The sequence below is a fragment of the Canis lupus genome, chromosome 1, assembly GCF_003254725.2.
Source record: "Canis lupus dingo isolate Sandy chromosome 1, ASM325472v2, whole genome shotgun sequence".
NCBI lineage: Eukaryota > Metazoa > Chordata > Mammalia > Carnivora > Canidae > Canis > Canis lupus.
Window position 1 is genome coordinate 94244531 of NC_064243.1, and position 72089 is coordinate 94316619.

Genomic DNA, 72089 nt, shown 5'->3' on the forward strand with positions numbered 1-72089 from the left:
TGGACATTAGAGGGCATCCATGGCCACTTTCCATAGTTCTGTGATTCAATAACATGAGAAAGTATCACCAAGGGAGTGAATTTCAAAACATTAATAGCTATTACTCTGTAAAATATTTTACTGCCTATGTTTTTTCCTTAATTAAAAAAAAATATATATACCCACAGAACTGACACCAGCTCATTCCTCTCTTCTGAGAGAAAGGATTATGACATTGTCATCCCAGTGGGTGTCCTGAGAGATTTCACCATACACTTGATATCTATTTATTATCAAGATCTTACCAAGTCAAGGGCAATAGGATTCTTATGACCAGTGAGAAATATAGAGTCACAACTAAGTGCCCAATTTGGAAAATCTTAGGAAGATGGTGAGATCTTATCTATTAGATAAGATTAAAAGTATATCTTTTTAAAGTATACTTTTTAAAAGTATATCTTATCTATTAGATAGATTAAAAGTATACTTTCTTTAATTTAAAAGATGTTAAAATGCCAATTCCAAGTAATTTAATTGAGATAATATGTATTTCAAGCACCAACTAAGTGAAATATTTTCTAAGATTTCAAAATTACTTTAAGCAATGCATCCTTTTTTGACCTTATAACATAAAATAGAACCTGACTTCTGGAGTCTTAGAAAATGAGCATTCCTTAGAATTATATAAAATATGCAACCTTATTCTACATAGCCCAGAAGCCTAAGCTATCTTAGCATTAGGAGTTTTTCATATTCTGGAGATAGACATAATATCATCTAAGGATATTACTGTATTTTAAAAGGAGCAAAAAAAGAAAAAGATATAATTACTTAATGTTATTAATGGTAAAAATAAACAAGCCTGAGGATGTAATAGAAATATTGCCAAAACTCCGTCTCATTTCTAAAACAGCTTCATATGTTTGATACTATGGATTCGCTTGATTTAAAAATAAAGCAAACCTCCCAAACTGAACACAAGCTGTTTGGGGCCAAATAACATGCTGTCTACAGCATGAGTCAGACGTCTCTTTGCTGGTTCAATCCACTGCATTCAGTTGCTGTAGGCCTCCCTACATCGTTTCCAATGTGAAGAAGTCGCTTTGAGTGCAGGAACTTGGCCCTAACAAAATACAAAATGTGACCCCTGATGCTGTATTGCTAAACAATAAAAAAAAAAAAAAAGGACAGATAAGATATCTTCCCTCATTAGATGTAGGCAAAGTTTTGTTTGTTTTCAGTTTGTGATTCTTTCAACTGTGGGTCAGAGCTCAGGGTACTGAAAATCCACGAAGGAAAGGATTTTTCAGGTATACATGGGGAATCGAAAGTTTTCTTCAGAAGTAATTAAAAAATACACAAGCATTTTCTCTGGGGGGTGGGGCACAGCTGTACTGCCAATTTGTAGATCCATGCAGGGGGTCTGTCACTGGATGGCTACTCAGGGTCCTAAGAATGGAGATGAGGCCTCTGTTCAAGGTCTAGCTTTGGTGTCTGTGGGGCACTGGGAGGTCTCTCTGTGGACTACGTGGATTGTGTGTGGGTCTCTGTGCTCAGACCTGTGATCTCTGAGGTGTCTCTGTGTGAAGTCTGTGTGGATCTGTCACAGGTCCCTGTGAGGTCTCTTGGTATTGGCCATTGTGAGAGTCTCTGCATAAGATATGTGTGGGAGGTCTTTGTGGATGGTCCCTGGATATGGACTCTGTGATGTTGGACCCTGTCAGAGGTCTCCGCATAGGGTCAGTGTGAGCTTTGTCTTTAGAAGAGGTCTTATGTGGGTATCTGTGGGAGTTCTCTGTCAGAGGTCTCTGTGTGGGGTCTTGGTGTGGGTCTCTGGGAGAGGTCTCTGTAAGATGTGTGTGGGAGGTCTTTATGAGTGGTTCCTGGACATGGTCCTCAGTCAGAGGTCTCTGAGAGTCTGAGAGTCTCTGAGGTCTTGGTGTGGGCCTCTGTGGGAGATCTCTGTGTGAGTCTATTAGAGGTCTCTGGAGGGGTGTCTGGCAGAGGTCTCTGCGGGGAGACGCAGCAGCAGAGCAGCTCGTGGCCAGGCCACCTGTCCCTCAGGTCCCTCCCTCCCATGGGCTGGGTCCTGACGGCGGGGGGACCCTCCTGGACGGCACCCTCACTCCGGATGGGTCACTTCCCGCCAGGTGCAGGGCAAACCCCACCCGATGGCTTCTTCCCTCTCCCTGGGCTCCAGGAAACCATAACAGGGAACCAGGCAACACTTGCTCCATGACCCAGGCCAGTCCTCTGGGAGCCATCTGTGGGCTGCACATTTAAGCACAGGTCATGGACCCCCAGTCTGCCCAAGGTCCCCAGTCCTGAGCAAGCTTATCACCTTCAGCTGAAGGGACCCTTTCCCCCTGCAGGCCTCGGTGCCTCCGGGTGCCAGGCCCTCGGTGTGGGAGGTGCGGTGGCTTCTCTCCACCTGGGCCCTGGCAGCAGGAGTGGGGGAGGACCCTGGGGTGACAGCTTCTGGGCCTGCGGGTGGCAGGGGGGCTCCCGGGGGCCTGCGGGGCCTTGGTCACCACCCCATGTGTGGCCACATGGTGTGGCCTGTCCCCACCTCCCTGGCACCTGCCCCTGCTCCACTTCCCAGGAGGGGCGACCCAGGGAGCAGGGGACTGGTCGGGGTAGCCTCTGCGCTCCCCACCTGCTCACACCTCAGAGCCGGGGGTGTCCTCGCCCTGCGCTGCCCCAGGGGACGAGGGGGTGATGCCACTGAGCTGCGAGGGCCCCCGGTGTCAGTGGGGACAGGAGAGCCCCCAGCAGAGCCACCCTCTACCCTACCAGGCCCGGGGGGCATGGTTCCCCCTGCCTCTCCGCTCAAGGCCAGCCTCGCCTGCAGACCCTGTGCCTGACTCTGACACAGGGCACTGTCTGCCACCCGCCTGGAGCCTGGGGGGCGGGGGCCTTCTGTCTCTGCAAACCCTCCCTATGGCCTAGGAGTTCGGGGTAGGGACACTGCAGGACAGGATGGGCCTAGCTGGATCCTGGGGTGGGGGCCTTCCAGGCCTTGTTCCTCTTTTGTGTGTGGTCATAAGGACGGTGCTATGGAAACGGAAGGGGCATGAGGGGGCATGGGGGGCAGGCCGCGGGTTCACCCCCTCCAAGGCCCAATCCCTTCTGGAAGCCAAAGCAGGCACTGGGGAGAGCAGACTCCATCCCTCTCTTCCCCAGCAGGGCCCACACAGAAGGCAGAACCTCTCATGAGAAAAAAAAACATATATTTTGGGAAGCAATACAAATCATGGTACAAAGAAGCCATTAGCACATGGAAGATGTGCTAACATGAGAAACAAAAGGCTTTCTTTGCATATACTCAACTTTTTCTTGAAGTAAAGCTTTCCTACCATGACAGGTGTGAGGAGCACACACTGCCTGATGGGATGACACACATTTTTGAAGACTATATGTTGGATAACGGTGAATGTGACCTGAGGCACCTGCCAGCATCAGCCTGTGCTGGCTGGGTCTGCCTGGGGCCCCCAGCTCCCTGGGTGGGCCTTCCCATCTGCTGTCCCTGCCTGGGATCCACTCGGCCCTGTTGGGACAGCTGTGGCCCTTGGGGATGGCTTGCTGCTTGGAGGCCGTCTCTCTCATCACTCTCCCCTGTTCTGGGGAGGAAAGAACCTTGTGGTGGCGGGAGTGCCCACGTCCTGGGGCCTGGAATTCTTTGTGCATATTTATGTCTGAGGCACGCATTCCTTGGTAAAGTCCCAGTTTCTCCACCAGGACCCGTCCCACAGCTGTCACAATCGTCTGAGCTTCAGTAGCTCTGCTGTCCATAACTGATCTGCTTCTGACTGGTACCTCCCTCTGGACAGTTGCTGACACAGGCTTGCCCTTTTGAAGGGGATCTTCCAGTCCTTTGCCTTTTTTATTGAGATTAAGACATTGCAGAAAGTTCCTTACCCTTTTTCTAAAGTGGCTTTCTGGAATAACCTGTCCCCTTTCTGGCATGAGCTGGAGGTATTTGCTTCCAAGGCTATCTCCTGTTCCTCTGACACGGGGAGGGTGGCCTGTCCCACCAGCTTGGAAAACGCTGCTTCCCAATGGCTCTGCACACTCTTCATGCTCTTCTGATTTGGGACTCTGCAGGTCTTCTGTCTCAGCAGTGGAGATAGTCATCTCACTCTGGCTCTTACATGGGTCCTCAGCTTTCGGTATACTGGGCTCCTGCTGCACCTCACTGCTCAATTCACTTGATACAAGGTCATGTGGCACTGGGGAAGCTGGTGTGTCTCCACTGGCATGTTCCCTCTGGGAACAGGAGGATGATTTGTGTGTGGACAAGGTGTCTATGGTAAGGAGGACATCAGTGGGAGAATCTTGCAGGGGCACCTTAGTATCATGGTCTTGGACAAGGTCGCAAGTGCCAGAGTCTTGAAGGGAGATGTCACTGGAAGAATCTTGAAGAGGCACACCAGCGATAGGTCCTTGAGGCTGGTTCTCTGACTCTACCTTTTCTTGGAGCTCAAACTTACTGGCAACCTTTGCTTTAAGGCATGGCTCCTTTAAATCTTGGGCAGCCAACTCTGTAGGTGGTAAGGGGCTTTTACTAGGGCATGGAGATCCTGATCTCCTCAGATCCACATAAATGGTTTGGTTGTTGGCCAGCATACTGGGTTTTAAGATGACTTTCCAAGCAGGGGCCTTCTTGGGCTCTGTCTCCTCCCTGGCCTCTTCAGCCCTTGTAAATTGGGACCTGAGCTTCATCTTCAGTATTGCTACCTTGTTTTGTGAGGCCTGATCCCCACTTTTGTCCTTTAGTTCATTCCTGGCCGTTGCTGAACTTGACTCCAGGTTGTCTTTCTTGGCCCCCATAACAATCTCACTCTCCAGGGCTCTGTTTGTGAGGCTGAGTGTAGAGGTCTGAGAAGGTGATCTGTCTTCCTGTCCAGGTAAAGGGACCTCTGAGGGCTCCTGGACATCACCAGGTGAGGCCTGCTGAATTTCCTCACTTGCAGATGAGGGGACAGGCTGGGGACTCTCTGAGGTGGGAATGGACTCTTCTGTTATCTCCTCTCCCAGATGCGGCTGAGGAGGTTTTCCCAAGAACTTGTAGAACATGGCTCTTGAGTGGGTCCCAGATACACAGGTGGCTGAGCAAGGAGAGGGGTGCAGGGGAAGGGGCAAGGGTTGAGCTTCACATAGCTTGAGATCTATGGGCTCAAAGGCTTGGGAAGGTAGGTCCCACTTATGCCTCACCCGAAACCTTATGATGTGTGCTTCCAACATCTGTCGAGTGTGAGGACTAAGGAAAGGCAGCTCATGGGAGGTATTTATGCAGGGTTTCCGATCATTCAAGGATGCCAGATTTCTACGTTCACTGCCAAGGTGGGACTTGGGCAAACTGTGAGTGGCCATAAACCAGGATCGACGCACGCTCACAGGGATCAAACCTTCATTGATCTGTCCCAATTTCCTGCACAAGTGAACCTCTAAGTTTTTTTCTAGATGTTTCTTACCTGGGCCCCTGGCTAAGTGTTTTCCTTGGTCACTCTTCAAGGTCCTCATCAAATGTCTTTCTAACTCCTCCTCAGAGTCAGTTCCTAGAACCTTTACTGGGAAGCTGGCTGAAACTCTGGAGAGATCTGTTGGGCTTCTCTTCAGACATTGCTGTAGACCGTTACCCAAGTTATTCTGTAGTTGGGATCTTGTTTGACTCTTCCTATAGAAACTTCTAGGGTCCCTGGACTTGGTCCTCTGTGTAGTCTGGCTGCTTTTGCCTTTAAACACAAAGGGCCTTGAGAATCCCTGGTTATCCTGTGCCTTACTTGTCTCTGGGAATTCATTGGGAGGCCACATCAGTTCCAGAGACACTTGGACCCTGTGGGGCAGGCTGTCTCTGTGTTTATCCTTGCTGAGCCTCCTTTGATGGTGGTGTTTTTGGATATTAAAGATTACAAAGTCCCCATGAATGATGGAAACTGACCCGTAAGACTGGGAGTCCTGGTTGTACTTGGGAAGCTTGGGAGGGACTTTGCCAAAGAACTTCCGATATCTTTTCATCATGTAGTGTAAAGTCCTCCCCCTTTCTTGGTGCTTTGGCAACAATGGCCATTCCAGTTGTTGAGTTTCATTTGGGATGAAGAATTGTGTCTTTTCCTGGGATGCAGGGCAAGGTACCCCACAGGCACTCATCTGGGGTGGAAGAGAAGGTGGTCTGATTGGGACAGAAGGTGCAAGATGGGCCTGGGGCTGGGGCCAGATTGGTGTCGAGGGTTGGAGTTGGATCCCATGGTGGGGCAAGGATGAGACATGGGAAAACTGTGAAGATATTTGATCCTGAATTAGAGCTGGCAAGCAATTAGAGAGCCCATTGAATAAAAGAAAGGGAACCTGTAGTTGAGGAGAGTGAGTACAGACCAAAGCAGTGGCCAGCAAGGACTCACTGTGCAGAGAGGGGAGACCCCAGAAGAGCTGGCTGCATTTCTGTTGCAAGTGGTCTTCCAAGATTTTGGGGGATGAGAGCTGCTGAGGACTGGCCAGCTGCTCTGGTTCATCTTTCTGGTTCTGGAAGGATTGTGGGGTTATGGTGGTCTGCTCAGCACTGAGTAACTTCCACATAGTCCCCAAAGAGTTCAGGTGATTGTCTGGGCACAATTGTTTCCCAATTGATCCATCCTTTTCTTTCTCCTTCCAAATCTTCAGTTCTACTCTTTTTGTGATTAGTATTTCCAGCAGCTTCTGGACATCCGAGGTGACAAAAGAGGGTTTATGAGTCTCTATCTGCCAGTTTGTAGGGTCACCCCAGAACGAGGCCTCTGGTGGGTGGCAGGCCAGGTGTTCTTGCTGGCATTTGTGCTGTGACGAGGTAGGGAAGAACAAGGACTTGGTACTTTCCCACCACCAGGAAAAGGATAAAATGGGATAGTCGGCATGTCTGAGGCCTGAGACGGCTAGAATGAGAGATGCCAAAGAGGAATTACCTGGAAGTAAGCTCTTTGTGATTGTGCCCAGTAGGATTTTCTTTAAGTTATTTTGGTCTTCTTGAGGTTCTGCTGGCAGGGTGGAGTCCAGAGGTAGAAGGCGATGGAGAGGAGCAGGGGAAGCTGATGGGGCCAAGGTGTGAGCAGCATTTTCCCCAGACTCCTTCCTTGGCTTGTGGGTTCTAGCAGGTGCTGCTTTGGACACCTCCTCAGGGGCTTCTTGATGTAGGAGGTGATGAAAGGCCCCCTGGTCAGGGAGCCTCCCCAGGTAGCTGCAAGAGACAAGAGGCACAAGCTGCAGCCAGGAGCAGACGTGGCCAAGAGGGTAGGCCCCATGGCCCTCCACACCCCCACACCCACTTCGCAATGCTCCTACTGTCCCTCACCCCAGGGCTTTAGCCACACTCTATCCCCATGGTCCTTGCAGCCCTGGGCTCACACTATAGACTCTGGGAGAATCATCCAGCAGAGAAAGGGGAAAGATTCTTTACCTTTGGAGAAGGGAAATCAGGTCCTGAACCTCCTCTAGTTCTTGCAGGCAATCTCTGCAAGCTTGAAACAGAAAACTGGGTCATAGACATGAAGGCAGGGGCCCAAGTCTTTTAGAGGAGGCTGGGTACAGTGTCCCTTTAGGGGAGACCTTTGTGGTTTAGACTTGGGAGTCCCAAACTTCAGTGTCCAGGGCCACGTGCCACACAGTGACATCAAAGCTCATGATGGGGATCGCTTTGTCCTATACAGAGTACATCCCCATTCATGACCTTGTTGGGGGAGACAGGACTGGGTCACCTCACAGAGGACTCTGAGCAAAGTTGGACAACTTGTCCACAGTTGGAGCTAGAGGTTGACAAGGCCCTGCAGCTCCTGCTGGGCAATACCGTGTCTGGCCCCTTGGGGCTTCATTCTGGCCCAGAATTGGAGAAGCGTCAGGGTTCTGCTCTGCTTCCCAGGAGCCCCCACCAGGGCTCTGTTTCCCAAGGAACAGACTCGGGCCCCAGGATCCTGGAGACTGTGGGGCTGGGCACTCGGAGCAGGAGGGATGGTGTACCTGGGGTGTGCAGGGCTCAGGGGCAGAGGCTCACCTTTCAGAGTCTTCAGAGTCTGGGCTTTCTTCTGGCTCCTGCTGCTCCTTCTCTGAGGCTCCACTCGATGCTGAGATGAGAGAACATGGGGAGACTGGGACCCCCTCCCTGCCCTCTGGAGCAAGCTGCAGATGCTCAGTGCTCATGAACAATGTGACTTCCTACATTTAACTAAGAGGGGAGGGGGCATGGGTTTCTTTCTTTTACTCATTTTCAAAGTAGATAAGTACGTTTTCAGTTTTTCTTCTTTGAAGAATGTACAGAAAGATTTTCTACGTGAGAAATTCCTCTGTCACTGGTCCTCTGCTCAAGAAACACACATATCCCCAGACCTGCAGCATCTGCGTTTCTTCAGGTAAGACCCTGCTCTCTGAGGTCAGAGCCCCACTCCAGCTGCTTCCTGGGGCCTCCTGAGCTCAGCGGCTGCCCTTGATCAGCCCCGACAGAGCAACATTCACCTGAGACACCTGCCCCAGGAAGGTGGCTGGTGAACGGGTTCTCAGGGGCCTGATCTGTGCTAGAGATGGAGCCCTCAGCCATCCCGTCCTCGGCCACTGGTGGTGTGTGTTGAGGATGTTGTTCTGGGGCCCTCCACCACACCTGCACTCCTGGCCTGAGATTGTCAGGTAGAGATCCTCGTGCCCCTCTAACCTCTTCCTGGTCTGGCCTGTCCCTAGACAGATGGTGTTCTGCTCTATTCATAACAATGCATGTGCTGTTCTTTCCTACCTTAGGAGTCTCTCCAGTGATTCAGAAAAGTAGAAATATTAATAGAAAAGAGGATGGGATCATGCTCTACTGGGTCTGGGCCAAGGATTCCTTACCTTCCTGCTGCTTCTGTGTTTCTTATGTGGTGGTAAGGATGGATCATTCCGGAAGTAGGAGAATAACAGGAAGAAGTATATACAGTATACTGTGTATACTCCCAGTATACACAAGAAAATGAAAATGGCTTTAATTGTCCAAGAAGTGGGGCTGAAGCTCAGCCAACCAGCAGTAATGCTTTTCAGAGAGAAGAGGTAATTCTCCATCTCTCTCTTCTGAAATGTGTTAGTGCCAAGTTGCACTGTTGCCAGCAGGCTACTGAGCCCTGGGCGTGGACTTGGGGACAAGAGGCCCAGGCCACATCACAGAGCTTTGGCTTTGTCACAAAGGGCTCCTGAAGGAGGGGGAGGGGACAGAAGAGAAGTAGGCTGGACCACAGCCCCTCCCCCCACCCCCAGCCCTGCAGCTCCATCCCTCTACCCTCCTGGACCTCCACGTACCTCCCCTGGGCAGACACTATTCTCTCTGTTTCTATGAGTCTGAGTTTTGTTTTGTTTTGTTTTGTTTTGCTTTGATTCCATATATAAGTGAAATCATGTGGTATTTGTCTTTCTCTTATATTATGTAACACGGTATTTCACGGTCTGTCCATGATATTACAACTGTCAAGATTTCATCATTTTTTAATGGCTGAATAGTATTCTTGTGTGTGTGTGTGTGTGTGTGTGTGTTGTGTGTCATCTTTATCCATTCACTCCAATATATATGGGTCATTTAAAGCTGATATTTTCTGATTCTTTTCATTTACAATTGCGTGGCCCATCTTTGTCTGTCCTTTCACATTTAGTCTGTGAATGTCCTTGTTTCTGAAGATAGTCTTTGATAAGCAGTGAATAGATGGGCCTTGGTTTTTATCCATTCCACCACTCTATGTCTTTTGATTGAAGAATTTAGTCCATTTACATTTATTATGGACAGGTATATACTATTTCCATTTTGTATTTTTTTCCTGGCTCTTTTTGTAGCTGCTCTCTGTTCCTTTTTTCCTTTTTCTTTTTCTCTCTTCCCTCATCACACTAATGAAGGTGTGATACCTTTTGTTAGTGCTATGTTTAGATTCCCCTCTCATATTCTTAAGCATATTTACTACAAATTTTCATTCTGTGGTGACCATGTCGGTCACATAAACACCCTCTGCATGTAACAGTCTGTTTTAGGTTGCCAGTAACTTAAATGGAAACATACTTCAAAATGCTGCATTTTTACTTCTTTCTCCACATGTTTGATGGTTTTGATGTCACATTGTCCTTTTTATTTTATGAATATTTTCAGTGATTCTTGTAGTTTTAGTCAATTTTGCTATTTTTGTCTTGATATTTTATAAATGACTTATCCAACTACCTTTGCTGTACATATACTCTATATTACTTTTGCAATTAAGATTTTACTTTTGTACATTTTCTTGTTAATTATGCCATTTGTTTTTAGTTTAAATAAGTCCCTTAAACATAAGGCCAGTTTAGTGGTAATCAACCCCTTTTGCTGCTTATTTGGAAAACTCGTAATCTCCCTATTAATTCTGAATGATAACCTTGTTGGGTAGAGTACTCTTGGTTGGAAGCTTTTCTTTCTGCACTTTGTAAAGAAAGGCAGGCTGCAGTCAGGCAGCATTTATTTTTCTTTCTAAAAAAGGTTTATTTATTTGAGAGACAGAGAGAGAGGTGAAGCAGAGGGAGAGAGAGAAAGAGAGAGAGAGGGAGAGACAAACCCAAGCAAGCTGAGCAATGAGGCTGATGTGGGGCTTGACTCACAACTGAGATCATAACCTGAGCCCAAACCAAGAGTCGGACACTTAACTGACTCTGCCACTTAGGCGCCCCTCTATCTGTACTTTGAATATGTCATGCTACTCTCATCTGGTCTGCAAAATTTGTGAATAATCTGCTGATAGCCTAATGGGGTTTCATACATAACAAATCACTTTTCTTTTGTTGCTTTTTATATTCTCTATTTTTTACTTTTGACATTCAAATTATGACATGTCTTGGTGTAGATGTCATGAGATTTTTATATTTGAAACTTCCTTTCCTTCCTGGACTTGGATGTGTGTTTTCTTCCCCAGGTTTGGAAACTTTTCAGCCATTATTTCTTCAAATAAATTTTCTATACCTTTCTCTCTCCTCTCCCTTTGGGACCCCTTTAATTTGAACATTATTTTGCTTGATGTTGTCACATAAGTTCTGAAGTTATCTTTACCATTTTAAATTCATTTTTCTGTTTGCTGCTCTGTCTGGGTGAATTTCAATGCTTTGTCTTCCACCTTGAAGACCCCATCTTCTGTTTCATCCAGTCCACTGTTGAAGTTCTCTAGTGTACTTTTCAGTTCATGTATTTTTCAGCTTTGTGACTTGTGTTTGGTACTTTCTCATACTTACTGTTTCTGTTGAAGTTCTCACTGTAATGAAGGAGAGTTGGAAGAAAGACAGGCAAGGTGGGACAAGGGTCCCCTGCCCTAAGAGGAAATCACCCTTAAAAGGATTTTACACCACCCTGGAAGGAGCCATCCACCCTTTCTCACATGAAAGGATAAAGACCGGATTGAGTGACAGGCATATGGAGAGTTAATCAGGTTAAAACAGCCCACACCAAAACGCCTGTAAAACCCCTTAGGCTTAGAAACCTGGTGGCAGCCCTCTCGGGTCCCTTCTCTCTTTGAGAGCTTTGTACTATTGCTCAATAAACTTTGATTTGCTGCCCATCACTCTTCACCTGGTCTACCTTTTCATTCTTTGAAGCCACATGATCAAGAACCACAGGCACTAAAGGAAAATAAATCCTATAACAACTGTATTCATCCATTCTTCTCCCAAGGTGCATGACACCTTTATGACCATCAAATTGAATTCATTACATGTAGATTATTTATCTCCATAACATTGAGTTTTTCTCAAAGTTTTATCTTATTCTCTTGTTTGGAACATATTTCTATTTCCTCATTTTGCTTGACTTTCTGCCTTTCTATATATTTGGCAAAACAACTACTTCTTTCAGTGTTGATGGAGTTGCCATATGTAGGATATGAACTTTCCTTCTCACCCTTGTCCTAATTCTTGGTTGTCTCCTAACCTTTGTGATTGTCTAAATAATCTGAATTATTTTTGATGTGTCCCTATTGTTGAGGGTGTGCCAGGACTTGTCAATGTTCCAAAAAGAGAAATCTAATTTAACACTTAGTTTTTAGGCTAATGGGCAGGCAGATTCTTAGACAGAAGCTTTTAAAGTGTGCAAACATATATAGTCCTGTAGGGTGACAATTGTAAACCCAGCTGGACTCCAGACTGAGAGATCTGAAGGCATCTCTGGGTGACAGTTTCAAAACTCAAGGCTCCAGATAAGTGTATAAGCTCCTTTCTGGGATGTTTGGTAGAGCTGTAGTGAGGTCAAGGGGGTACACAAGGATGGTGTCTCTCTGTTTACATTCCCTGGGAGCACATCTGCAGCCTCTAGAGGTCTGGAAAACCTGAAACTTGTCCATCAGGTTGAAGCTCTGGGGTAAGTAAATAGGCCTTTTTCACAGGAAGACTGCAAAGTGGGTATTCCAGCATCCTGTCTGTGCAGTGCCCTGGGGGTGTTGGCCTGCCAAGAAGTATCTTTGCAATTGTTATATTCCCTTGGAGCACAGGAATGCCAGCCTCCTTGGCCACCAGGCAAACAAGGGACATCCCCTGTGTGGTTTGCACATGCCTACTGGCTTTAGTAGGGCCCCTGGTATATAGAGGAGGAAAGGCATGCTTTCTGAAAGAACGGGAAATGCCTTGAGTGCATGCACTCATGGATTTCAGCAATGCTGCAAGAGAATGCCTTGTCTCAGGCCTTAGGCTGAGGGCAGAAAAATGCCCTGACTGTTCACACTACCCTACCCTAGCCAGGGAGTAAAGAATTGCTGCTACCACCTGCTCTCTCTTGCTTCAGCAAGGCAGTGGACTGTGCTGCTCACCCCCACCCTTCCCAGTGAGGCAGCGGGAAGCTGCTGTGTCTCAGTGTGCCTACCCATGCTATCAGGGTAGGTAGAGAGCACACAAATGGTGTCTGCCAGAGCCTTTGTCTCCAGAGAGGCCCCTGACTCTCCTCTTCCCCTCAGACGGATACCTCAGATGAGCAAATAAATTTCCTTGACATACAGTCTAGACACTTTAAAAATTGGTGCTTTTGAATGTGATCCCAGGATGAGTGAGATTGAATATGAGCTCTTTAGAAAGAAGGAGAATCTGTTTCCTATGGTACTTTGGATTCCTGGAATGTCATCCCCCTTGATTTTCTAAGCCAGGCATCTTTAGGAGCTCAGCTCTCTGGTGAAGATCCCAAGAGTTGAAGTAAGGCATCAACCCCTCACTCTTCCAGAAGAAGCACTTGACTGGTGAGACCCCTCCCTATTATGTGTTGAGGCACTAGGGGTTGAGTTTTATGTGAAGACCACATCTCTGCCTCTCCTACTTGTTTTGATGAGGTTCTTTTATCTCTATTTGTGGGGAAGCAGTTCATACAAATTTCAGATCTTTTTTCACAGGGAAATGATCTATACATAGCTATAGCTTTGGTGTGTCTATGGGAGGAGATGAGTTCAGGATCTACCTTTGCTGCCATCTTGAATCTCTTTCCAGAATATACTTTTATAGTGTTTTTTTTCAGGCAAGATAGTACATTTCCAAACTATTTCCTCAACATCTAACAGGTATATTATGTAATGGATTTTTCCTCAGGTCATTGCTCAAATCTGTGAAATGGTATTAGTTTTACTCTTCTTGACCTGTTTCAACCTTTAAACATCTCTGAGTTCTAAATGCATGTTGCCTTTCTTTCTAAGATCCTGGGAGGTATGCCCATTTTAAAAGCCTTTCTTTCTTTCTTTCTTTATTTATTTATTTATTTATTTGCCATTGATATTTACTGTTATGCCTCGGCACAGAGGCTGATTGATGGGGGTGTTGCATGAACATTCCCCCTGCTTGTTAACTACACTTTATGAGAGTAATGTGAGCTTTCTGTTTTTGATAATTTACTATATTCTCCACTGAGGACAAGGTAGGGAGTGAATCTATTGCTGTAAGGCCAAAGCGCATGATTGATAGTATGGATATAAAACAAGCCGAGTCATTGGCCTGTGTGTGTGTAATAGGTTCTGTAAGTGAGGGACAAATGGGAATGATGCAAAGGGAGAGAATTGAAGTGACACTAAGAAATAATCTCTCTATTTTTATCTTCTTAAATGGCACCAGCCTGGATCAAAACATTTCATAGCACATAGAACCAATGAGTCAGAACTCATATTGTAATTACATATCCATTATTCTCATGTGAGCTCTTGGATCATGATTTTTCAGAGATTTTTTTTTTGAGACATTTTTATGGATAGATGGAAAGGTGTTTTTGACAGATATCACTCTGGCAAGTGACTTTGGAGACATAGAAAGCTGGAAAGAGCATTGCTGGAAATTAATTACTTTTTGTGAACCCAGCAGAGAACTGATGTTACAGGAAAACAAGCAACATGAAATCTAGAGAGTGATAGGCACCTACGGGAAGAAGTAAGAGCTCAGCATTACCTTACTCAGGGCAGACACAGACTGAATAAGTTATAAGCTCAAACAAAGATTCAACCAGAAAATTTTAACAAATTGAGCAATGAAACAAACAAGTGCTAGATCATATTCCAAAGAATAAAATAGCTGTCCATGAGTCCATATGAAAAAATAAATAACAAAAATTATTAATAATACAGATACAGATATTCCTGCCTCCAAGAGGTAGAGTTTAATTTCCTTTCCCTTGAGTGTGCGCTGAATTTAGTGATTGGCTTCTAACTAATATAGGTTTGAGAAAAAAAAATGTAAATTTTCAGCAAAGAAATCTGGCAGATGCCACATAAACCAACTGATCAAGCTAACATCCCTAATGATTAGTCATGTTGCTGTCATGAATGCCCCATTATAATGCATAAAAAGGGTATTCACCTTTGTGCTATGCTTCCTCCAAGCCATAAGCCCAGCCTAATTATCAGAAAAATCCAAAATGAGAGAACTTCAAAACTGAAAAAGTCATGAAAAGCAAGAAAGGATGGTGCAAGTATCACAGATTGAGGATGACTAAGCTGATACTTAACTAAATTCTCTGCATTATTTTCCTTATTTGGATTCTGAGAGAGACAAAGGACATTAGTGAAAAAACTGGTAAAATCAGAATAAAATCTGTAGTTAACAATGTAGTACCAATGTTCATTTCTTAGTATTAAAGACATACCATGGTTATATAAGATGTTAACATCAAGGAAAGGAACTTCCAGAAGTCATAACTTTTAGCCTTACAATAAGAAAAATCTAGAAAATTGTAAATCAATAGCTTTTCTTGGATTTATTAGAGAATCAAGGCTTCAAGGCTAATTGTCACCCTGACATTTGGAGAGGCAGGCACACACAGAGAGATAGGAACTGAGCCTGGCTTTCCTGCTTCCTTATATCTATCGCAGGCACCACTGCAACCACGAACTAGTAGGGAGACTTAAATGATACTTTTGACAAATTGCTGGAGGCTGGGTGTGACTAGTTGAGAAAATCCTGGAGGCCACAGTCTTGGGGGCTTCCCCAACAGGACCCCTGTAGGTTCTTATGGTGAAGATGGAGAAAGGTGCCTTGGTGGCTGTGGAGGGAGTGGTGAATAAAAGGAGGAGGTAGTGGGGACATAGGAACTATTTGGAAATATATCCAGAGCTTTCTATAGAGCAGAAGCATGCTCTTCAGGAGAAAGAACTTGGCCAGGAGGAGATTCTGATATTTCATCCCAGTCAGGGGAACTTCAGCCCCCTGCATCCTTCCTTGCTCATATGAGGGGATAGGTGGGTGAAACATATCAATAGAGGATAAAGCCTCCAGAAAAAGATTGGGAATGCTGCAGTTAGGGAAAGGAGTAGGGACACAGGGAGAGAGGCATATCCCTGTAGCAGAGTCACAAAAACTTGTGGAGGCCACAGCCCCAGGCAGAGTCCACTATGGCCTGGGATTTATTGGCAGGTTATAGAATGCTTTCTGTCCCTGACAGTCTATGATGATACCTACAGGTCTCCAGTCTAGTTAAAGTAGGTTATAGCCGAAAGAACTGCAAGACATACACACATTTTAGGATTATTTGTTCCAGCTCTGTGAAAAATGTTGATGGTATTTTAATGGGGATTGCATTGAATGTATAGATTGCTCTGGGAAGCATAGACATTTTAACAATATGTTTCTTCCAATCCACGAACATGGAGTCTTTTCCCCTTTCTTTGTGTCTTCCTCAATTTCTTTCATGAGGTCCTCAGTTTTCAGAGTACAGATCCTTTACCTCCTTGGTCAGGTTTATTCCTAGGTATCTTATAGTTTTCAGTGCAATTGTAAATGGGGTTGATTCCTTAATTTCTCTTTCTTTGGTCTCATTATTAGTGTGGGGTAACTGGGTGATGGGTGTTAAGGAGGGGATGTGATGTCATGGGCACTGGGTGTTGTATGCAACTGATGAATCACTTAACTCTATATCTGAAATTAATAATACACTATATGTTAATGAATTGAATTTAAATTTAATTTAATTTAGTTTAGTTAAAAAAAGAATTGCAGGTCAAAGACTGTCTCTGAAGAGGAGTAGTTAGGGAAGCTCCAAAGTCAAGAAGGGAGACAAAAACAAGAACACTAGAGGAATTTGAAACATCTAGCACCCATGTTACCACAAACATTAAACATGGCCCAACTGATAAAGATCAGAAAGTTGGATCTACATAAAGGAGGAGCTTCCAGGGAGGAATGAATGAAGGCAAAATGGAATCCTTGAGTTTGTCAATTCTTAATTGATTTCTAAAAGGAACTCTTCTTATTTTTTTTAATATTTTATTTATTTTAGGGAGAGAGAGAGAATGCATGCATGTAGGAAGGGTAGAGAGAGAGAATCTCAAGTAGACTTATTGCTGAGTGGGGAGCCTGATGTGGGACTTGATCTCACAACCCTGAGATCATGACCTGAGTGGAGAGCAAGAATTCCAGGAGTCCCTGAAAGGTAACTGTTTAAAGTGACAATAGTAACAATGTGTTACCTAGTTATAGAACATGGATAAATGAAATGAATGACAGTGATGTCATAGGGATGAGGGGAAAGGATTGGCAATACTTTGTGATAAGGTCCTTACACCACACATGAAGTGGTGTAATGTTATTGCACAGTGGCCTTACATTATTTATAAATACATACTGTAAACTCTAGGGCAACCACAAAAAACATAAGGAAGGAATTATAAATTCTACCATAAGTTAGGAGCTAAAATAGAAATGTTATGGGAAATTGGGAACTTGGCATGGGGAACTGTGTGCAATATTCTGCAACTTTGCTAGTGTTCTAAGACTATCCCTAAAGTAGTAGAAGTTCAATATGTTCTTTTTTTTCTTCAATATGTTCTTTAAGTGTAACTGCTTAGTTATGAAACCATCTCTTAAATAAATTAGTGATGCATCTCTTGACCTCAGTTCTCTAATCAGTTGTTTGAGAGACCTGGAAATCAGGTATTTGGAAAGAGGGATATTATAAATAATAAAGAGAAATACGAATATAAAATGTTACAGTAAGTAGACTGTAGCCTTTCTGTACCATGTAAAAATTAGAGAAAAAAAAAAGCATGTAAAGTTAAAATTTTGCTTAGTAATCAAGTTTTAGTATTTTGTTTTATTTATAAGTGACCTGGGTATCTAAAGAATATTATTAACTCAGTTTAACATAAATTTAAGGTTTTCAGTTACGTAAAGAGCTTGGAAACTATTTTCATACCACAAATCATAAGTACTGTTAAAATAAGGTTGGTTGGAAGAATGGTTTAATTTGGTTAACCATGAATTCACATTTTTAATGATCTGAAACAGCTGGTAGCTACAAAGCTAGTTTATTTAATCAGGAAACCTTTTTAAGTTTAGGAAGAGCATACCCAAATAGAATAAAAATGTGTGATACTGACAATGTAGCTGTCTTTATTCAACCAACAATATCAAACTAGTCCTTTTTGCCAAAGACTTAACCTAAATTGTGTTAACTTGAATTTTAAAAATCTTTGAGTTAGTTTCTAGAAGATATTCGAAGATATATTTCCCAAATTTCTGGGAATTTCAGAACTGTTTAATTTGTATAAATGTTTATTTATCTTTAAAGCAACAGAATAGAGGTCCTTTTAAGGAATATATGGTGTAATTTTGTAATACCATCCAAAGGTAAGAAACTACTACATACTCACAGACACAAAAACATATAGACAGACTCAAAGTGAGAGCTGCAATTCTAAAAGTTCAGCCACACATCAGACAAAAGCACATGGTTCCTATTTCTAGTTGTGCAAAAGAGCTAGTTATCATCTTTGCCTCCAATATTTGTGGAGAAGATCTTTGAGATTTCCTTTGCATTGATGTGTAATCTTAGGAAGACTGTGGACTAAATTTTGGGCAAAGGACCAAAGAGAGACCCTGTGGCCAATATGAGTGTTTCTGAAACCCATCCAAGTAGCAAAACATCCCACATCATCCTTCCAATGAGCTTCTCAGTCTCAGGTGTTAGCAGCTGTTGTGCTTTAAGTTTGTGAAGCTTCTGTCTCTACAGAAGGCTGAGCAGGGGACAGTGTGTGGTGGTAAAGTAAGAGTTTCTTGGAAAGTGGCTATCTTATTATATTTGTCAGTCAAGAAGTTTCATTGGCTTTGGGAGGTCTGGCTTCTCCCATGAACTTTGATTTTGAGAATACCTGATTCTTTGGTTTGCAATGAGCCTTCTAACAGTGACTTGGGGTCTATTTTTTTTTTTAATGGGTCTTCTTGCAACTGTCATTGAATACTCTTTGTTTCCATTAAAGGGAGCTTAGGGGTCTTGACAGGAGCAAAGGAAGGTCAAGTTGTCAGTGAAAGCCATTCAAGGGCAAAGGTACATAGGCATGAGTCAGGGACCTGGAGCGGGAGGCCATCAGGAGAACAGAGAGTATTGGTGTTCCAACTGGAAAATTATTCTCTGTGGCCCTAGGACTAAGCAGAAAACCATGGTGGGTAGTAAGAGGTTGTAGTAAGATAGAAAGACGTTTGGATAAAGGCATGTCACATGCTAGAAATCTCAAATGCATGTCACCTCTAGAGTTCTCTCTACCTCCCTGGGCTACACAGCCTTTGTTAGAGAAACCGCCTGTAGGGATTCATATTTCTGTTCTCCCACACAGATGGCTAACCTAATACTAGATGTTATACCTTTGCTCTAATTTTTTCTTCTCCTCTTACTTCTGCTCTTAGTAAGTGAGCCATTCCACTCCTTTCCTCCTTTCCAATTGTAAATTAAATGAGCTGAACATTGCAAACAGAGGGAGGAATAGAGAACCAGTCTCTTGGTTAATCGTGGCCTCTTTTTATCTGAATCCCATTGTTGCATCTTTCTGCTTTAATGGGATGTGCCGTTAATAAGAAATAAAGTAATGAAGCAAATGAGTCTGAGATGTCTGAAAGTCACATAATAAGCAATGAAGGAGGGCTGGTTTCCACAACCATATGACAGCATCACTAGGCCCAGAACACTCTAGACACACATGAGTGGTTTGGGACCACTGGGTCAGGGATAACAATAATTTTATGTGAAGCCCAAATAGATAATGACTATGTGTTCAGGTGAAGAAACTCTCTTTACAATAAACCAATTAAGAGTGCCTGAGGATAGGAACACAAAAGAGAATCACTGTACTTATAGATAAATAGAGAAAGGAAGCTACGGGATACCAACAGATGTCTCTATATCAGTTTAACTTGCAAATTAAAAAAAAATGTGGTTTTAATTTGTTTGTAAACAAAGCAAAGTTTAAAAAAAAATAATCCCTTGAGCCAGGCAAATAATCCTTATTTCATTTCAGTATCATTAGGAACACCAGTAAGATACTCTTGTGTGTCATAATTGATAGACAAGAACACAGTTTAGAAGCCCAGATGTATTCATGATATTTAATTGTTATGGAGACATTGAAGACTGTAAACATCTTGATGTGACAAGTTTAATAAACTTATATTTCTCAGTGAGGCAACTATGGAGGTACATTTTTCAGTCCTAACGCAAAGGGTGTGGGAAAGTGACAACCGCTGCACCTCTGGGACTTCTTGCCCCACTTCCCACCACCCAACCCTTCGTTCTGGGGCCATGCTTTCTACAGGTTTCTCCCAGTCAATGACTGGTTGGTGGAGCAGGCCCTCCCTGCCTGATGCAAGATTTTTCCAGTAGATAGCCTTTGCTCTACAGCTCCCCATCAGCCTGGCAGAGGCTGTTTCAGAGCTGCACTGAAGTCTGAGGCTCTTCTTGCCCAATCCTGCCTCATCCCCTATCTCCTTTCTCAGGTGTCAGACCTGCATCTCTTTTGGAATGCTTTCTGCTCCTACTCCTGCTTCTTCATTCTCTGCAGGCATTTCCCTGGCAAATCACTCATGTGCCTGATTCCATCTTGGCACCTGATCATAGGAGAATGCAAAGTGACTAACTAGGAAAAACAAGGAAGGTTCTCCCTGGGCCCTTCTGGACTCCATTGATCAATAATAAGTGGGTCCTTTTCCAGGAGTGAATGGTGACACTCAACTCAGCTTACCATTCAAGGCAGGAAAGCAAGGATTGATTTTCACTCCAGATAATGAATGATCCGTTGTAGCTACATATAATAAAACTTGGGAGGCATCTCCAAAGGGCTGGAAATGCTTCATCTGGATTTAACACAGACAAGGCATTGTCGTCCTACAAAACCACACAGATCTAAAAATTGATGGACCCCCCAATTTTTTTTTGATTCTCCATCTCTAGAAAGATCTTAATAGTTATTTTTAGCTTATAATATTGCATTATTCATGTCACGTTAATTCTTCTCAAAGAGTTTAAAATTTGTTTTTATGTGTGGTTTTCCTTCTCTTACAATGCAAATTCAGATTCTAATTAAGAGAATAAACAGGCATCATGTATGTCTCCTTATCCATTCTTTTTTTAATACCCTAAGCATTATTTCCTCTCCAACACCATCTGTTTGAGTCTCCTAATCTACGTGAGAACTGTCTTCCCAGGTCTCTAACTTATCAACTAAGAATATTTAGTTACATCACTTAAAAGGAAAGGTTTTGCCTCTTGGAAGAGCTAGAAGCCACTCCCTCTGTCTGCAGCTCCTTCCCTCAGCTGGCCACCTGGCACAGCCCATCTTGTCACTCATGTCTATACAGCCAACCCTCTAGAGGAGACCTCCACGCCAATTCTTCATCACAGGTAGCCCCTTCCTATCTTTTCCTCCTTGGTTTGTCTAAATAAAATTATTTACTTTGTTTGCTGCCTTAGTAATGAAGGAAATGCATATTAAAACATAGAGAGATACCATTTCCCAACCATCAAATTGGACACAATTAAAAAGAGCAACACTATCAACTATAAGTGGTGACATGGATCTCCTGAGTCTTTTAACTGCTCCTAGGGATGCAGACACTTTATCATAGCTTAGTAGATATGAAGATGTGTAAAATTTTGGACACAGTAATTGCACTGAATATACTCTAAAGAAATTACAGCCCCTATATCCAAAATCCTCTCTAAGAAGATTCAGAGTTATTGTCATTATAATATCAAAAATGGAGTGGGGGAGAACCCAATCCAATCAACTAGAATGGATACATTTGCTTAATATAGTTTTATGATGGGATATAATAAAGCAATGACCATAGACCGCAATGAAACTTTATAAGAGTTAATATTATAAACATGATATTGAGCCAAAAAAGCAAGTCAAAGAATACACACAGTATGATTCCATTTATTTGAAGTTCAAAAACATGCAAATCAGGGGCGCCTGGGTGGCTCAGTTGGTTTAAGCCTTCAGCTCAGGTCATGATCCCTGGGTCATGGAACCCAGCTCTGAGTCGTGCTCCCTGCTCAGCGAGGAGTCTGCTTCTCTCTCTTCCTCTGCCTTTCCCTCTGCTTGTATCCTCTCTTTCTCTCAAATAAATAAATAAATAAAATCTTTTAAAAATATGCAAATCAAAGCAATATCTTATGTAGCAGTATATTTATATCCAATAAACTGTAAAGAGGAACAATGGGAATAATAAACGGGATGAGATTAGAGACAGACCAATAGAGGTCTGCAAAGGCATGCATGAGTTTTCTTTCCTCGGTGGAGTGGTTACGCGTGGGTGTTCATTTATTTTTATTTCTTACATCTTGTGCATAACTTACATCATTTTGCAAGCCTTAAAACGTAAAGCAAAATAATAATGTCAACAAAAAACTGGGGAAAAGTAACATAAACAATAACAGCACCAAAAAATGAGCCCTATCCACTAGAGGGTATCACACAGGTTACAGAAAACACATTCCAGGGGCTGCTTTGTACACCAGAGCCAGAGCTTTGTTTCATAACATCTTAAGGATTTGGTGAGATTTTTAGCTTTTGAAATAGTGGTTCTCTTTTAACTCCCTGTTACCCTGTTCATAACAAACCAAGTACAAATACAAATACCTCTGATAGTTTTTAAACCTAAAATGCAAATAAAAAATTCTATTTCTTCTTTGATACATGCCTTTTGCATCATTTTCTGGAGTTGGACTCTGGTTGTCTCCATACATATGGATCTCATGCCATGATGTGTTCACACCTGATCCCTGGGATGCCGTGGCAAAGCCTCTTAGAACCTGGTGACCCTAACAAACAGACAGAAATACTGAACCCACAGAATTGAAATGGATCAGATCAAATGTATATGGCTTTAGGCCAGTGGCTTTCTGTGTTAACAACCTTGGAGCATATGTACAGTAGCCAGAAAGGGTACTTTTTAAAAAAGATGTAATTGTTTATTTGAGAGAGAGAGAGAGCAAGTGAGTGAGCATGAGTGGGAGGTGCAAAGGGAGAGGGAGAGAGAATCTCAAGTGGACTCTCTGAGTGCAGAGCCCAAAATAGGGCTGGTTTTCATGACCCTGAGATCACTGTACATATGTTCTGAGTGAGTTAATTTTCTTTTCAGTAATGTGTATTTTAGCTCCTTAAAAGTACCTTTTCTGGGGGTGCCTGGGTGGCTCAGTCAGTTAAGCATTTGACTCTTGGTTTTGGCTCAGGTCATGATCTCAGGGTTGGGCGATCAAATCCTATGTCTTTCTGACCATAACATAAGGAGGATTGAAATACATGGAGAAGAGAGATGATTAAAGATGTCTTGAGTTGGAAAATACCTCAGAGGCCATGCGACCTCCCTCATGACTGAATTGAGACACCAAAGCAGCAGGTAGGGCTGAACCTGACAGATCATTCTGTGCAGATCCCCTTCCCACTGCTCACCCCTCTTCCATTAGTTATTTATTTTTTCAGTTCACATTTTTATTTGATAGGAAAAGTTGTTCTTACAGCAGAAATTAAAAGCAAACAGACAATCAGAATGTTTTCAGAGGCATGAAGAAATAGGAAGACAGTCTCACAACCTCACTAGGCAAGAAAGGGAAAATTGGTTTCAATCCTTCCCTTCTTCTTCTGGGAGCTCCTCACTCAGGTTCTTCCAAGTCCTGAGCCATCAGAACTGCCCCTGGGGCCGCACCCCTCCACACAAGGCTCTGTCCTCCCGGACCTTGAACTCAAGGCACAGATGTACGCTCTCATCCTCATTCCCTTCACCTAAACTTCTCTAAAACCTGGGAACTGGCAAGATTCCCACAGTACCGTCTCTCAACAGGAGCAAAAGAAGGTTGTTTTTGGACCTGCCTGATCATAAAGAACAATGTGTGTTGTTATAATTGGTGATGAACCCACTATTTTAAAAAAACCCACAATAATATATGAGTTGTAAACATCCAACCCAAACTCCTTCAACCTCTTCTTTCAGAAAACCTTTCATAATGATGTGAAAATAAACTATTTTTAAAATCGAATTTACTGGGGTGTTTTTGTTTGTTTTGCTAAATGCATGACCTCATTGTTTATACCTACAAAGGCAGATTTCTTCCTTTTGAATCTGGCCCCTCAGTCAACACCATGATGTACCCTGATGATACACTGACAACCAAGTGTCATTCTTGAAAAAAATGTGGACTTTTCCACTGTTTTCTAGTGCAAGAGTTTTGCAACCAAATTTCTAAAATACAAGGTGTTGTTGGTTTCGTCAATAAACTCTAATAGTTGACCTTAGGTTATGAATATAAATTTTAATTAATCATTAATTGGTTCAGTTTAATCTACTAATATTCAATACTCAGCAGTCCATAAAAAACTAAGCATGTAGTATTATCTATTGCTTTTAGTGTCAATTTTTAGCCAGTCTTGGGGACCCTCTTGGTTCTAGGACAAAGCCACTCTTTGAAAACAAGTGCTCTACCTCGGTATCCATCGAAAGATGAATGGATAAAGAAGATGTGGTTTATGTATACAATGGAATATTACTCAGCCATTAGAAATGACAAATACCCACCATTTGCTTTGACGTGGATGGAACTGGAGGGTATTATGCTGAGTGAAATAAGTCAATCGGAGAAGGACAAACATTATATGGTCTCATTCATTTGGGGAATATAAAAAATAGTGAAAGGGAATAAAGGGGAAAGGAGAAAAAATGAGTGGGAAATATCAGAAAAGGAGACAGAACATGAAAGACTCCTAACTCTGGGAAATGAACTAGGGGTGGTGGAAGGGGAGGTGGGGGTGACTGGGTGACGGGCACTGAGGTGGACACTTGATGGGATGAACACTGGGTGTCATTCTATATGTTGGCAAATTGAACACCAATAAAAAATAAATTTAAAACAAAAACAAAACCAAAAACAAAAAAAAGAAAACAAGTGCTCTAGAACAGTGTTTCTTAAACCTTAGAAGACATTGGAATCCTAGTCTCTAGAGTTTCTGATCCACTAGTTTGGGGGTGGAGACAGGGAATTTGCTTTTCAAATAAAAGATGAAGCCCACTTTGAGAAGTGCTGCTTTATAAAATTCCCTGTTTATTTCCATCCTTATTATTGTGATGCTCTTCACACTGAGTCATTAGAGTCATTCATGATAACATAACTAAAGAGAGATAAGTTACAAGAAATTTCACTCCCTTTAATTGCTTGATTTTAAACTGTACCCTTTGCTAAACTAGTTCTGGTCATAAGAATATAAATCAACACCTTAACTCTAACAGTCAGTGCATCAAGAATTGAGAATGAACAGTTTGAATGGACAAGATGTCTTTGTGCAAGCCTCAAATAATGAAGATGCCAGGTGTTGCCTTGAGTCTGATGTCATCACGGCAGAATCAGAGCTCACTCATCCCCACAGAGGTTAATGCACTGATGGCTGCTGCTGATAGCATTTTCTCATTAGACCTTACCTGTAATATGCTTGGATAATGACAGGACACTTAAAAATCATCTCACTCTCTCCTGGTGTGACTGATGTCAACTTAATTTGAATATCTGGTTTATCCAAAAATCGTATTGACTTAAAGGATTTCTTTTTTTTTTTTTTTTTTTTTTTTTTCTGTAGGTTCATAGATGAGGATGAGACCTGATCACTCTCCAGGGCCAGTGACTGGCACTCCCTCGCCTAGGCCTTTTGAGCTGTGGGCAAGAGACACCAGGGCCTTACCACGTGGGCCTGTCCATAGGGCAGCTTACAACATGGCAGCTGGCATCTTCCAGAGCAAGTGAGCAAAAGAGGGAGGGCAAGGTGGTTGCCAAGGTCATTTTGTCACCCAATCTTGAAAGTGATCTCTCTATATATGCTTCTGCTATATACTGTTTCTTAGAAGCTGGTTGGTAAGTCTAGCCTATATTTAAAAAGTGGGAGGATTACACAGGGTGGGAATACAAGCAGATAGGGGTCATTGGGATCACCTTAGAGGCTGCCTGCCACAAGTACATTTTTGAAGTGCTCTCTGAATTCACAACATGAGCTAGTCTCCTCAATTTATTCTTCACAACATTTCTTTAGTTAGGTTTAACATTAAACCCACATAACACTGTGACTAGCCTTAATTATTGGCACATTATAATAGTCAATTTTTCTAATTTGAGTAATCCAGTTAAAATTTTTGATTACTTTAAATTTAATAATTCATCTCCTGGTTTTCCTACAGAACTTTTTAAAAAGGATTTATTTATTTTAGAGAGAGAGAGAGGAGAAAGAGAGAGGGGGATAGTGAGAGAGAGAGTGAGAGTGAGAGAGAGAGAGGCAGATGCTACACTGAGCGCAGAGCCCAATGAGGGGCTTGATCCCATCACCCTGAGATCATGACCTGAGCCAAAATCAAGAGTCCACCACTCAAGTGACTGAGCCACCCAGCCAGCCTTAGGATTTGCTTTATATAGAAGATTTTTAAAACTTTTTAAAAGCCAATTTTTTATTAAATGTATATTTTTTAGATCTTAAAGTCAAAGAAAAGCATTGTTCATTTTACTTTAGGATGATTAAATGATCATCAGAAACTTTCTTATAATATGTATTTGCTTATAGAACCTTTCTTTCAAGTTATACAGAGAAAGCTAGAAGAGAATTTTCCAGGAAGATATGTCTGTTCTTTCTTTGTGTACTTGTGTCACTCAGAATACCTCCACTGTCAGGGACATCACAGGCCCGGTGTAAGACATCAGTCATCTGAATTCATGCTGCTGGCAGTGAGACGTGGCGTAGGAGACACTCTTGCACTCAAGTGTCTCCTTGACCTCATGAGGCCTCAGTTTCCTCTTTCAGTAAGTAGGGACCTTAGGTTAGTCAAAGTCTTAATACAACACCAAAAACACAAGTGATTAAAGATCAATTTACATTCATAAAAATTCAAATATTTTGAACTTCAAGAACACCATTAATAAGTGAAAAATGAGTCCCAGATGGGGAGAAAAGATTTTCAAAGCATATGTATGATAAATTACATACATCTCAAATATCTTTTAAAAGCTTACAGCTCAGTTATCAGAAGACCAAAATGCAACAAAATATAAGCTAAAATTTTGAATAGACATTTCACCAGAGAAGACGTATATCAAATGGCCAACGAGCACATGGCATGATTATCAATATTATTAGCCATCACAGAAATGCACATGAAAGCCACAAGGAAATGCCACTTCACAATCACAAGGATGGCAAATAATTAAAGAGACAGTCAGAAACAAGTGTTGGAAAGGCTGTGGAGAAATTGGAACCCTCATTCATTGCTCATGGGAATATAAAAAGGTGCAGCCACTGTGGAAAACAATCTGTCACTTATTTGAAAATGAAGAGGTAAATTTACTATATAACCCAGCAATTACTTTCCTGAATATCCATCAAGATAAATGAAAATAGGTGTCTGTACAGAGACTTGTGCATGAATGTTCATGGCAGCATGATTCGTAACAGCCCAAAAGTAGAAATAATCCAAATGCCCATCCATGCTGCAACAAAGATGAACCACAAAATATATTATGCTAAGTAAACTTTTAAAAAGCATAGATTGTGAGATTCCATTTATATGAAATGTCCATAAAAGGCAAGCCTATAGAGACAGAAAGTACATTAGTGATTGCTTAGGCTTGGATTGGGAATGAAAACTGAGGGCACATGAGCATGAGGCATCTTTATGTGGTGATGGAAATGTTCTAAAATTGGAATATGGGGGATCCCTGGGTGGTGCAGCGGTTTAGTGCCTGCCTTTGGCCCAGGGCGCGATCCTGGAGACCCGGGATCGAATCCCACGTCGGGCTCCCGGTGCATGGAGCCTGCTTCTCCCTCTGCCTGTGTCTCTGCCTCTCTCTCTCTCTGTGACTATCATAAATAAATAAAAAAAATAAATAAATAAAATAAAATTGGAATATGGGAGTGGTTGCACAGCTCTACTAATTTACTAGAAATCACTGAATTGTACACTAAAATAGGGTGACTTTAGGATATATATATATATATATATATATACACCTACTAGCTTTGTATAATATATTAGCTATGTATTTTTGTATGTGGTAAAAAATAAAGATGTAACCTTCAGGATTGCTGTGACAGGTAGACCTTAATTAAGTTCTTGGTATATATGGGGGCTGGTCAATGAATTGCTGTTGTTTTAATTTCTGATTCTTCCATAATTTCAACTTCTTACTTACTATGCAGGACAGTTATCCTAAAACACCAATCCTGTACATGTATTCAAAAAGTGAATGGGGCACCTGGGTGCCTCAGTTAGTTAGGCATCTGGATCTTGATTTTGCCACAGGTCATGATCTTGGGGTTGTGACATCAAGCCCTGCATTAGGCTCCTTACTCAATGGGGAGTCAGCTTGGGATTCCCTCTCTCCCTCTCCTTTTATCCCTCCCCCAATGCTTGATCTCTCTCTCTCTCTCTCTCTCTCTCTCAAATAAATAAATCTTTTAAAAAATAGAGTGCTGACTCACACTTTTTGTCATATTCTTGTACCATTTAGATAATAAATTAATATGGAAATTGTATGATATCATTGCCAACAGATGGAATTATGTCCATGGTTTAGATAAACTTTATCAATGTTTGAGATTATTTTCCCTAAATTCCAATTCATAAAGTATAAGCTCAATCATTTCTGTTAGAAGTTTTCACTTCACAGTGAAGCCAAATTATCTAACAGTATTTGTATCAACCAAATCTTAGGAAGCCTTTTATATTTTTAAAACTTTGATGGTTTTCTTTTATAATGCTCTTGTGAAATATAAAAAAAAAATCCTTTTAGCTTATAGTCTATAATTAGAGATACAACCAGGAAAAGAAATAAAAACTGAAATCCCAATAGCAGAATGAATTTTACAGGCTAATTAGAAACTTTGAGAGCCTCAAATTTTAATTAACACTTTCCATTTGCAAATTAGCTGTAAAAGTGGTTGCATTTTGCTGCCCTTCTCTCTGTAAGAAGTCTACTTTAAATACTGAATGTAAAAAACAAAATGAAAAAAAAAGCAATAATGCAAATATTTTGCTTTCTTTATGTATTCTTGAGCATCTCCTCCAAGCTTCATGCTTGCTTCTTTTCATCATTCATGAATAATCTTCAGCTAGAATGGGGTAAAGCAGTGAGAAAACACCAGTAAAACCAAAGTTCTGGGAACAATTTAAACAAGAACAGTCACGCTAAATAGCTAGAATTTTGTTCCATTGCAGAGTTACTTAGCTCCCTGTTAGACAAAGGCTAGATATCATCACGTTTTTCAGATTTCAGAATAAGCCATAATGGTGTTGGATGCCAACAAGAGCATTCCTGAGTCGATGAAAATCTTCTTTCTGATTTATTTAGATAAATCCTGGGATCATCTGTGATTTTAGGAGGCAAGAAAATATATTCTGAATTTAAAATTAAAAGTTAAAGCATCAAGGAGATATACTATGCAATGGGAAGCAATGGGCAAAATTCAGGTCCATGTGCCCAATTAGGAGCAGGAGACAGAGGAGAGTCAAGGCAGGGAAGGGGTGTCCATGTCCTGCTGACAGAAGGAATACTGATGAAATTAGATCTCAAGCTCCCCCCAGGAGAGGAGGAGGAGACCCTGGGTCTCACAGTAATCCCTACTCTATTACTATCCGCCCCACACCCCACCCCTGCCCTGGCTTATTGCAAGGAAGCTTCCAAAGACATAACTAATGCTGTGACAGTTCACCCTCTCTACTGGGTGGTGGTACTGTCTCCCCGCCACCTTCTCAGTTATTTGTTATTCTGTTTGCTTTCTGCGGGAAAATTTTCACCTCCTTCATCCATGAATTTTCTGCAACCCCATCCATCCCCATGATCCTCACAGGAGGTGTGATACTTTTAGTTGACACCTGACCCCAGGCAGAATGACTGGAATTCTCCCCAAGGAATTTGAAATGGGACTAAAATGTTTCACTTCCCCACTCCCATCTGATTCATCTCCTGAACAAAAACACATAACCTTAGCTGGCCACATTCACTGAAGGAACAAAAAAGCCATTCCAACCAAAGGCTTAATAATAAAGCACACTTACAGAAGGAAGCAGAGAAAAGAGAAAGATCTCTTTTTTTCCTTTGTTTTAGGACATTAAAGTTGGATTTCTACAGCTTTTAAAAAAAGATTATTCCTTGACATATTTCTAATGCCAAGATGATGGTTGTGGTAAATGTCCATTGGGACCCCTTGCTTCTTTTTATAGACAGGATGTGTTCCCTTAAAGTTTAAAAGCAGACTGTGTTCTCTTCATCTAAATATTCAAACCAATTTTATTTTGAAGCACATAATTTACTTCTATTGAGCTGTTGTTACACGCCTTCGTACATTGCAGGACAAAGCTCTCAGAAAGTGATTTTTAGACAAATGCCACCTTTCTCAATGACAGGTAATGTTAAAAAAAAATCACTGGACGTTAAATCTTTTCTTATCAGTTGAATGAAGTCCTGTCTACTTGTCCTTGTTTACCTACACTTGACATATGAATAAGAAATAACTTTTGTTCTGTAACTGGTAAGATCTTTGGAATCTTTGTGCCATAACAAAAACTTACCTCTCCTCGCTGGCATTTGCAGATCACAAAACATTTCAGAATTCTGACTATTTACATGTCTGACTTCCATCTTAGACAGGGAAGTGCTGTTATTTATTGGTGTGCACCCCAAAACTAAGTCAGCCATATGAACAAAACCTTAATAAATGTTGTTGAATGAAATGAGTTTGTTCTGGAAATTTTTTCCCTAACATTTTCAAAATTTCTTAAAAATCTGATGTCAACTAAATTTTCCCAAATACTGAACATCATGGAACACTCAAATAATCCTTATTCTCACTTCACCCAGTTTACCATCACATTTTCTATGCTTTTTATTTTTTTTTTCTGGCTCTGTATTTTATTTTTCTTTCCACAGTTGGAAACTTGCATGTTTTAGAAAGACCTGAATCTCAGAATAGATTTTTGCTCCTCCTCATTTTCTTTGTTCTAAGGGTCATAATCCACTCCTCTTAACTCTGCCTGTTTCATCTTGGTCCTATAATTCCAGCCAACTAATTCCAACTCTTTTTGTTTTGAATCATTCAGAATCATTCAGAGAGTATGTGTTGCTGGGTTTCCTCCTGCCAGGGCATTCTCTTGGGAAAGACTGTCTCTCTCCTGCTCTGGATTTTGTCTACATTTAGATAGACCCATCGCAAGACATACTCACTTTATCCTGGGTCAGTTTCCTGCAATCCTTAAGAATTTTTTTCCTATCCACATCTTAAAGTCCATCCTCCTCCAAGTAAAGGTTGCCTTGCTTACTTCTAATTTCCCTCTGATCAGCCCTTGGTCTTACCCCTCTTCTATGCCATATCCTCTTCATTCTTTTATATGTTTTCCCCTTTGGCTTTCAAATATCTTTCCTTTTCAGAGAACATTTCTTTTCCACAATATTTCAGTTAGAATTGTCAGAATTTGAAGCTTATCTCTTGCCTGTTTTGTTGTGGTTGTTGTGGTCAGTATCCTCATGTGCTCATTTGTACCCATGGTTCTGTTAATTTTCACCTTATGTATTTTGAGACAGTGTTAGGTGCATATACCTTCATAGTTGGATCTTCCTGGTCAATTGAATCTTTTGTCATTATGTAGTAACCACCTTTATCCATGGAAAGGTTTTTGCACAGTAGGTCTACTTTGGCTTCTTTGGAGGGGGGGGAGCAGAATGAGAAGGGCTGAAAAAAATAAATCTGAGCTTCCACCATCCTCCATTCTGCCCTGTGCTTCTTCACATACACTCATGGGTATAACTGTTAAAGCTGAGTTATGTTCTTTATGCAAACTGAGATGTGTCTATGGTCCACATTTTATTTCATTTCATTTCATTTGTATTTGTATTTTTATGGTCCATATTTTAAATGATCTTATTATTCTAAAAAGAATTTAGTTTGTGTTTTCATTGTGAAACATGTGGCCAAATGTGCCAAAATGCCCTTCTCCATACAGTGACAACACAGAAAGAAAAGTAAAATAGCTTAGCCTTTCAGTTGTGAGATCTAGCTCCATACAGTGCTGCTACTTCATTCACACATACTTGAGCATATTGTCACCATGACTGTGAAATATCTAACTTGATATTACATCGCCACACATCACGAGGGGGAAAAGTACCAAATACCATTGTCTTTTGAAAGGATAAAATGAAGACCACTGCTTAGAAAAGTACTTTTCCTTTGAACTGTGGTTCTTCCTTGAATATTTTCAGATCGCACCAGTTCAATAGCGTTTTTGCAATTAATGAATCCAAACCTGCTGATATATGAAAATCACAAGCAAATGAATACTTATTCAGAATTTTTAAAAAATACTTTAATCAGGAGGGTTCCAAGTTTTTTACTATTCTAATTTAGCCCAACTAAAGCTATTTAAAAGTTATAGGTAGAAACAATTTTAAGGCAATTTCCCCCTTTATTACTTTTTAAAAATTTATTTATTTGAACTGAAAAATGAGAAGTTTACCAATTTCTTCCACCTACCACCCACCGATGAATATTTATTTAGTTTTTAATATGTTTTTTGACTTTTAATTGCATGAAACTTGTTTTATTGATGTTTTATATGAGAATATAGAACATACTGCTTAGCATGACTATTTTAAATAAAATTGCACACAATTATACAATGTAATGTTGATTGGTTTTATCTCTATACATCTCAGGAAGAATTATAGCAAAATTATATTGACATTTTCAGTAACTACTATGCAAGCTGAAGAACTATTCTTGGAAGGGAAGCAAAGAATGGCAGTGAACTAATTAGGATCTGTTTTGCACTGCAAGAAATAGTAGCTCTAAAACAATTAATTTTTTTTTATTAGAGGCTTATTTTTTCTTTCATATAATAGGACAAATGTGGGTGGCACATGGTGGGGATGATGCCTCTATGATATGATGATTATAGGAGTCTTTCCAACAATTACTCTACCAGCTCAAAACCAAAACCACTCATTTTTGCTCTAAATTCTCATATACATCTTTGATCTACAACTACTGTAGAGTAGGATCCTACTAGTAGTTACATTAAACTGTTATATTTTATTTCATTTGATGCTCTACCAATTTCACCTCTTTTCACATCTTTCAACTTGCATCAAAGTTGAATACACACATACTTTGTTTATGCATCAAGCACCATTGATACTGCTTTCACGGAAATAAGAAGGTTTGTAGCACCCTTCATATTCAGGGAATTCCACATAGAGCCTGCATTGATAGTAATGTATATTATCAAGGCTCATTTGGCACTGAACAAGATGGTAACAACTCTGGTTGGGATAAAAGAATAGAACTTTGAGTCTGGAAGCAGATTAATGCAATACATGACTTTTGTGGTCGCCCCCCCCCCCCTTTTTTTCTTTGTTAAGAGAAGGTGGAAGAGAGAGAAAGAGAGCAGGAGGAGAGGCCGAAGGAGAGAGAGAGACAGAGAGACAGAGAGAGAAACCTAAGTAGGCTCTATGCCCAGCACAGAGCCTGATGCAGGGCTTGATCTCACAAACCTGAGATTGTGACCTGAGCTGAAATCAAGATTTGGCCACTCATCCAACTGAGCCACCCAGGAGCCCCTGTGGTTTCATTTTGATATTTGTATGTACACAGCCAGGTAATTGAAGAAAGACAGAGATCTAAAGGATTTGGTGTCCAAAGCTGTTTCTATACCCTTGACCACAAAAAACGTTTCCTAAAACTGATTTTGCATCAGAAAACAACCACCACGTGACATTAACATTAGTATCAACACAGTGAAATAAGATGCAACTTATATTGGAATCATTAAAACAATTAGCTCCTTATTTCATGAAACATTGAGAAATTACAGGTTTGTTTTTTTTTTTTAAATCAGCTTTACTGAAGCTACAAGTGTTATTTAGGACCTCATAATAAGGTCTGTGATAAGAAGAATATTTTCATAACTGAAAAATCTGAGGAGAAATAGGCAGGAGGGCTGGAAGCCTGCTTCAGTGAACAGTCCAGTCACATCAGCACTGCAAGAGGGAGAAGTGGGGTACAGGTATTCCTTATGCCACAGAGAGAGTAAGAGAGGGAGAAATTAGACTTTATATGTCAATGAATAGAACAAATTGGTAGAAGGAGCTGGAGTCTAGGAAATAACAGTGTGAACAGTCCAGGAACTATGGTATGAGAACACGAATGAGATTTGTTGCTAAGATTCCTGGGAAATTCCCAGAAACCCCTCAGGGGGCCATACACTCTGATGTATACAACAGCATCTGTATGTTCAACACTGTGAAGTTATCACTTCAGAAGCCAGCTGAATCAAAAAGAAAATTTAATACTGGGATCAAATGAGACAAAAATTCTAATTCACCTAACAGAAAAGAAGGATCAATTTAAATCACTATGGGGATAACATGACTTTACATCGGGCCAAATCAGGCTAGAGGAACTCAGAGAATTCCAGCAGGAGAAACAAGCCTTAATGCTATTTTGTATGGGCAAGCTCTGGACACATTTTTTGTTTGCTTGTTTGTTTGTTTACTAATAGTTTGCTTGAAATAAAATTTACTCTTGTGGGTTGAATAGTGGCCCTCAAAATTCAGGTCCTCCCAGAACCTCAGACTGTGTCTTTATTGGCTTTACAGATATAATTACAATAAAGATCAAGATGAGATCCCATTAGATTAGCATGGGTGCTAAATCAAATGAGATCGTCCTTGTAAAACACAGAAAAGGACACACACAGAGGCACAGAGAATGCCATGTGAAGACATGGGCAGAGATTGGAGCAATGTATTGACAGTTCGAGAAATGCCAAGGATTGCAGACAACCCCCAGAAACCAGGGGACAAGTGTGGAGCAAATGATTATCTTAGAGTCCCCAGAAGGAACACCAGAAGGTTCATTTTGGACTTCAGGCTTCCAGAGCTGTAGAGAGAATACATTTCTGTTAAATCACTGAGTTTGTGACAATTTGTTATGGCAGCACCCAAGGAAAGTGGCTTCGGAATTGGTAAAGAAGTATGGATGTTAAGGGCGATTCTGATGAAAGCTCAGGAAGAAACATTGCAGAGAAAGTTTCTCATCATGAACATCCGTCTGTTGAAGAACAGAATCTTGGCAGAAATACAAATGTTAAACGTGTTTCTGGTGAGATCTGAAAAAGAAAGGAGGAACATATTATCTGAAATTGGAGAAAAGGTCATCTTTATTACAAAGCTAGAAAACTCAACTGAATTGTGTTCTTTTGTTTGGTGGAAAACAGAATTTACAAAAGATGAATGTGGATAGTTAGCAGAGATTTCCAAACAGAGCTCCATTCTGCCTGTAGCAAAATGTGTGAGGAAGAAGATAAATTGAGGAGGGGGTGACTAGGCAAAGAGGAAGTAGCACTTGACTGGAAGGTTCCAAGCCAATTGCATTTACAAAGGATGGAAACAGAAGGCCATTCACAGGCTGGGGAAGTAGGATCCAGAGGGAGGGCCAAGGGCAACGCTGTAGGGCAGCCTTCTGTTGAAGAGATTAGGTAGGGGCCCGGTGAATCCACTCAACCATCTCAGCTGAGCCAGGAAAAGAGATGTGGTTTTGCAGGAAGGATCTAATGTTGTGGGTCCGCATGACATATACCACAGACCAACAAGGTTTTTGGGAATGTTGCATCAGCTTCTCTGGAAGGAACAGAGACCGGAAGAAATGAAGGGAAGCTATCAAACTTCTGGGATTCTATAAGCAGGAAGGGGGCTTGCAGAGCTCCTTGGTGACAAACATGGGCTGTCCTTCAGTAACAAGGAAGAAAGACTCCAAACACAGATACGTGGACATGGAGACAGAGGCCAGAGAGACAGGCTTAGAGCCAGGGGCCAACAGGACCACTCCTGAGGGCCCTAGGGACAGGGTGTCAGGCCTCAGAGGATCTTCTGAGCCTTAACAGAATTTGCTCTGCTGACTTTGGACTCATTTGGTGACCTCTCTATTCCTTCCAGTTTCCCTCTGTGGAAATGGGAAAGTCTATACTGTATTTGCCCCATTGTTCTATTCTGGAAGGAGAGAGCAATTTTCTAGTTTCATGGATTCATGGATAAAAAGTCCTTCTGAGCATGACCCCCACCCAGAGCCATACCCATGCCTGATGTAGAGTATTTAGAGGATGAGATTTGGGACTTAGAGGTGATGCTAGAATGGGTTAAGACTTTGGGAGATGCTGGGATGAGATGAATGCATTTTTCATTTAGGAGAGAGGTAAATGTTTACTACCTGGTAGGCACTGTCACTCTCTACTACTCCATTATTCAGTCTTACTAAAATTTTTTTGTTTATTTTCCCATGTGAACTTCAGAATTTGCTTTACTAAAAGACCTCACTACTCACTAAAACGGAAAAGGCAAATCAAAAACTTTCGGAGTTGTAATTGGGATCACATTAAATGTATTAATTTAGGAATAGCTAATATTTTAATTACACTGACTCTATTCAAAATCTATTGTTTAGAACAGATTTTCTAGGCCAAATTATTATTAATTCCTTTTCCCTTCTGACCATATTTCTTGAAAGACTTCTCCGTGATTGTGTCCATTCTTTTGTCATCTTAGTTCTAGGTACGTTAAGAGATACAATGTAGAATTAGTGATTCTGCTTACAAGCTGTCTGTAATTTCATAATGAAGATAAGAAGTCTGCATTTATAATTCCAATCTGAGAGATTAAGTAGTAAGAATCCAACAAAAACAAAATCTTCTTTAGGATTTAAAGAACATAGGAGCAAAGGTAAAAGATCTCCACTCTCCTTTCCTATTTTCTGGACTATTTTATTAGGTCAACGTACCAATGGCAGTGGAAAGTAAGAATATGGACTTTGGAACATGCAGACCTGAGTTCATTGCCTGGAAGCAGAGCTCCAGTAAGGGAACTTGCCTCAGATTTTAGGAATAGCTGTCTTGCTTGTGTAATGGAAATACTTGTATCTTCTTTTTAGAGCTCTTATGGAGATGAAAAGAAATAGTTATCATAAAATATCTGTTAAATAACACATGCCTTTTAAATTGTACTGCCACTGCTGATACACTTCGGGTCTAAAGTTCAGTAAATCCCTGGCTATGGACACAGCCCAGGAAGGAAATACGTTTACTGAAATGTACTTTGAGAGCTGTAGATCTTAACTTATGTCATGTTTGTTACAGATGGAAGTTGTATATCCTTTTTTAAAGGTTCTTAAATATCACTTGAAATTTCAAAGCATTAGGTATCATCACTAAAAATAAATGGAATCAATAGAACAAAAAAGACTTATCTTGTATCGAATGGAAGTTTTCCTCATGTAGGCTTTTTACATTACTCCACAAAATTCTTGTCATATCTTTTGATTTTTTTGTTATTGATCTTGTTATGTAAATTAGGTAGTTTCTTTCGTGTTTCTTCTCAATGGTGGTTGATTACAGATGTATCTTTTTATAGTGCACTTCAGTCTAGAATAGAATTCTGCAAAACAGGCAAAAGCGACACAATTATAAATGCAGATTTTCTTCTGCAGCTCTGCCTAAGTTAATATGGACTATTAATCCATAGCTTCTTATCAGAAGTTCATTAAGGGTGTAGATGTCTAGAATATAATTATACTGCAGCTCTGTTGATAACTGTGAAACTATTGATCTACCTTCATTTATCTTATTTTATCTCCTTAAATTTTTATGGATTTAACCATAAATTCATAGTCCTCCAAAAGATAAGTTATTGCTGACAGCGCCAGGGATATGTAGTAACTCTGCCTAACCCTAACCCTAACCCTTACCCTAACCCTAACCCTTAGTTCCTTCAGCTAACGCAGAGGCTCACCTGAACAAAATCAAATCATCATTCCTACTTTCTATATGCTGTCACACTCAGACTTTGATGTTGTTAATTACAAATCTGTCAAATGTAGAAAGCTATGCTAAAATGATAAAGAAATGAACTTGAAGCACCTTGGAAATAAATGTATCAAGACAGTAACTCCTCATTTATGGAATGAGTTAGGGCTTTGAAGGACATATATTTTCATCTAAATCATTTTGCATTCCCCCCAAATTTTCTTTTCTTTTTTTTAAAAAATTCAATTAGCCAGCATATAATACATCATTTATTTCAGATGAATGGTGTTCAGTAATTTATCAGTTGCATACAACGCCCGGGGCTCATCACATCACATGCCCTCCTTAATGCCTGTCACCCAGTTACCCCATCCTTCCACCCACCTCCCATCCAGCAACCCTCAGTTTGTTTACTAGCATTAAGAGTCTCTCATTGTTTGTCTTCCTCTCTGATTTCTTCCCATTCAGTTTTTCCTCTTTTCCTGTGATCCTCTGCACTGTTTCTTATATTACTCATATGAGTGAAACCATACAATAATTGTCTTTCTCTGATTGACTTATTTCCCTGACCAGGTAGGATTTATTCCTGGGCTGCAAGGGCAATTCAATATTTTCAAATCAATCAACGTGATACATCACATTAATAAAAGAAATGACAAGAACCAAAAAATCCTCTCAATAGACTCAGGAAAAGCATTTGACAAAATACAGCATCTTTTCTTGATTAAAACTCTCCCCACTATAGGGATAGAGGGAACATACCCCAAATATTTTCCAATAACCATGAATAACTTTTTATAATTAGAAAGAAACTTTTAAACCTTATAGACAAGGAAATTCTTTTTTTTTTTTTTGACAAGGAAATTCTATATTATTTCAGGTTTCTTGATCTTTGAGCAAAAAGAGACTGCCAAATTAGACTGATGGGACCAGGTTCCCACCCAGGACTGAACTGGGTGCACATTCCAGTGTTTGTCCTATTTCGGTTGATGGTCCTATACTCTACGATTTTCAAGATACCAACATTAGTCAACTGCAGAACTGAAACTTGAGGTCCATCTTTGGATTGCAGATCCCATTGGATAGGCTTTCCCGAGTGGACGTTCATATCCCAACCTAAATATGTTTTATTTATCATTGGGAACAGACTGAACAGAAGTGCTGGTGATGAGGCTTCGCTGTCCCCACAGCTTGCAGGTACCACAGCCACGGGCGTTGCTGAGCGTGGAACAGCTGCCGGGCAGGTGGCACGGCTGTTCCAGAAGGGATGTAAAGGTGTGAGGGAATTACCCTGTAGGGATCGCACGGTGGGGAGACACAGCCCGCCTTGCCAGTTAGAATCTCCTTGGTGCTGCCGTGGCTGAAACTGGATTCAAATTCATGAGTGCCCTGCTGCTGGCTCGATGTGTTCCAGCCGGGGAGCCAGTCCAGCGCCTCGCAGGCGAGGCTCCCTCCTGCTGCAGTTTTTAATAATGAACACATCAAAGACTTCATTTTTCCTGTTTGCTAAAGATTTTATGGCCTTTCTTATAGTGCATACGAAGACATATTTTTTTCTAAACTTCATAGCATGAAATATATGTTAGTATAGAGTAGACAACTAGATATTGGTATTATTGATCCTATTTCTTGTTATTTATGATATTTGCTTTTAACTGAGCAGTTGTTTTTTAATCGATGTATATGATACATTAAATAGATAAACTGTTTTTGGCTTATATTTGCTCACACTTTAATAGAGATAATTGGAGTTGTGAGCAGTTCATATTACATTTTTAATATCCTTTTATTTCTGACTCAGATAATCCAAATTCTGATTCTTTGTTTTGAAAAGAGTTTTCATGCCCAGTGTGGAGCCCAATACGGGGCTTGAACTCATGATCCTGAGATCAAGACCTGAGCTGAGATCAAGAGTCAGATGCTTAAGCAAACGAGACACCCAGGTATCCCTCAATTTTGGATTCTTTAACTATTTTAGATAACTTTCTATGCTATTTTCAAAATGCATTAATAAATGACTGCTGATCACCTTTTCCATCAACTATAATCTCCATTAATTGGGACTTCTGAATAGTATGATATCAAGTGAGGTTCTGAATAAAGCATTTGATAAATATTTGTTGTATGAATAAGTTAGCTGATGATTCTGAGGCACTATAGTGCTGAATAATAAACTTTTCAAAAAATTTTATTATTAATGAAAATTTTTTCTTTACATTTCAGTGTGCATACATGTTTTTCACGTATAGCAATAAACCTGCATGTAACATGCTATACTAAATATTTAATTTTTCCAAACTTACTCACCATGTATTGAACTTACTCACTCTAGTAAAATAATACAAACAGAAAACTTAATAAATTTGGGAGTTATTTTTGTATTTTAAATTTTATATGTTTTTCTAAGAAAATGAAAGCAGCTGTTTTTGTGGCTCACAGGTCATAAGAAATGTAATAATAATTTACTTATAAAACCAGAACCTCAGGCTGAAAAGATGCCAATGGGTGTGGTATGGCAGTAGCTTTGAAATCACGTCCAGGAGGAGTGGGTTATGACGCTTTTAATCTTCTCCTTCTGTCTGTGTCCAGAACAGAAAGTCTGCAATGTGAGAGAAACATGAAAGGCCGAGGAGATAAAGCATAAGGGATGTTTCAATAAAGAACAATCAAAATTAAGAATAACCTCAGAAATATTTGAGAACGAGAGAGAATTTCTTTAGTGTATTTAGTATATTCAGCTACCAGGGCACCTGGGTGGCTCAGTTTGTTGAGCAGCTGGCTCTTGATTTCAGCTCAGATCATGGTCTCAGGGTTCTGGGCTGGATCCCTGGGTGAGGCTCTGTGCTCGGCATGGAGTCTGCTGGAGGATTCTCTCTCTCCCTCTCTCTGCATCTCCCCCTCTTGTGCTCACACACTCTCTCTCCCAAATAAATAAATAAATAAATAAATAAATAAATAAATCGTTTAAAAAAATCACTGGAAAAATGTGGAAACTTAACATTGTAATCAAATGATAGATTCTGTGTTTTGATCTAAGATTTAGCCTTTCTTGAAAATAATTAGGATAGAAATGTGTGTTCCTGGGTGAGGGAGTTACTCATGGCACACTCTCACTAATAAGTAGGAAAAATGGAATAAGTTATAAAAAGTTATGTGTTTGGAGGCAGGAGATATAGGTGGAAACAGCAGTATTGAATGAAACTAAAATTTCAAAGAGGGCAAACCTTTGGTGGAGGACTAATGATAGGCAGTTATTCTTCCTGTTGTCATGGTTTGACCAGCAAAGGACTGAGGTAGATGGGAAAAAGAAAAACTAACACAAAGTTTAGTATCCACATGGAACTAAAATAACAAAATTGCGAGTCCAGGGGACTCCAGAAACCATTTGCTGATTTCTATACCAGAGAGTAAAAAGCATATTCCAAAAATCTTCTGAAAGGCAGTAAAATCTCTACTAACCTCACAATCCTTAGGAAGGAAGCATTTCCCCGAGCTCCCCAGGCTGATGAAGGTGAAGAGGACCAGAAAATCAAACAGACCTGAGAAAGTTCTGGAGATAGTGGTGAACTGACACTAAGGAACACAGGTATGTTTTATTTGTACATATTTTTTGCTTTTATTAGAGAGCATCTGCTGGGGGACAGAGAAATTGGGAGAGATTTTAATGGTTAGCAAAATACATTTAAGATTCAAGCATGCAATTTTGTGAATCAACAGCTCACTGTTTCTCATTTCTGAGTAGTATTCCATTGTACAGGTGTACAACGTGTTTATCCTTTCATCTGTTCAAGGACATCTTGGCTGTTTATATTCTTTGTCAGCTGTGAATGGTAATTATAAATGTTCATGTAAAACACTTACTGTTTTCATTTTAGCAATTCTAATTGTGGTATCTCATTGTATTGTTAATTTGAATTTCCCTGAAGACCAATAATATGGTGCTTTCTGCTGTACTCCATTGATATTTTTATTTCAGGCTAGTTAGCATGATGCTGGGAATAAAATTTGGGTGATGGAATTCTCTGATTTTTAAATTAAACCTCAGTTTTAGGCAATCACTCTGAACCTTGGTCTTTTTTTTTTAAGGATTTTTTTTTTAAGGTTGAACCTTGGTCTTAAGAATATGAATGTCACTAAGTATTCCTACCCCTTCTCCAGAAAAAGCTTCATTTTCCCCCCTTCATGTTTAGTGGGTTTCCATTATGCTCCCAGCCTGTGGTTTGGTCACAGTACTCTCTGCAGATTGAGACTTTTATTCACTTGTAAAGGTAGGGGAGATGATAGATTTTCAGTGGGGGTCTCCATTCCCTTTCCCTAGGACCCAAACTATGGTTTAATTGATGTTCCTTCTGTAGATTATGACTGTTGTTTTTTAGGGAAAATAAAGGGGGATGGGTTTGGGTGGAGTTTTGGCAGTGGCTGCTCTTCCTTCAGCCCCTAGCTTTCTTGGTATTCTCATCTTCCCAGTGGTTGTCTGGTGGGGTTCCTAGAGGAGAAAACTTGCAAGAGGGCGAAATCCCTCCTTTATATCAGTGGTCCCCAGGGGCTTCACACTCTCTATAGAGTTCATGCTTCAACCACTTGTTAAAATTTTCTTTTTTGATACTTCTACCTGTGTATATGACATTGGGACACTTCTGTCTCAGGCAAGTAAATGTTCTGCTGCTGTTCTTGAAGGCACCTGTCTCTGTAGCTGTTACTTCAGTTCTTTCATGTTCTCATAGAAATTAGTCAACTTCCAGCTTTATAGCTCCTTCCCTTATTTTAAGAATAGGGGTGATACTCTTTCTAGCTCTCTATATAACTAATCTAAAATCAGAATTCCAGTTGTCAAATTTTGAAGCTATTGGCTGATAGACTAAATAATTCAGCTGAAAGTCTTTAAAGGACAAAAGTGGGCTTTTTAAACCCACCTTCTGTGTTTTAATTTTAGATATTGTACTTTAAATTCTAGAATATCCACTTTAGGGCTATGTTGTTAAAAGGCTTACTAATCTTTCAGTTAAAAGCTATTGAGGGCCCCACCTGATAAGGAGGGATGAGGGAGAAGTAAACTAAATCTTACCCAAACCAAAATTTAGTAATTAGATGGAAGTTACCAATCACTTACCGTTTTTGCCTACCAGAAGAGATGGACAAGTGATGGAAGATACCATCTGGACCCTCAAAGGTTCTTTTGTCCAAACTGTATGGCATGCAGTTAAAAATTACAAGACATGCAAGGAGATAATACAGTATGGCTAAAACCAACAACAAACAAACAAGATAACAAAAGTCTGAAAAAAAATGTCTGCCAGGTGATCCAGAAAATGACCTTAGCAAACAAGATATTATAATAATTATGATTAATATGCTGAATAAAATAGAGAAATATAGACATAAAAATGAACACATAGAGAATCTTTACCAAAGAACTAGACATCATATAAAAGTAAAACCCATAGCTTATAGTTGAAAAATATGTATGCGAAATTAAGAACATAATGAATAGATTCAAGAACAGATTGGATAGAATAATATTACTGAAGTGGTCAATAGAAATGTCCAAAGTATAATATAGAGAAAATAAAGAATAGAAAAAGAACAGAAGAGACATGGGGGACTTATCCCAAGTTCCTGCATGCAATTGGAGTCCAAAAGAAGAGAACTAAAATGGAGCAGAAAAAAATTCGAAGGGATATTTTATCTGTAAACATTTCATAGGTTTTAAGAAATATAGTAATGAGGGCAGCCCTGGTGGCTCAGTGGTTTAGCGCTGCCTTCGGCCCAGGGCATGATCCTGGAGACCCAGGATTGAGTCCCACGTTGGGCTCCCTGCATGGAGCCTGCTTCTCTCTCTCCCTCTGCCTGTGTCTCTGCCTCTTTCTCTCTCTCTCTGTGTCTCTCATGAATAAGTAAATAAAATCTTTAAAAAAATATATAGCAATGATACCAGCAAAATGGCAAAGTAGAAAATCCCAAGGACTGATTTCTACACATAACACACACACACACACACACACACACACACATACACTCACATGCACCCACCAGAAGCTGTCTGAATAAATTTGTAAGAGCTCTGAAAATAGTAAAATGTTTGTAGAAACCAAATGGTACTCATCCTAACTCCATCTCCTGCCTGACCTGGTCTTTGCAGGGAGTAACCTGGTTCCTAGTTCTCTCCTCAAATTAGAGGAACAGACTTTTTTTTTCAAGTTACTATGTACATCTGCTGTAATCTGAAAATTTCTGAAAGATTGATGTAAGACATTCATTTCTGTCTTGTATAACTTGGAACACAAGCAGGAAAAGTAGTGGGAATAGTTTGTAAAAACTAGGAGAGATACTTAGAGCAAGAGGTTACTGGTAGAGATATAGAATAGACTATCCATGGCCCAGAAGTGCTGGGGTGAGACTCTTTGGAAATTAGGGTATTTCAAAGCAGCCATATCTAAGGGGTGAATTTAGAAAACCATGTGCATGGTCAGAAAAGATGAATGCTCAGAAAAGATCTAAAAGTACCTTAAGCTTTCACCTGGGGGATTATTGAACCAAGAAGGTTCAGAATAAGCCTAGGTAAGTGGTGAAGGAATGCACAGAGCCAATCTGAAATGGTAGGGAAAGAAGGTTGTTTACTTTTGAGAGTTTATTTTTGTGTGTGTTTTTTTTCTTTGTTTCAGCCTAAGGCATTCAGGAAAATCTGTGTCTGTATGACTAAACACTAGCTGAGGGAACAGGCTTCAGTAATCATAATGGCAAGAAGAAGTTTTTGAAAATTAGTTGAAAAAAAAAAGAAAATTAGTTGAGACAAATCTGAAACAAATGGGCTACTATAATCTTTAGTAATTAAAAAAACCAAGCGGGCAGTCCTGGTGGCCCAGTGGTTTAGTGCTGCCTTCAGCCCGGGGTGTGATCCTGGAGACCCAGGATAGAGTCCCACGTCAGGCTCCCTGCATGGAGCCTGCTTCTCCCTCTGCCCGTGTCTCTGCCTCTCTCTCTCTCTCTCTGTGTCTGTCATGAATAAATAAAATCTTAAAAAAAAAAAAAAAAACCCAACCATCCAAGTCATCCCCGAGTCCAGAGAGCATACTTATGAAAGACTTTTTAGATTGGTTTATTCCAGAGAGAGAATGAGAAAGAGAGAGAGAGAGAGAGTGAGAGTGAGCGAAAGGGAGTACTTGAGCATGCATAGGGGGGATAGGGGCAGGGGGAGAGTTCAAGCAGACTCCGCACTGGACATGGAGCCCACTGTGGGGCTTGATCTCATGACCCATGAGATCATGACCTGAGCTGAAACTAAGAGTTGAGCGCTTAACTGATAGAGCCACCCAGGTGCCCCTAGACAGACTTTTTTTAAAACTGTTCTAAATATACTCAAATTAAGATATAACATGGACAAGTAACTAAAGGAAGTCAAGAAAATGAATATTAGGGTAAAATGAGAATTTTGGTAAAGAGAGAGAAACACAGAAAGAAACCCAACAAAAATTCTAAAGCTAAAATAGTGCAGTGATTAAAATGACAAATTCAGAGAGACTCAACATTAGGTATGACCCCATGCAGAAGAATTTGTGAATTTGAAGATAAGACAACTGAAATCATGGAGTCTGAGAAGAGAAAGAGAAAATAATGAGAAAAATAAACAGAGAATCAGTGATGTGTGGGACAATCCCAACCAGGCCAGCATAAGAATTATGGGAGTCCCAGAAAAAGACAAGAGAGAGAAAGAGATAGACAGTGTATTTGAAGAAATGATGTAAAAAAAATTTCCAAATTGGATTAAAGACAAAAATAATGTAAACCTAACAAGTTCAACAAGCTCCAAGTAGAGTAAACTGTAAGATACTCACACTGAGACACATTAATGAAGTTATTGAAAAACAAAGACAGAGGATCTTGAAAGCAACAGAGAAATGAGTTATCACATACAAGGGATTCTCAGTAAGATTGTCAGTCAATTTCATATCAGAAACCTTGGAAGTTTGAAGACTGTGGGATATGTTCAGGTAGCTGAAAGAAAAATGCTGTCTGAGAGTTTTATAATAAGCAAAACTGTGCTTCATTTTTGAGGGTAAAATTAAAGAAACTAGACATTTCCAGATAAACAAAATCTGATAGAGTTCCTAACCATAAGCCTCTCTCACAAAAAAACAATAAAAATAAATCCTTAAAATTGAAACGAAACAACTTGAGACAGTAAGTAGAACCCCTAGGAAGATATAAAGATCTTTGGTAAAGAGACATACGTGAGTAAATACAAAAGTTAGTATGTTGAATATCAAAGACACCCAGAAAGCCAAAACATCCTGAAAAAATAGAACAGAACTGGAGGACTCACATTTCCTGATTTTGAAACTTATCATACATCCACAGTAATCAAAACAATATGGTATTGGAATAAAGATGGAAATATAAATGGATGGAATAGAATAGAGAGCCCAGAAATAAATTCTTACATGTACAGGCAAATATTTTCAACAAGGTGCCAAAACCATTTAATAGGGGGGAAAAACAGTCATTTAAGCAAATGGTCCTGGGAAAACTGAATATCTAGAAGTTAAATAATAGTTTGAGTTCTTACCTTATACCATATATGGAAATAAGTTAAAATGTATCAGAGATCTAAATGTAAAGGCTAAAGCTGTAGAACACACAAAAGAAACTTTGAGGAAAATCTTCATGACATTGGATTTGGTATTTTATGGATAATGACACCAAAAGCATAAGCAATGAGAGAAAAATTAATTGGACTTCATCAAAATTAAAAACTTTGTGCATCAAAAAATATTAGCAAGTGAGGGAAAAAGTAACTCACAGAATGGGAGCAAATATTTGCAAATTACATACTTGTTAAGGGATTAATATCCAGAATATACAAATACTACAACTCAAGAATAAAAAAGACAAAGACCCAAAATAAAAAATAGACTAAGGACTTGAACAGACACTTCACTGATGAAGATACACAAATGGCCAAAAAGCACATGAAAAAGTCTCAGTTTTACTCACCATTGAGGAAATGCAAGACAAACCCCAATGAGATAGCACTTCACACCCAGTAGGATGGCTATTATCAAAAAAAGCTAGAACAACAAGTGTTGGTAAGGATATTTAAGAACTGAAATGCATGCGCATTTTTTAATGGTGCAGCTGCTGTGGAAAACAGTGTGGCAGTTCCTCAAAAAGCTGGATGATATAATCTAGTAATTCCACTTCTAGGTATTTACCATCCCCTCCCCACAAACTGAAAGCAATGACTCAGGGAGATACTTGTAGGCCAACATTCACAGCAGCACTATTCACAGTAGTCAAAGTGTGAAAACAACACGAATGTCCATCAACAGATGAATGGATGAACAAATGTGGTATATACATACTATGGGATATTAGTCAGCCTTAGAATAAAGATTTTGACACATGCTCCATATATGAACCTCAAAAATATTATGCGAAGTGTAATGAGCCAAACACAATAGAAAAATATATGAATCCACTCATGTGATGTACTAAGAATAGTTAAATGCATAAAGACAGAGAATAGAATAAAGGTTACCTGGGGCAGAGTAAAGGGAGAAATGATGAGTTATTGCTTAATGGGTATAGAGTGTCCTGAATGATGAGAAAGTTCTAGAAATGGGTAGTGGTGATTAATATCATAAATGTTAGTGCTTCTACATTGTACAATTAAAAATGGATAAAGGCGCACTTAGGTGGCTCAATCAGCTAAGTGTCTGACTCTTGATTTCAGTTCAGGTCTTGATCTCAGGGTTCTGAGTTCAAGACCTGTGTTGGGCTCTATACTGGGTGTGGAGCCTACTTAAAAAAAAAGTTTTAAAATGGTAATAGTTATGATAAATGATAAAATGGTATATTTTATGCATATTTTACTATGATAAAAATAATTCAGAAAAAAATAGGATTTATATTTCTACTAAGATCAAGTGAAATTAAAATCTATTATTTTATTTAACTGAATGATTAGTCTTGCACAATAGACCAAATAATGCTGGTGTTTGTAATATTTCTTGAAATTAGCATTCTTATTTTGTAATTACTAAAGCTGTAAGAATTTTTTTTTTCTTGATATGAATCCAGGAGTATTTTTTCTTTTATTAAGCCAAATGATAATCATTTTTTGAAAGTTTGAAATGTCTATCATGAAAACATGATGATAATTACATCTAAAACTTTTATCCATTTCTTAGTAAATATTATGATTGAAGTAATCAACAAAATCCTAAACTGATAGTTATAAGTAAAAATATTTTTGAAGAATCATATAGCTTGGAAATGTTGAAAACAATAATAAAATACAAAAAATACAGTTGGTAGAAAGAATCAGCACAAAAATATTGACAGCAGGTAGTACTTTACATGGTAAGATGTTTTGTTTGGTAAAAATGGACAGATAATTAAAATATTTTTGACAAAGTTGAAATATTTAAGATCTTGAAAGGTTGCATTTAGTTAACAACTGTGTGCAAAACAAAGTACACATTGGCATGAAATAGACTTAGTAAACCTTGATCAGTAAGTAAAGTTTTTTTTTCTAAAATATTAAGTAATAAGTAAGGAATTAGAACCACAAAAATACATTTAGTGAAAAAAACCCTAAAAATTAGAAATATTTTATCCATAGTGTTAGGAAGACAGTATTAATTAAGTGAATATTTTAATGAGACTCAGTTTTGAGACAATTTTGATTAAAGTTCTGTATTCTTGTGATAAATGTGGAAGCAGCAAGGTCAACACAAAACTGCAACAAAATGGCAGTAGCAGGGATGCCTGGGTGGCTCAGCGGTTGAGCAACTGCCTTCAGCTCAGGGCTTGATCCCGGGTCCAGGGATAGAGTCGCTGAATTGGGCTCCCTGTGAGGAGCCTGCCTCTCCCTCGGTCTATGTCTCCCCGTCTCTCTGTATGTCTCTCATGAATAAATAAATAAATAAAATCTTTTAAAAAATGGCAGTAACAAAACTATTGAATCAAGATATCTTGTAAAATCAGGTTTTCTGGTCCTTTGCCTTAAATTTTGGAAGGCTTCTCTGAGAAGCAAAGAGACGACCGTACACTTGCTTTTAAACCCTATACCTAGCACTAAGGACCAAAGATGTATTTTGTTTCAGGAAAAAAAAAATACACTTTACCAATTTTCTTTCCCTTAATGATCTTTTTGATTCTCAAAAGATCTGTATTAGCATCTGTCCTCAATAAATTACTGTGGAATGATCCCAAATAAATTTCTGTGTATTTCTTGAAGTTTGAGGAACTCTAGGAGAATAATTTGGTATTATAGAAATGACAAGATCAACCATATTTTATTTTATTTTATTTTAAAGATTTTCTTTATTTATTCATGAGAGACACACAAAGAGAGAGGCAGAGACACGGGCAGAGTCCCAGGAACCAGGATCATGACTTGAGCCAAAGGCAGATGCTCAACCACTAAGCCACCCAGGTGCCCCAAGATCAGCCATATTTTAAAACGTAGTTCTATATCTCACAAATTATATGATCTCAATAAATTGTTACATCTCCATCCTCTATTTCCTCATCTATTTTACAGACTGTGACCCTTACTTCATACATTTAATGTGAAGATTAAATAGAACACTATTTGTAAGTCACTTGGCATATCAAATGTTACTTGACAAATTATCATTTGTCTTCCTTCCAATAAGAATTGTGAACCAAAGTCAGTTCATTAATTCTTTATCTAGATAAACCTCTATTCAATTTTGCATTCAAATATCTTTATATTTATATTCCAAATTCAATGTTTAACTCCTTGCTCTCATCGTTAAGTTTCATGGTAATCTTACATGTCTAACTCTGATTCAGGTGGGCTGTTTGAACTGCAAGGGGTCAAGTCCATCTTGCTAGTTCAGGGAGCAATTTTTGTTAGGACCCCTGTGTCTAGGAGGGAGGCAAGGCTCATGCCAGCAGGATAGGTTGTCTTGTTGGCAGGGAGGATCTTTGTTAAATTAGGGAACACTGAGGCTCCAACACAATTTGGAAGGGCTTGGGTATCTCGTTGTTTCTTTCATTACCACACAGTCGTATAACAACCTATTAGCATGACTATTCAATCCAAAGTTACTTAGTACACAACATACATTAGACAATGTGATAAGCTAAGGCAGACTTTTATCTCAGAGGGGTTTTATTGTGTGTACATGTGGTGGTTTTCTTCTTGTTGTTGTTTGTATGTATTTTTTTTTAATTTCTAAGCAGAGGATAGAATACATGAAAGAAAATAGGTGGTAGGGAATAAAATAATCACCTCTCGTAGGGAAAACGTCTTTTGAAAGATTAATTGTGTGGATTGGTGGCTGTTTTTCTTGAGTGGAAAGACTCTGGATGTTGTCTAAGAGTATCTTCAACAATATCAGATATCAACAAAAATGTGACATTAATGAGAGAAGCACCATGATAAATAATTCCTTTTTCATGGTTCCAAAAAGTTTTCAGTAGCAGCACACTCCAAAGGAGGGTATTATTACAACACATTATGGATCTGAAATGACAAATTATAGATCTGAAATGACAAATTATGGTGATAAAATTTAGGGGAAAGAGCAAGGAAAATTAAATCTGTAGACTGGAGTTTTGTTTTTAGTTGAATCATCTTAGGTAAGTCTCTTAAACATACTGGCTGCTTTTCCTCATTTGACTAAGAAGCTAACTAGAGCAGATTCAGTTTGCAAGCTCAAATAATTTTAAATTTCAGGCAGATTAAAATAAATAATTAGTAGTTCTTTGACAACCAAGAAACATTTTCACAATGATAGAAAAAGCCTATTTCCACACCTATGTCAGGAGTTGGAAATAGTTGTTTGGGTCTTGCCTGGTGCTTGCACAGCCAGAATGAATTCAGAAGTGTGTGTGTATGTGTGTGTGTGCGCACGCACGCACGCACGCGTGTGTCTAGCTAATTAAAATATCTTCAAGGACACAGCATTTTATGATGGAATATTCTTTAGTGTGAACTGAAGTTTTAAAATTCCATGATTTTGTAACTTTTCTTTAACTAAATCATCTTTGCCAGAGGAGCTTTTAGGCTGACTCCTCCTGTTTCTGGTTTCAAAGCACTTATTCTTTTACAATTTACCTCTAAAATGGAAAAGATAACAGAAATTAGAGAATTTTTGAAACACTATTGCTGCCCTTGATTTTATTTCATTCTCTAAGAATTGCTTTTAATCATTCTTGTTGGGATATAATGTATGTATCATACAATTTTCCCACATAAAGTGCACATTTATTTTTTTTAGTGTAGTGACAGAGTTGTGCATTCCTAATGATTATATAATTTTGGAATATTTTCATCACACCAAAAAGAAACTCCCTAAAATGAGCAGTCATTCCGTATCTCCAAGCGCTATCACTGCCCAGTCTCTGGCAAACACTAATCCACTTTCTGTTTCTGTAGAATTACCTATTCTGGAAAGTTCACAAGAATGGAATCATACATACGTAGTGTTTTTGTTTTTGTTTTGGTCTGATGTCTTTCATTGTTTGCCCTGCTTATCTATGTTGTAGCATGTGTCACTACCTCACTTCTTTTTATTATAGAATAATACTCCTTTGTGTGGGTATGCCACATTTTAGTCATTCATCGATCAATTTATGGGCATTTAGGTCATTTCCACTTCTTGGCCATGTGGATAATTCTGCTTTGAGTTTGTAGAAATCGTTGTACAAACATTTCATGAATTTCTACTATGTATTAAGCACGACAGATAAAACAGTGAGAAAAAAAGGTTGCAACCTGTCCTCATGTGTCTATAATCTAGTGTCTAACAGCAAACAAGAAAGTGGAAAAGGACAATAAACACACACACAAACAGAAAATTGCGACTCATAGAGCACTTCAAAAGAAACAAACCAGGTTTGAAAGAGAATAATTGAAGGATCCCACTTTAATGAGATCTGAGCGGGAGCCAAGTCATGCAAAGGCTGAGGAAAGAACATTCTGGGTAGCATGCATGAATGGTAATGGAAAGATGCATTGTTGGGAGGAGTCTGATTTCTCTGGGAAATTGAAAAATGGCATCCATGATGACAGTAGAGTAAAAGGAGATGAATAGCACCAGTAAATGGAAACAAAACTGCATAGGTGTTTTAGCCCAAAGAAGGAATCTGCATTACATTCTCAATTAAATGATAAATCATTGAAGGGTTCTTGATAGGGAAAGAAACTACCTTATTTACGTTTTAAATAATCTGTTGTCCTTGGAAAACCTAATAGGAGGATATGAAAGAAAACGTAGACAGATAAGTTAGGAGTCTATGACAATTTCCAAGTGAGAGACTAGAGTGACTTGGATCTTGGATGAACCAGTGGGTATGGAAAGTGCAGAAGGATTTGGGATTTGATTTGGATTTGGGGAAAGAGCATCAACGGCAGTGGTCCCCAGTGACCATGCCTCACCTCTATCCACATTCTTATGTGGTTCCTCTCTGACTCTGGACTTAGCCAGCTGACATGTTTTGACCCACAAGACATTAACAAATGTGTTACAAACAAGGACTTGAAAATGCGCCTTCATCATGGTGTTTGCCCTTTTTTGTTGCCTTTAGACTGCCATGCGAAGAAGCCAAAGCCAGTTTCACAGGTGATTAGACCATATCTGGTAGATATGGGCTGTTACAGCTGAGGCACTACCAGGCACCAGCCAACCCACCAGCTAACGCTGCCACTTGAATGCATTCCCTAAGACCAAGAGAAAAGCCATACAGTTGTATCTAGCCCAAATTGCTGACCCGCAAAACTACGAGCTAATAAAGTGTTTATTTTTTTAAGCTACTAAGTTTTGGGGTCATTTTTTACACAGCTAGGTAACTGATACTGAGACAGAATTAGCTGATGGGATGGATGCATCTGGGAAAATAATGAGCCAAATATGTTACAGAAGTTTCTGCTTGAGTGGTTGGGTTGATGGTTTAACATCTGGAAGTGGGAGTGGGAACAGGACTAGGGGGATCAAAGGTGTGGATTTAGATGTGTTAATTCTTAGAGTTACAACCTACAGATATAAACTGGGAAGTTGCAACATAAAGTTGGCAGGATAAAGTCTGAAAAATAAGCTTATTTTGCAAACTTTATGTTTTTATAAGCTGATATATTTAAAAATGCATTTTAGAAGAAAAATCTCATGGTTCTTGTTTTTTTTTAATGGGGTACCTATTAGTTTCTTGTGAAGAGCAGTGTTTAATTTGAAAAATACTGAATAATCCAATCCCTTACTTTACAAAGGGTCATCAGGGCTGGAGAAGCACAGTAACTTGTCTGAGGTCACAGAGCTCATTACTGGAGGTCCTTGTGCACAAGCCTGATTCTCTTGTCTTAATCATTCCATTGCCCCTTCTTCATGGCATGCACTCCCTAAGAGAGCCTCTGTATCAGACACTCCTATAACTCCCAGAGGAAGCCAGGTAACATCAGTAAGAGAATGTAGATGGTAAATATAACAAACACAAGATGCCCAACCCCCATGTTGGATACACAATGAGAGTGAGTGTAGTGATATAGCATGATGGAGAATCTCATATTTCATCCTACAGAGGCTGCTGCTCCTCACTTTTAGCCAGTTACTGCCAAGTTTTGTAGATCTTAATTTTTTTGAAATAAGAAGCTGGTAATCTGCATTTTTAAAAGTTATTATTTAAATTCCTATTAACATACAGTGTGATATTAGTTTCAAGTGTACAATATAGTGATGCAACACTTCCATACAACACCTGGTGCTCATCACAACAGGTGCCCTCTTTCATCCTCATCACCTGTTTCACCCATCCCTGCACCCACCTCCCCTCTGGTGTTAGGAAAACTGGACAACAACATGCAAAAGAATGAAACTAGATCACTTTCTTACACTACACGCAAAAATAAATTCCGAATGGATGAAAGACCTAAATATGAGACCTGAAACCATAAAAATTCTAGAGGAGAACACAGGCAGTAATCTCTTTGATATTGGCTATAGCAACTTCTTTCTAGATATGTCTCCTGAGGGAAGGGAAACAAAAGCAAAAATAAACCATTGGACTTCATCAAAATAAAAAGCTCCTATAGAGTGAAAGAAACAATCAACAAAACTAAAAGGCAACCTATAGAATAGGAGAAGATATTTGCAAATTACATAATTGATGAAAGTTTAGCATCCAAAATATATAAAGAACTTATAAAACTCAATACCCCAAAAATGAATAATCCAATTCAAAATGAGCAGAAGACACAAATAGACATTTATCCAAAAAATACATACAGATGGCCAACAGGCACATGAAAAGAAGCTCAATATCATTTATAATCAGGGAAATGCAAGTCAAAAGTACAATGAGATATCACCTCACACCTGTCAGAATGGCTAAAATCAACAACACAAGAAACGACAGGTGTTGGTGAGGATGTGGAGAAAAGGGAACCCTCTTGCACTGTTGGTGGGAATGCAAACTGGTGCAGCCACTCTGGAGAACAGTGTGGAGTTTCCTCAAAAGGTTAAAAAAGAAACTACCCTACGATACAGCAATTGCACTACTAGGTGTTTACCCAAAGGATACAAAAAAACAAAACAAAAACAAACAATTCAAAGGGATATATGCACCCTGATGTTTATAACAGCATTATCTACAATAGCCAAATTATGGAAGCTGGTAATTTACATCTTTATTACAAATTTCATTTTTAAATGCAGATAACAAATTCATTGTAAAGAACAAGAACAAAACAAAACAAAATATGGAATCGATCCAGTCTCTGGGCTGCCAAATGCCAAGCTCAAGAGTGACATAGGCAGAGAATGTAAAGCACTGGACCATGGTGCATATGGATCTACTCATGTGAGCATCCCCCAGAGGCCCATGTCAGTCCCTACCATGACTCTGGAGGACCTGAGCTACTTCTGTGTCCTGAGGATACTCCACTTTCTAAAACCCAGAGGTCCTGATAATCACCCATTACATTTAGGAGTCTTTATTATTAGAATCCCTAAGTTGGAGACTTGAAGTTCTTAGACATTTATGATTCCTCAAGAAATAAATACCTTTATTTTCCCCCAAGCAAGCATATTATCTGACTAAAGTGTGTGAATTAAGTGTCCTCTGAGGTTCAAAACAAATCCTCTTATGTTCCAAACTTTTAAAGTCTAATTAACATATATTCTTTTGTGCTGTTAAGTCAACAAGAAAAGATGTTGATATTTTGGGTTCACTAGAGCATTATTGAGCACTTCATGATATCTCGTGGATAAAGGTGTCCAATAGATGACATCTGAAGCTGTGTATGTTAACCAATTAGGTTAACACTGATTGAGTGAGTGCTTCCTATACACGGGACATTGAACACATTGTCAGAAAAGCTCAGTTCTACTTGTGAAATCCAATGCAGTAGATTCAAATGAATAGATTGTTTGCACTATACTTCATTTGCATATATTTGTTTATTAAGTTGGTTAAAAGTATATCTTCTTCATATTAAAAAGTTCTTCGGCAGGTCCATAATGTTCACCATAGTGTCTTTAGTAACAGTAAAGTGTTGAAGCATCCATTATTAGAAAACTTGAAATATAAAATGATCCACAAATGCTCTGTAACATCATAAAGGAGTTAGAAGTAATGCAGTAATAGAAATAAGTTTAAAAGTCATCATGTTAATGAAAAAGTATGAAACAGAATACAGTTAAGAGCAAAATGCAATGCTGTTTTGCACACTAAAACACACTGAATTTTAAGTATTATGTAAGGAAGTACATCAGAGTGTGGAAGGAGCGTTGGAAGGATCTACACTTTGCAAGATAATTGAGACTAAAGTGACTACATTGGAGCTGGGAGTGTGAAGGAAAAACAACAAAGCAGAACAAAGGAGGCTCTTGGACCAGCCATCAGGGTTCCTCATGCCATGAAGTGGAGGTATGTGTGGCTATTTCCACCCTGGCAGCCATCATTACCAGCACCCTGAGATTCCATATTATGTAGATGGCATCTGGGAAAGGTTCTGCTGGATCCTTGCACAGTTCCCTCCCTCTCCACCAAGTCCTCTGAAAGTCCCTGGTCTCAGAGATTCCCAAAGCCTATGTCTGCAAGCTGGGGAACTCAGTCTCAGGGGTTTGCTTCCTGGCCTAGCTCACTGATATCTGACTGCCTCACTAAATCTGATGAGGAAAGCACCTGATGAGGGAACAGGCTTAAAATCATATAAGGCATCATAGAGTCATTGGCAGTGAGATGTGTTACTAAGACTCTAGTGTCCATGTCAAGCTAACAGCATAAGAGGACAGACAGGTGTGTACCCTAATGTTTTAGTGTCAACTCTGCTGAGAAATGGAGCCAGAGCTAGGCTGCTTATCAGTGGTACACACCTGTCAAATATGTCCATTGCCAGAGTGGGTTGGGCCTGGGAGTTCTGGGAGACCCAAGTAAGCAACAGCAAGAGTCTTAGCCGTAGGATTTAATACAGAAGGAAAAGTACCATGTAGAAGATGAGACTACTGTCAGGTTCCAGATGTGCTTAGAACCCAAGGAAATGACAAGAGGCTTGGTCTGAACAGGTGAGCTGAAGTCTGGAATGACTAGTGTTGTATGACGAAACACCTGATATGGTAAGGCAGGTAGCCTTGCAAACTCAGAAGCAGAGCAGAAGGGCAGGGTGGTCCAAGCAGGCAGTGAGGCCTGGTACCTGGAAGGTGATGCTACAAGGATCGAGGACCTGACAGACCACAGGAAGCCGAAGGTCAGGGGCTGCATCAGGGACAGACCCAGCTCGACTGCCAAGAGGACAGGCAGGGGGCAGGGAGTCTCCTCCAGCCTGGGGTTAGGGCACAAGTGTACAGGCTGGCCATGGGGTGAAGCACACTGGAAGAAAGGAGACGAGATGTTCTGAGGGACCAACTGAAGGGCACAGTCATCCTTAGATTATTGAATCATGGGCACAGCCGTAGCTACAAAGATATAACCAGGCACTGAGTCTAATTCTTTAAACCAAGAACTGGATTTGGGTTTGGGAAAAATCATCGAAAACCTCTGCCTTCTCCTGAAGAGCCATGTCTAGTTGATTGGCAAGCTCTAGGGCTATTAACCCCCAATGTCTTCCAGATGACACCCCTGTTTCCAGCCCACGTTGTCTCTCTTCTTCAGATTATTTTTCTTGGGCATTCATCACTTCTACAGAATTTCTTTTTAAGAATCACTAAATCCATAGTTTAAAAATAACATCAGCATCTTATTTGCTCCAAGAGGGCAAAGAAAGATACTGTAAATGTCTAACATTTTTCTGTCAGATCCATTCAGAATCATATTGGATAAAAAAGAGCCTTTGGAAGCCATAAAACTTAGAGCAATTGCACTTTTCATTTACTTGTTTCTAAAGGTTGTTCACTGAACTGAGTCTGCAAGTGACATTTCAGTTCATCGGCCATCAACACGTATATTTTAGGATGTGCTCTTTCTCAGAATTTGAGAAGGTTAAAGCTAAAGCATGCCATCAATCTGTTATGTGTCTGCCAGAAAGCCAAGTGCAATTGAAGTTCATATGATCAAAGAAAAACAGCAGAGCGATAACTCTGGTACTTGCAGGCACTTAAACGTTGAACGAGAGTTTTTCAAATGGAAGAAAAATGGTGTGTAATTTTTCAAATCTCATCATATTAAGATAAAAATAAACAGGATTTTATATATGGGTGGGATTTTTTTTTTTTTTTTTTTTTTTTTTTTGGCTCAGCATCACAGGTCAATATATTTTAAAGTACTTCTTTGTAGAGGAGGGAGTCTTGATTTGTCTTCTGGCAATTCCTTCAGAACTAATACTAAGAGCTTAATAAACCCTTCCTCATATCACTGGGTCTTCTCATGTGCTGTTCCCCCTCCCTGAAATGCCCTTCCCTCCTCTCTTAGGTCTCCTTGTTCTTCCAAGAACAGGTCTAAAGCTGTTATCATCCCCTTGCTCTGGCAAGTCCTTCTGGTGGGCATCTTCTGAGTGCTAGCTAGGCCTTCAGTTCCATAGTCACAGAGTATAAGGAGAGATTTTATTTTGCAGTGATTCGTCATCTCCCTCACTTGACCATAAGCACCATTAGGGCAATGACCATATTGTATGTATTCTTACTGTATTCTTTTACTGTATTCTTCACATGGGCTTCAGTAACTGTGTGCTGAAAGAATGAATGTGTGCAATGTGCACATGTGCATACGTGTGTGAAGCATGTGTGTATACATATATATAATATGTATGTACGCATGTGTGTTCTGTACACGTCTCTGTGCATGTGTGTACAGTATCACGTCTGTTTGTGTGTATGCATTCTTTCCAAAGTGATCCACAGGAAACTAGAACATTTCAGGAAGAATGGAGAGGCATGTCCTCTGCAGGAAAGAAATCAAAGGGGACCCAAAACAGAGTGTCAGAGGCCTCCTTAGACTCACCTGCTAGGCCTGGGAAGTCCAGCCCTGGGTTGGCTCACAAGAGCACAGCTCTGGGACAGTTTTTAGAGTGAAAAGCTCAGACTGCAGGAAGGCATGGTTGAAGAATTAATGTGTCAAGTGGATGGTCATGGTTGGACCAAGATGCATATTCTAGGCTCAGAGTAATGCCTGTATAAAGAGGTTTGGCTTTTCCCAAAGATAAGTGAAGCAGTGAGCTCCTGAGGTTTGACCCCCAGGGGTAGGAGATCAGTGACTATCCAGTTAGAAGAGCCAGGCTGGCAGTGGGAGCACCGTGGGAAGGTCTTGGCCATGTTTTTTGATGTGAAATCTTGAAATACTCATGTTGTTCCCAGTTCCAAGCTTTGTTTGCCACATACATGCTCCATTAGATAGCCATCCCCATGCCATCAATAATATACACCGTAGTCACTCATCCTGAGGTCCGTGGTGCTTTGAGGAATTGGGGGGGGGGCAGTCTGTAAAGGGCCACAGCAGCACTGGTCTGAAGAAGCAAAGGTCCTGGATTTCATGGTTGCAAACTGAGGCAAAAAGACCTCAAAGGGGGAAAAAAAAAAAGACACCAAAGGGTATGTGAAGAGTGTGGAAGAATGATGTCTTTAAAGCAGGTAAAGAGAGGAGCTGATGGGAAAGAAACCTCAATTATTCCAGGACTAGGAAGACTTTGATGTGAGACAAGCAAGGGTGGAGGCTGGACCGTCGGCAAGGATTGGAATAGTGGGGCTTAGAGGGAAGGGGAAGAGGATGCAGGGATTTGTGGCAAGACACAGGGCCTCCTTTCTTGGTAGGCCTGACCTTGGCAGGAAGGAGGATGGACTCCTCCTCCAGAGGTTTCTGAGCATAGTTGATCAGATCTGTGATTTGGAAAGACAACTGAGCTGTCTGTTTGGGATATGAAGGCGAGTAGAAAGTTATATAAGGATGAGACCAGCTGGCAAGATCAGAACATCAGCCTATTAGAACAAACAAACAAACGAACAAACAAAAAAATACCTACTTTTCTATAACCTATTAAGAATTGACTGTGGGGGATCCCTGGGTGGCTCAGCGGTTTGGTGCCTGCCTTTGGTCCAGGGTGTGATCCTGGAGTCACGGGATCGACATCGGGCTCCCTGCATGGAGCCTGCTTCTCCCTCTGCCTGTGTCTCTGCCTCTCTCTCTCTCTCTCAGTCTGTGTCTCTCATGAATAAATAAATAAAATATTAAAAAAAAAAGAATTGACTGTGAATCTTATTAAAAAAAAAGGGGGGGGGGATGAATAACACCTTAGTAGATATGCCAGGAGGGGAAGAAGTGACTCCCACATATCAAGAATCACTGGAGGTCACTCACAGCAGTCAGTTCACACTCACATGACTATGGCACATGGCTATCCCACTTGTGACTGCCTTACACAGGATGGGGTCAGTCAGGGAGTGTGAAAATGATTTTTGTAGTGTGTTCAGTGAATGTGTCTTTAAATTATCAGAGAAGGAACAAATAAATTAAAGAAAATATATATGCATTGACTGTAATCTATTTTCTCTCTCAGACACATCCTCATACTTGGCAGGTGCTGAATCTGTAAACTGTAAAGCCAATTTCATGATTTGAGAGATCTTCCTGATAATAGTTCAGCCAAAATTAAATGCTAGGTCAGCAACCTTCTAGGGCACTTATTGGAGTTTGGTCGTATGATAGATTATATGTAATTTGCATTACATTAGATTCATAAATTTAGGAAACAGGTTAATTTTGTCCTGAAAGTGGATTAATTGCTTTAATATTTTCCAACTTTACTGCAATCTTTAGTATATAACATAATTGATTTAATCTCATCTTTTCACTTGATTTAAATATAAAGAACACTGAGTAACCATGAAATGCCAATTCTTCTGATAGGTTTTTAGATATATGGTGATAGAACTCCTGATGCTTAGAGATTTTTATTATTTGTATTTGGTCTTTGTTTTTAGATACACTTTTACCTACAGAAGTGATCTCGAATAGGTAAAGAAAGGACTATGCCATTTTGCTCTTAAGCCTCAAAGCCCTTGTCTAGAGAAAATATAGAAAATCAATATGAAGTGTCTTGAGGGCTTTGTAAAGGTAGTGCCTGCAACTCTGCTCCTTGTGAAGATTAGGTACATGTAACGTCCTCAAATGACTCAGCTAGAAATTGACACGCCAGACTTGAATTCAGGTTTACCTGACCTTACATCCCATGTGTTCAACTGCCTGCTACACCACTTCTTTACAAAAACAGAGCACTGTAACATTTAGGCACTTTATCTTTCACTTATTCAAAAGGCATTTATTTAGCGTCTACAGTATGAGCTGTGTTGAATACTAGAAATACAAAGATGAAGAAAGTGAAAGTGTTTGTAATGGATGTTGTGTCTATATACTATGGCATTGAAGTAAAGATTAAATTATGCATATTTCTTTAGGGTGTCTTTTTTTCAGCATTTACTTGAAAGCCAACGACATTAGTGCAAAATGCATAGAGAGCTGTTAAATAAGTTTTTTTTTTTTAAAAAAAGAGAAGTTTGGTGGTTCAGATTGGAGAATATTAGAAAGCAGTTACTTCTTTACATGCATTATTTACTATTTCCAAGTCTATATAAGAAGCTTAGAAAAGCTGGTTAGTCAAATTTTTTTAAGTGAATGGCTTTAAATGAACAATTCATCTGTCCAGTTATGAGCAATGTTCTAGGGGGGGCCTGGCTGGCTCAGTTGGAAGAGTAGGTGACTCTTGATCTTGGGGTTGTGAGTTCAAGCCCCATTATGGGTATAGAGGTGACTTAAAAGTAATAAAACTTTTTTTAAAAACTTACTTTGCTGCTTCTCCCTCTGCCTGTGTCTCTGCCTCTCTCTCTCTCTGTGACTATCATAAATAAATAAAAATTAAAAAAAAAAAAAAAAAAGGGATCCCTGGGTGGCACAGTGGTTTAGCGCCTGCCTTTGGCCCAGGGCGCGATCCTGGAGATCCGGGATCAAATCCCACGTCGGGCTTCCAGTGCATGGAGCCTGCTTCTCCCTCTGCCTGTGTCTCTGCCTCTCTCTCTCTCTGTGACTATCATAAATAAATAAAAATTAAAAAAAAAATAAATAAAAATAAAAATAAAAACTTACTTTGTTATTAAAAAGGCCCCCACAATATTCAAAACATTGGTTGATATTTCTATTCAGCCAAAAAACCTCATAATGTGCAAAAATGGCTAAAACATGAAGAGAACTTATAAAGTTGTGCAAGTCTATTGTTGTGACTTTACCAATTTCGGAGGCTGAGCAGTCTCCAGCTCTGTCCCTCAGAGCTCCTTCTGCTTGTTCTGACATCATCACATGGTCCCTCGTGGTAGAGATGCACAGAGTAGCCCCTATCCCCGCAGCCACGCCCCAGACCGGACATGGAGGAAAAGAGCATTGTTTCACTCACACATTAAACAAACTCATAGTCCTTACTCTGACTGGACTGCTATAAGATGCACACCTGTTCATGATCAATTCACCAGGACAATGGCCATGACAACCAGGCAAGTCTATCTGAAATGGACCCTGAAGCTTCAAATAGGGTCCATTCTATAAAATCTTCATAGATGCATTGCCTACCACAAAACACTATGACAAATAATACAAAATACAGTTTCAACATTAGAGAATTTCAAAACAACACCCAACAAGTTATTGATTTTGCATAGTTTCTTCTATTTAATTCAGTGCTATCGATTTGGAAGATTTGGGGCATAATTTTTTTTTAATTTTATTTATTTGAGAGAGACAGAGACAGAGATAGTGAGAGAGCATGAGCAGAGAGGAGAGGGAGAAGCAGGTGAGACTCAATCCAAGGACCCTGGGGTCATGACCTGAGCTGAGAGCAGATGCTTAACTAACTGAGCCACCCAGGCACCCAAACTTTGAATATAATTTAAATGACCCTAAATATTTGCAGTGAGATTACATCTACTTATTAAACGATTTTCAAACATTTAGCTATTATAAAGTACTATGTATTCAACTATCGAATCCTCTGAAATTGTCTCTTTTAAAGAATCTTCCATCTTATAAAGTAAAACAAAGATAATTTGTGATATATTTCAATTCAACTTGGGTTTTTTTGGATGGAAAGGGTTCTTAAGATTAAAAACAGTGTAATCACTATAAACTGTACATCTTTTTAGTTGACTGTTTTCTAGGGAGCTGATAGGAGCTCTTACTTGTTTTGTGAATTCAGGCATGGCTCTACATGTCCTGTCTTAGAAAAGGTACAAAGGCTTCACAACCAAATGCACAATAAAGAATAAAGCAATGGTGGGGGAGGGCCCACTTGGGTGGCTCAGTTGGTGAAGCATCCAACTCTTGGTTTCAGCTCAGGTTGTGAGATCTGGTCGTGAGATCAGGTCTCAAGGTCGTGAGATCAAGCCCTGCATCGAGCGCCACGCTCAGCAAGGAGTCTACTTAAGACTCTCTTTCTCTCTAAAATAAACAAATAAATCTTAAAAGAAAAAAAAAAGAATAAAGCAATGGGGCTTATTCTTCCACCAGAAAGTTCATTGTCTTCCTATTAAAATTTATTACACATGAACAATGGAAGCACAAATTTCCAACTTATTGAGTTACTTTATCAATCATCTTTTTAGAATATAAAATTTTATTTTATTTTATTTTTTTAAATTTTTATTTATTTATTACAGTCACACAGAGAGAGAGAGAGAGAGGCACAGACATAGGCAGAGGGAGAAGCAGGCTCCATGCACCGGGAGCCCGTCGGGGGACTCGATCCCGGGTCCCCAGGATCGCGCCCTGGGCCAAAGGCAGGCGCTAAACCGCTGCGCCACCCAGGGATCCCAGAATATACAATTTTAGATGAGTATTGCTAACTTCATTATTGGAGACTGAAGTTTTCAAAAGACAACTTAAAACTTGGGATTTGTCCTTTACCTCATTTGCAAAATAGTATCATAAACAAAGATTTTTTCCCCCAAAAGACTGACATTTTAACAAACTGGATTTAATGGAAGTTTAGGAATATTGAACTAAAACAATTCAACACTTGTATATGACACACTTGAGTGTTTGAAATTGTGGTTTTTTGGTAAATGATATTTGTTAAATTGAATGAGTTTAATCATGGGTTGACTAATAAATCTAGCAATAGAACCAAGGACTGCTCACTAGGATACTCGCTATCAGCTTTTCTTACAATTTTTACCAATTGATATATTTTAGTAGAGCTCTGGTGAAAAAGAAAGACCCATGTCCAAGAATTTGAAATATTCAATGAAGATTAGGAGACCTTTGCTGAACAAAGCAAGGCAGTGATTCTGTGATGCATCAGATTCATAGAATAGGAATAGAATTTAGAGATGTCAAAGCCATGCATATTCTGAGTGAGGGCCCAGAAGACTAGAGGGACTCACTGACTTGTCCAGGGTCATACAGGTTGAGATGGACCAATGGTCCTCATTCCTACTTCTCTTCCATGACATCAAATGAAGGCTGAATTTCAAGCCCCTATTCATGTCCTCTCTCTTCCCAGAGTCCCTTCTGAAAAACAAAATATTGTAAGTACTTTATTTACATTCTGATCTCTGGTGCCTGCATTAAATATTAAGCATTTCTCATGGTGACATATCTGATGACAAAGGCTGGGTGCAGGCCTCATTCCTTAATAATAGGTACTCCATAAATGCTTACTAGTTTTAATAGATTTCAACACATTTTAAAGTACTTGAGAATGTTTTCTAAAATTATATAACTGGAGCCATCTCAGTCATATATCTTCTGAGGACAAAATATATCTGTTAGAGAAAAATGCTAAAGTCAGAAAATGTTGCTGTCTTCCAGGTCAACAGATTTAGTGAGCTATGTTACTCTAAGAAATATCTTTATGGAGAGATAGAGAGTGTTCTCTCTTATTCTTTTTATTACTTTCATATTGTTGAATATATGGCACCAGAAATATGCATAATTATATTTAGAGAAGTTCACTTTAGGAATGCTAGCTCCAGTCACATTCTAAATCTTAGAGTCATAACAACGTCTCTTGCAATTCAGTATACGCATTCGGTGAATGTGAAGATTTCTCAACTTCGTATATTTGAGAGGACACACAGAACTCCATAGAGCATACTCATGAAAAGGTTTCTATTTAAAGGAAAAGAACAGAAGGCGGCAAGAGAAAGATAGAATGGGAAAGCACCTGGGTCGGAGCTCCCAAGCTCCCCAGGCTTCTCATTCCCACATACAGACTTATTTCTGGATTGAACCACCACATCTGCACAATGAATCTTGGCTTTGAGAGCTTGAAGCAGACATTCTCGGTGGGTTTTTACACCCCTTTGATCATGAAGTTAAGCTGAGTGTCTATCTAGTTGTGCCAAATGAAAACTATGTTTATTTAGTACACTGTAATTTAAACCACTAGACACATTGAAAATTAGTGTCTTATTCCTTTGTAAAATATTTACCAAGAATATTTTGAACTGCTCCCTCCTTCTCATCACATGACTGGCAATATAGAATGACCATCTTTCCTATGCCATGGAGGAATTTTTGTGCAACTTTATTTGGATCAGCTTTTATCTTTTAACCTTTTCAGTGTGCTGAAATACTTTTGAGAATTTCTTTAATATGAATTTGCTTCCTTATGCACAGCAAAAGCCAAAAGTTTCAGAAGCAGGGCTATTTAGCAAGTCCTGCACAGGAACTAAAGGGTCCACCACTTTTGAGTAAGTATGAGATGTTTGAGGGCCTTTTCCCATATTAATCACCTCACATATTCAGGGAATGTCTGCCCTCTAGAGTGTCCAGCGATTAATCTAAGGCCCATTCCTTTACATTAAATTCAAGTTCCAATTATTTTTTCTGTAATGATAAGAAGTTGTATATTATGGGTTGGAGAACTATTATTTCCTTAATTATATATATGTATACAGTTTCACAGTTCTTTTTACTCTATTAACAAAGATCTTAACCATTTGTTCTTTTTTGTTTCTATTTTCTCAGTTTATTTTATTTTATTTTTTTATTAAAGATTTTATTTATTTATTCATGAGAGACACAGAGAGAGAGAGAGAGGCAGAAACACAGGCAGAGGGAGAAGCAGGCTCCACGCAGGGAGCCTGATGCGAGACTCAATCCCGGGACTCTAGGATCACACTCTGGGCCGAAGGCAGGCACTAAACCACTGAGCCACTCAGGGATGCTCTGTTTTCTCAGTTTATTGTTTCTATAAAAAGATGCTGGTGGCAGGTCCCCACTTATGTCAAATAAATGCCAGTTACTGCAGATTGATTTTAGAGAGAGAATGGTGGTCACAGCTGTGGCTACCCCAGGAGGGTACAGGAGCTCCCACTGAGTGACCAGTACATCGTGATGTTCAGTGACAGGGGCAGGAATTGGAAGCAATATTGGGAAAAAGGAAGCATCTGGGTATGTTCCTTTATTTAAAGGCCCACATGGGTTTTTAACCTATATTGAGTAGAGAAATCAAATCTACCAATTTATTTTGAAAATATTTTGTGAAAAACAGGTCCATATTGCACTTTACATGCATTGTGCATGAATTATTGGGGGGGGGCAGTAAGGTAATACATTTTTTGGATGGAACTATGGTGTGTCTGAGAAATCAACAAGCCATTATAATCTATTTTTACATTATTACGTGGCCTTTGGTATGACCTCTGCATTTTTTTTCACATTAGTAAAACATTTATTTTTTCACTTCCTGATTTAATCTGGAAACTCCAAGAGACACTGGACATTTAAATGCGTAGTAAAAAGACAAGCACATTAAGGGACACAGCACCACCCTGGCAGGAACTCATGCCCCAAGTAGCCCTGTTATTTGATCATGGTTGGGAACCCACTGGCTGTAGTAAACTCTCTGACATTATCTTATTTTTGTAAATGACTTTAGTATCTGTCTGTCTGGGTCTATCCACTATCCACCTTAATGTTGACTATTATTAGAAGTCCACATCCTCATCTGCAATTCTCAATTACTAAATATTCTGGAAGAAACAAAGACTGTCATGAAGGCAAAACCTGGCTGGACCTGAACACAAGAACAGTAAAGCTTAACCTGGCTGATGACATTTATAAAATCTTTATCTTATTTAATTTAAATACAAAGTGAGGGTTTTTTTTTTTTCCAGAAATCACAATGCATATGATTTTTTCAGGAGGCACAATGCATATGATTTTCTGCAGAAATCATAATGCATATAATTATCCATATATGGCATATATACAGTGTGACCTTTCCAATAAGGTCAACAGAAACCCTCAATTCTGAATCACCTCTGCACTTGAGATCAGAGACTTTGGGACAACCTAGCAATCACTGAAAATTTGTTGCTCAAATGCATTATACTTTAGCCTCTGTTGCTTATTAATAAATGTTTTAACTATCATTAAAGCAGTTAATGAAATCTCTAGTTATGAATGCTATGTTCAAAAGAGAGACCCTTGCATTAAACAAGAGTGCATGCGTGTGTGTATGTGTGTGCGTGTGTTTTCTTAAATACTTAAGAAGTTTCACTATCTATTACACTTTGGGCAACAGCATTACCTCCAGGCACTTACTCTTACGACACACGTGTGTGGTAAATAACCTAAGTTAAGCATCATTCACGCCATTATTCAAACGAGACAGAATTACTGCGAGTGCTAAGAAAAAAGGCAAATGTGTGAGAGATGTGGGTAATTGGGTTTCTGCCTGCTGTTTGTCTAAGGAACCGCTTGCCTAGTAAGACCAAATGCTCAGGAGCAGTGTCAGGATAAAAGATTACTCAGAAATGCAGCCTAACTGTGCTTTGTAAACATTACGGAGCCTGGCTAAGGGATTATGTGATGACATTCTATTGACTGAAGCAGTAGACTGATGATCACTGACACATCGCTTTCCCTGATGTCTAGTTTCTACTTATTTCTGTGAGAATTAAGAACCAGAATCTCAAAAGAAATATATGACTTGCAATTCACTGTGAAAATTTCCTGAGGCTGCCCTGTAAACCAGCAGACATTCCATTTTGAAAGAGACTATTGTGAGCTGTGGTCTGAGCGCCCCCTGAAGAGCCTTAGAACTGTCATCACATAGCATATCTCTCCTGCTAAGAACCCTGGCAGCTACCACAACAGGTTGGCAAAAAGCTTTGGCTTTCAGCAGCTACAGAGGTACCTGCCAGACCAGGTACTGACAGTGTCCTAGAGAGAGCAGAATCCACCAGCCCCCACGTGTCCTCCTTAGCACCTCTTTTTCTTGTGGTGCTGGGAGCTGTTGCAGTGTTCACTGGTTAGAGTCCACACTCTCTGAATTGCTTTCCCGTCCTCCCCAGAATCGGTGAGCCAGTGCTGCAGAGGCTCATCTGCAGGGAGGCCATGGTTGGTGGCCTCCACTGCACTGAGGTCTCCATCAGGGGACTGTCTTCTAATGACCCTTGGTTATCTTTTCTTCTCTTTTATTTTGCATTTACTCTCTCCTTTATATATCTTTCCCTCTTTCTTACTTGCTATGTTTTATATATATATATATATATGTTATATATATGTTATATATATGTTATATATATAACATATATGTATGCTATGTAATATATATACATATATGCTGTTATATATATACATATATACGTATATATATGTGTATATATACGTATATATGTATATATATTGCTACATAAGAATAGTGCTACAAATCTATCAGCTTAAACCAACACATATTTATGATTTTGCTGTTTCTGTGAGTCAGGCATGGGTTCTGTGCAAGGGCACACTCACAGGGTCTGGCAGGGCTGGATTCTCACATGGAGGCTGGACTGGGGAAGAGTCTACTTCCAGGCTCACTCATATTGTTGGCAGAATTCGTTTCCTTGCAGCTGGAGACCTGAGGGCCTTGGGTTTGAGCTGTTCCTCAGCCAGAGGCTGCCTTTGGGTTCTAGGCGCTGCCTGCAGTTCCCCAAATAGCCGCATGCTTTAGCACTGCCTGCAAGAAAGATTCTCCAGAAAGACAGGTAGCCATGCTGAGTAACTGAATCCTGCATATACAGTAACCTATGCATATCCACCTTTGCTGGATGGTATAGATTAGAAGCAAATCACAGGTCCTATCTACACTTGGAAGGAGGGAGCTATGCAAGGGCATACAGGAGACAGGAATCATGGGGACCTCCTTACAAGGTTGCCAGAGTCACTTTGGCCCCCAGTGATTCATGCCCTTCCCAAATGCAAAATACATTCATCCCTCTCAAGGTCTCCAAGAGCCACATCCCCCAATAGCATCGGCTCAAGGTCCAGAATCTCATCATGTAAGCCAGTTCCAAAGTGTGAATGAGACCGTGTGAAATTTCTCTTGCCTGACTGATCTGAAATCTATAGACCTAGCATCCAGCTTTAATTAAAGTTATTGTTGGCACCCTCCTCCTACACCAAGTGTGCAGTGGTAGGAGAGCCATCCATAACAGCTATCGATGTCCCCACTCTAAAAAGTTGAAAAAGGAAAGGACAGATAGGTCACTGGCCCATAATAGTTCTGAAACCCAGCTAGGAAGATGAAAGGAGTTTCCTGATGAGGTTGCAGAATATGAGCGTAATCTTCCATGGCTCTTGTCTCCAGCCTCTGGGTTCTTGGTTTAGCCATGTGAGTCATCTTTCCCTCTTCATTAGGGTATTACATATTTGCAGCTGAGTTTCATCAGTCTGCTTCCTGATAGTACAATTTTAGGATTTTGGTATCTCCTTCCCTTTTGTATTCTACCTCTTTCAGTCCAAGCTGCAAGATTTTTACTGATAACATTTTATCAAGAACTGGTGGGTCTCCCATGAATTTCCCAGGGGGCTCACATTTCTAGACAAAAGTCCCAAAAGTCTTTTCTGGATAAGCCTTTTTTTTTTTTTTTTTTTTTTTACCTGGGATTCCTGCTGTGTGGGCTGAGCAACACAGTTAGTTTCTTAGAGGCCCTCTGGTATGGCCAGCAGGGTTCATGAGGACATCCTGATCACCCGAAAGGCCTTTTGAATACTCTATTTGTACTTTCTAAGGTTTAACATAATTTTTACAGCCATACTTGACTTTTTCTCTCTGCCATCCAGAAAGACTGTTGAAAAATTTCAAAATAATCAAAATCTGGATCCATTTTTTTCAAACATTGCTTCCCCCAATTTATCTCTCTCCTCTTGCATTTTGCTCTACATAGAAGTTTACTATATGCAGTGCTTAGCTATAAGTACTACAGGCTAGAAGGCACCTACATCTTTCCTTGGAAATCTTAGCTATAAAGGTTCATGACTTACAAGTCTTGCTGCTTCTCAAATGACTGCAGGAGATGATTTCTGCAAACACTTGAAAACATAACAAGGATCTCACTACTTTAGGTTTCCAATAACATGCTCCTCACTTCCTTTTGAGTCCTCATCAATAGCATCCTCAATACCCAAATTTTTACTAACAGTTGGTTCTAGACAATTTAGATTTTCTCTCACACTACTCAAAATTCCTTTATCCTCCACCCACTGCCATCCAGAGTCACACTCATATTTTCAGGTTGTTATTCCAGCAAGACCATACTTTCTGGTATCAAATCTGTATTATCTATCACTGGGCTTTCAACTGGAAGATTGATTAGGGAAGGATGCTACTGCCAAACTCTATCAGGTTATTGGTTAGAATTAATTTCTTCTTGTGTGTGGGTTGAGAGCCCCTGCTTCTTTCTGGCGGTTGCCTGGAGACTACCTGCAACTCCTTGCCATGTGGGTCTCCCCAAAATGGTCACATACTTCATGAAAGCCAACAAGGGAGAATGCCTATAGTGTGTGTCTTTTTTTTTTTTTTTCATTCTTTTCCTTAATTATATGCATTGTCCTAACCTCTTTTGTCTTATTCCTCTCCTTTATCACTACTTTCCTATGTGGTGGCATTTCTAATTCCTGAAGTTAAACCAACTCAAATTAATATAGGCAAGTGGGAAATTCTGCTGTGCAGTGAGAATCAGAAGACCCGGCTGAGCTTTAGGGACAAACTATGCCCCTTTTCACCTGCCAGTCCATCTCTCCTGCAGGTCAGCTTTTTCCTATGTTAGGCGCCTTGCCTTTTGTGAGCTTTAAGGTTTTTGTGTTCTTAAAAGATTTATTTATTTACTTGAGAGAAAGAGTGCATGCATAAACAGGGGGAGAGGTAGAGGGTGAGAATCCTTAAGCAGATCCCCTGCTGAGTGAAGAGCCCAACACTTATACCACAGGTCTGGATCCCAGGACCTTGAGATCATGGCCTGCACCAAAATCAAGAGTTGGACACTCAACTGACTGAGCCACCCAGGTGCCCCTGTGAGCTCTGAGTTTTACATCTTCCAATTTTCACTGCCACAAAGACACTTTTTTTCCCTTCACTCTGATTAAAAATTATCTTGAATAGTATTCAGTCAGACATGCCCAGCCTTTGTGGTGAGCATAGCTCAGAGGAAAGAGGCCAGTTCAGGTCTGACCCCACCTTGATTTAAATGCATGTGGCTGCTGGAAGACCATCTAGGGACACGGGAGCCCTTTGCATGGGGGTAGGGGCAGCAGTTCTAACCACAAAGGCTGGGTGCTGAAAGGCAACACCAGCTTGCCCCATGTTTTTTTCTTTTTCTTTTCCTGCCCCTTCTTCTCTTTTTTTCCTCTCGTGTTTTCCTTCTTCAAATACATTATCTTTCTTTTCCTCCTTTCTTTCTCTACAACAGAACACATCTAGACTAACAAAAACAATTAAATCTAATTCTGCTCCTGTAATTCCCCATGTGGCTGCCTGGAAACATACGAATGATTCTGCCTGCTTTAGGAAGTAGTTTCCTTCTGTCCATCTGTCAGCCCAAGCAGATGACTCACTGCAGCTGACCAAAAGAACCTTCCTATAGCAGTGCTCATATGGGAGGTGGCAGCTGGAGGCACGTGTCCTCCTGGCAGGCATTGGCCTGGAACACAGGGCTGAGAGAAATCAATAAATAACAACCAGATGTTGGCGAGTTTAGAGAGCCATCATTTAATCCTTAATCCGCACTCTCTGCAATAATTAGGGCTTTGTCATTTTCATTAAAAACTCATCAGGACTCCAATTTAAAAGGTTATTATAGCTCTTATGAATTCAAGATGAGACTTATTATTCTGAATACATTGACAGCTTTAAATTTAAGTGGGTTTTCTTATCATGTAGTCCCTATATGTAAGAAAAAGATTCCTTTTCTTAGAACAGGTTGGGAAAATATACTTGAAAATAAAGAAATTACTTTAAATGTATTTAAGTTTTCATATAAAAAAGTGTTCTGTTTAAAGACTTTCTTTAATTTAAAGGAGTTCATTACCACTAAATCAACCTTACAAGAAATGTTAAAAGGAATTCTTTGAATAGAAAGAAAAGGCCAGAACTAAAAGTGAGAAATTATGAAAGGGAAAAAAATTAACAATAAAACATAAAATATAGGTAGTAGACTAATAAAGCCAGTCTACTGGCTACTAATCAGTAGACTATAAAACCAGCATGGAGGTAAAAACACAAAAATAGTAAAATTAATTATATCTACAAAAATCAGCCACGGGATATATATAATAAAAAGATATAAAATATGACCTCATATATATAAAACATAGAAGGGAGAGTAAAAATTTAGTGTTTTTAGGATGTGTTCAAACTTAAGTGGCCATCAACTTACTATAGAATGCTATATACATAAGATGTTACATATAAACCTAATGGTAACTACATATAAAAAATCTACCTATATATATTAGGTGTTACATATAAACCTAATGGCAACTACATATCAAAAATCTATGTAGATCCACATGCAAAAAAGAGAAAGGAATCTGAGCGTAACACTAAAGAAAGTCACTAAGCCATAAGGGAAAAGAGCAAGAAGAGAAGAAAGGAACAGAAAAGAACTATAAAAACAACCAAAAAACAATTTACAAAATAGCAGCAAGTACATACTTATCAACAGTTACTTTAATTGAACTAAATGCCCCAATCGACAGACACAGGGTAACACAAGAGATTAAAAACAACAACAACAACACCCAAGACCAATCTGTTTGTTGCCTACAAGAGATTCATTTTAAACAAGACACATACAGATTGAAAGTGAAGAGGTGGAAAAGCATATATC

At 39.8% G+C, this 72089-nt stretch overlaps 1 protein-coding gene and 1 long non-coding RNA gene across 4 annotated transcripts; one reads left to right on the forward strand and one right to left on the reverse strand.

Moving 5' to 3' along the window:
- Nucleotides 1–3192: 3192 nt before the first annotated feature.
- On the reverse strand, nucleotides 3193–9123 carry LOC112644830 (spermatogenesis-associated protein 31E1-like). The gene is made up of 4 exons (XM_025423541.3): nucleotides 8824–9123; nucleotides 8000–8069; nucleotides 7409–7469; nucleotides 3193–7189 (listed from the first exon to the last, which is right to left on the reverse strand). Exons 1-4 carry the CDS (start codon nucleotides 9028–9030, stop codon nucleotides 3250–3252), a joined length of 4278 nt encoding a protein of 1425 aa, XP_025279326.3. The 5' UTR covers nucleotides 9031–9123; the 3' UTR covers nucleotides 3193–3249.
- LOC112644831 (uncharacterized) lies at nucleotides 7561–52309 on the forward strand. Of its 3 annotated transcripts, XR_007401718.1 has the most exons (5): nucleotides 7561–8354; nucleotides 25308–25467; nucleotides 39389–39497; nucleotides 41028–41140; nucleotides 52117–52309. It is a non-coding gene; the product is annotated as an uncharacterized LOC112644831 (long non-coding RNA). The 3 variants fall into 3 exon arrangements; XR_004811188.2 differs by lacking the exons at nucleotides 39389–39497; nucleotides 52117–52309 and adding an exon at nucleotides 41312–41502 and having other exon boundaries at nucleotides 7584–8354; XR_003126789.3 differs by lacking the exon at nucleotides 39389–39497 and having other exon boundaries at nucleotides 7589–8354.
- The last annotated feature ends 19780 nt before the right edge of the window (nucleotides 52310–72089 follow it).

What these genes read in the sequence shown, in the direction of transcription:
- LOC112644830 (XM_025423541.3), bottom strand. Translation starts at nt 9,030, where the DNA reads ATGGAGAATTACCTCTTCTCTCTGAAAAGCATTACTGCTGGTTGGCTG. An exon ending in GACTCTGAAGACTCTGAAAG is followed by an intron (nt 7,470 to 7,999) that starts GTGAGCCTCTGC and finishes TTCTGTTTCAAG; the next exon opens with CTTGCAGAGATTGCCTGCAA. An exon ending in CTGATTTCCCTTCTCCAAAG is followed by an intron (nt 7,190 to 7,408) that starts GTAAAGAATCTT and finishes TGTCTCTTGCAG; the next exon opens with CTACCTGGGGAGGCTCCCTG.